We start from the raw sequence: 72,089 nt of genomic DNA, 5'->3' as shown, positions 1-72,089 counted from the left end.
TCAAATGACAACACATGTCTATGGTTAGGAAACATAACCATCTTTGATTAACGAGCTAGTCAAGTAGAGGCATACTAGTGACGTTTAGTTTGTCTATGTATTCACACAAGTATTATGTTTCCGGATAATACAATTCTAGCATGAATAATAAACATTTATCATGATATAAGGAAATAAAATAATAACATTATTATTGCCTCTAGGGCATATTTCCTTCAATAGCCCACTTGCACTAGAGTCAATAATCTAGTATACACAGTAATGATTCTAACACCCATGGAGCTTTGGTGCTGATCATATTTTGCTCGTGGAAGAGGCTTAGTCAACAGATCTGCAACATTCAGATCCGTATGTATCTTGCAAATCTCTATGTCTCCCACCTGGACTAGATCCTGGATGGAATTGAAGCATCTCTTGATGTGCTTGGTTCTCTTGTGAAATCTAGATTCCTTTGCCAAGGCAATTGCACCAGTATTGTCACAAAAGATTTTCATTGGACCCGATGCACTAGGTATGACACCTAGATCGGATATGAACTCCTTCATCCAGACTCCTTCATTTGCTGCTTCCGAAGCAGCTATGTACTCCGCTTCACATGTAGATCCTGCCACAATGCTTTGTTTAGAACTACACCAACTGACAGCTCTACCGTTTAATGTAAACACGTATCCGGTTTGCGATTTAGAATCGTCCGGATCAGTGTCAAAGCTTACATCAACATAACCATTTATGATGAGCTCTTTGTCACCTGCATATATGAGAAACATATCGTTAGTCCTTTTCAGGTATTTTAGGATGTTCTTGACCGCTGTCCAGTGATCCACTCCTGGATTACTTTGGTACCTCCCTGCTAGACTTATAGCAAGACACACATCAGGTCTGGCACACAACATTGCATACATGATAGAGCCTATGGCTGAAGCATAGGGAACATCTTTCATTTTCTATCTATCTTCTGCATTGGTCGGGCATTGAGTCTTACTCAATTTCACACCTTGTCACACAGGCAAGAATCCTTTCTTTGCTTGATCCATTTTGAACTTCTTCAAAACTTTGTCAAGGTATGTGCTTTGTGAAAGTCCAATTAAGCGTCTTGATCTATCTCTATAGATCTTAATGCCCAATATGTAAGCAGCTTTACCGAGGTCTTTCATTGAAAAACTCTTATTCAAGTATCCCTTTATGCTATCCAGAAATTCTATATCATTTCTGATTAGTAATATGTCATCTACATATAATATCAGAAATGCAACAGAGCTCCCACTCACTTTCTTGTAAATAAAGGCTTCTCCAAAAGTCTGTACAAAACCAAATGCTTTGATCACACAATTAAAGCGTTTATTCCAACTCCGAGAGGCTTGCACCAGTCCATAAATGGATCGCTGGAGCTTGCACACTTTGTTAGCTCCCTTTGGATCAACAAACCTTCCAGCTGCATCATATACAACTCTTCTTCCAGAAATCCATTCAGGAATGCAGTTTTGACATCCATCTGCCAAATTTCATAATTATAAAATGCGGCAATTGCTAACATGATTCAGACAGACTTAAGCATCGGTACGGGTGAGAAGGTCTCATCGTAGTCAATCCCTTGAACTTGTCGAAAACCTTTTGCGACAAGTCGAGCTTTGTAGATAGTAACATTACCGTCAACGTCAGTCTTCTTCTTGAAGATCCATTTATTCTCAATTGCTTCCCGATCATTGGGCAAGTCAACCAAAGTCCATACTTTGTTCTCATACATGGATCCCATCTCAGATTTCATGGCTTCAAGCCATTTTTGCGGAATCTGGGCTCACCATTGCTTCTTCATAGTTCGTAGGTTCATCATGATCTAGTAGCATGACTTCCAGAATAGGGTTACCGTACCACTCTGGTGCGGATCTTACTCTGGTTGATCTACGAGGTTCAGTAGTATCTTGTTCTGAAGTTTCATGATCATCATCATTAGCTTCCTCACCAATTGGTGGAGGTGTCACAGAAACTGGTTTCTGTGATGTACTACTTTCCAATAAGGGAGCAGGTACAGTTACCTCATCAAGTTCTACTTTCCTCCCACTCACTTTCGAGAGAAACTCCTTCTCTAGAAAGTTTCCGAATTTAGCAACAAAAGTCTTGCCTTCGGATCTGTGATAGAAGGTGTATCCAATAGTTTCCTTTGGATATCCTATGAAGACACATTTCTCCGATTTGGGTTCGAGCTTATTAGGTTGAAGCTTTTTCACATAAGCATCGCAACCCCAAATTTTCAGAAACGACACCTTTGGTTTCTTGCCAAACCACAGTTCATATGGCGTCGTCTGAACGGATTTTGATGGTGCCTATTTAACGTGAATGCGGCTGTCTCTAGAGCATAACCCCAAAACGATAGCGGTAAATCAGTAAGAGACATCATAGATCGCACCATATCAAGTAAAGTACGATTACGACGTTCGGACACACCATTACGCTGTGGTGTTCCGGGTGGCGTGAGTTGCGAAACTATTCCGCATTGTTTCAAATGTACACCAAACTCGTAACTCAAATATTCTCCTCCATGATCAGATCGTAGGAATTTTATTTTCTTGTTACGATGATTTTCAACTTCACTCTGAAATTCTTTGAACTTTTCAAATGTTTCAGACTTATGTTTCATTAAGTATATATACCCATATCTGCTTAAGTCATCTTTGGAGGTGAGAAAATAACAATATCCGCCACGAGCCTCAACATTCATCGGACCACATACATCTGTATGTATGATTTCCAACCAAATCTGTTGCTCTCTCCATAGTACCGGAGAACGATGTTTTTGTCATCTTACCCATAAGGCACAGTTCGCAAGTACCAAGTGATTCATAATCAAGTGGTTCCAAAAGTCCATCAGTATGGAGTTTCTTCATGCGCTTTATACCGATATGACCTAAACGGCAGTGCCACAAATAAGTTGCACTATCATTATCAACTCTGTATCTTTTGGTTTCAACATTATGAATATGTGTGTCACTACTATCGAGATTTAATAAGAATAGACCATTCTTCATGGGTGCATGACCATAAAAGATTTTACTCATATAAATAGAACAACCATTATTCTCTGATTTAAATGAATAACCGTCTCGCATCAAACAAGATCCAGATATAATGTTCATGCTCAATGCTGGCACCAAATAACAATTATTTAGGTCTAATACTAATCCCGATGGTAGATTGAGGGAGTCCTGGATTAGGGGGTGTTCGGGTAGCCGGACTATACCTTCAGCCGGACTCCTGGACTATGAAGATACAAGATTGAAGACTTCGTCCCATGTCCGGATGGGACTTTCCTTGGCGTGGAAGGCAAGCTTGGCGATGCGGATATTCAAGATCTCCTACCATTGTAACCGACTTTATGTAACCCTAACCCTATCCGGTGTCTATATAAACCGGAGGGTTGTAGTCCGTAGCAACCAACTCCATACACAACAATCATACCATAGGCTAGCTTCTAGGGTTTAGCCTCCTTGATCTCGTGGTAGATCTACTCTTGTACTACCCATATCATCAATATTAATCAAGCAGGAGTAGGGTATTACCTCCGTCGAGAGGGCCCAAACCTGGGTAAAAACATCGTGTCCCTTGTCTCGTGTTACCATCCGGCCTTGACGCACAGTTCGGGACCCCCTACCCGAGATCCGCCGGTTTTGACACCGACATTGGTGCTTTCATTTAGAGTTCCTCTGTGTCGTCGCCTTTAGGCCCGATGGCTCCTTCGATCATCAACAACGATACGGTCCAGGGTGAGAGTTTTCTCCCCAGACAGATCTTCGTCTTCGGCGGCTTCGCTCTGCGGGCCAATTCGCTCGGCCACCTAGAGCAGATCGAAAGCTACGCCCCTGGCCATCAACTCAGGTTTGGAAGCTTAAACTACACGGCTGACATCCGCGGAGACTTGATCTTCGACGGGCTCAAGCCACAGCCAAGTGCGCCGCACTATCTCGAGGGGCATGATCTAGCTCTGCCCCCGGACGGTGTCTTGTAGGCCGCACACGCATCGGTTCCGACCCCTAACTCGGAGCCTATTGCGCCAATTGAGGATGAGCGGTTGGACGTCACCTCGAGGGCTGCGATCCCGAAAGCGATCGAGCCGAACGCTAGCCCCGCACTCTGCACGACCCGTGACTCCGAGGATCCGGAATCCTCCCCGGACTTCGAACCCGTGCCCCCGCCAATCGAATCCGATGGGGCGCCGATAATGAAGTTCACCGTCGCAGACATTTTCAGCACTCGCCTTGTGGCGATATCCTGAACTCTCTCAAGTCTCTCTCCTTATCAGGAGAGCCCTGGACGAACTACGGTCAGCGAGGATGGGATACAGACGATGAAGAAATTCAAAGCCCACCCACCACCCACTTGGTAGCCACTGTCGACAATTTAAACGACGTGCTCAACTTTGACTACGGAGACATCGACAGCATGGATGACGATGCAGGAGATACCGACGAACCAATGCCCATAGGGCATTGGACAGGCACCTCATCTCACGATGTGTACATGGTGGATACCCCTAAAGGAAGCGACAACGAGGAAAAAGGGGATGGGACGGGAGATCGACCCCCCGAAAAGCAATCAAAGCGTCGGCGTAAACGCCGACCCAAGCCCCGCCTCGGCAAAAACCCAGCCATAGAGCAGGACAAGCCGAAAGACGACGAGCAGGCCTTAGAGCAACCGTCCGAACAGGGCAACACGGATAGAGAAACCGAACATCCCTCCCCCGGCGAAAACGGCATTCCGGACGACCTCACGCCGAATAAACCTATGGAGCAGAAGAATCTCCACGAGAGGCTCGTTGCAACTGCACGCAGCCTAAAGAAGCAGAAGCGGAAGCTAAAAACAGCGGAAGACGCACTCCGAATTAGATGGAGCAAAGTAATCAATACCACAGATAAGTACGGCGACAGTCGCCGCACTAAAAGCTATCCGAAAAGAAAGCTACTGCCTGAATTCGACGAAGAGGCCCTAGAGCCCTCGCATTCAAAAAATGAAAAAGCCACATGGTCGGATAGACGACCCCATAAAGCGGCAAGCGGCACCGCACCTAAATCGGCATGCGACCCACTTAAGGATTCGCATCATGGCCTAGTCAGGTCCATTTATGGTCCAAGAAAGCAAGCTCTCATAAGCAACGCTATGAAGCCATCATCAGAATCCGGCATACCCAAATACAGGGGCGCCGCACACCCCCTATGTTTCATCGATGAGGTCCTGGACCATGAATTCCCAGAGGGATTCAAACCCGTAAACATAGAGGCATATGATGGAACAACAGACCCCGGAGTCTGGATCGAGGATTATATCCTCCACATACACATGGCTAGAGGAGATGATCTCCACGCCATAAAATATCTACCCCTTAAGCTTAAAGGGCCAGCCCGGCATTGGCTTAAAAGCCTCCCCGAAAACACAATTGGAAGCTGGGAAGAGCTCGAGGATGCTTTCCGAGCAAACTTTCAAGGGACCTATGTCCGCCCTCCGGATGCAGACGATCTTAGTCACATAACTCAACAACCCGGAGAATCAGCTCGGCAGTTCTGGAATAGATTCCTCACTAAAAAGAATCAGATAGTCGACTGTCCGAACGCCGAAGCCTTAGCAGCTTTCAGGCATAACGTCCGAGACGAATGGCTCGCCAGACACCTCGACCAAGAAAAGCCAAGAACAATGGCCGCACTAACAAGCCTCATGACCCACTTTTGTGCAGGGGAGGACAGCTGGTTGGCAAGGTGCAGCCCCAGCGACCCAAGTACATCCAAAACTAGGGATGGAAATGGAAAACCGCGACGCAACAAGGACCGTCGCTGGACTAAGGACAAAAGTCCAAAGAGCACGGCAGTCAATGCCGGATTCAAAGGCTCACGACAAAAACATGAAAAATCGCCCCCCCCAGGATAACAGGGACGATCCATCCAACCTAAATAAAATCCTGGACAGGATATGTCAGATACACAGTACTCCCGAGAAGCCTGCTAACCATACCCACAGAGACTGTTGGGTTTTCAAACAATCCGGCAGACTAAATGCCGAACACAAGGGGCTCGACACACCAAGCGAAGACGAGGACGAACCCCAAAAGCAGAGCACCAGGAAACAAAAGAGCTTCCTACAAGAAGTAAAAACAGTGAACTTACTTCACATAACAAAACATGTGGCGCCCGTAAAGGTACGCACAACACGGCCCATCCCCAAAGGTTCCCGCCACTGGTTGTCAAAACTAATCATCTTCGATCAGCTGGATTATTCTAGGAATATCAAGAATGTAGGTTGGACTGCCTTGATACTCGATCTAATAATTGGCGGACTCCAGTTTTCAAATGTCCTTATGGACGGCGGCAGTGGACTAAACCTGATATATCAGGATACAATCCAGCACATGGGGATAAACCCAGCAAGAATCCGCCGCAGCAAAACCTCCTTTCAAGGGGTAATACCTAGTCCGGACACCCATTGTATGGGTTTTCTCCGGCTCGAAGTCATATTCGGCTCGGCCGATAACCTCCGCCGCGAAAAGCTGACCTTCCATATCGTCCCGTTCTCAAGTCGCTATCAAGCACTACTAGGACGCGAAGCTTTCGCTCGCTTTAACGCAATACCGCATTATGCATCTCTTACGCTTAAGATGCCCGGTCCACGAGGCATCATCTCTTTGAAGGGGAAGCACTAAAGTGCGCCTCCCCAAGCGGAGGACTGTGCAGCCGCTTTGACAGCCCCACAGCAAAATGGCCGCACCGGCCAGAAAACTTCGAAATAGCTCATTAAAGACCACGAACACGGATAGATGAGTTCGGTGCAAAATCATCATTGATGCAGGCCTAGAAGCCATATACCCCCGCACTAGGGGCTCCACTCATATACAATAAGAGACAATAATATATCTTACTTTATACTTTGTTTATTTTAAACTTTTTTCGGCACGACCCATTTTCAACTCAGTTCCTCTCTTTTACAGATGAACGTCGTGCGGCACCCGTCCAGGATACGGCACAACGGAGACACAGGCGCAGACGTGCAGTAGGGACCCGTCCTAAAGGATTCTTTTTAGATTAAGACCCTGCGTAAACCTTTTTTACTGTCTCTTGTTGCTACACATCCCCTGGTTTTTTCTTTCTGATATAACCAAGGAGGAGGCTGGCGTCTTGGCATGTGGCCACGTCAGAATTTTTGCACGTACCTGGACACTAGGGGCTTTTTTAATAAAGAGTGTCATTTCGCCTGCACTCATAAAAGACTGAACACCTTAGGGAGTGTTCGGCGTCGCGAGTTTTGGCATTATATGCATCAGCTCCGAATCATGTCTTTGGTCAAATGTTGGGTTGCCTGGCTCCTGAGTTCCGCTACCTTACGTTCCGCTCTATCGGCTAAGGTAGCACCAGGAGAACTACTGCGATTGTGCCCCCGGTTAGGCCAAGGCGAGCACCTCAGTAGAGAAAGCCGAAAACTGACTATCATGATGCAGCGTGAGACTGGTCAGCCACTCGATGACCTATCGGAATCTATCGGATTCCTTCGCTTTAACGAAGGGCCGCTTCCCGGTCAGGCACATATGTGCCCCGAATTCGGACGAGCGCAGTTGCCACCAAGGAGCTACCTAAAGAGTCTCATTGTCAAACACCTATGGCTAAGTGAAAGTGTTAAAGCATTATAGTCCGGTTGCCTGGCCCGCTGCGCTATCACCTCCTTTGTAGGACCAAGACGTTGGGTTAAGTGTGAAAATGCGTCTTCTGCAAGCACCCCTGCACTATGTGCGTGGGGGCTGAAGCCAACGACTGCCATCTTTCAGATTCTATATATATATATATATATATATATATATATATATATATATCTTAAAACGGCCGCATAGGATCTTTCAAGCACAAGTATAAAAAAGGCCACTACAGTTTATCAAAATATTACTTTATAATTACATATGCTATCATAACATAGCATCTTTCAAGCACTGCGTCTCTATTATACGAGCACCTTCAAGAACTTCCTGAAAATAGTGCTCGGAGGATACTCAGCTTTTTCTCCGAATCTCGGGACGCAACAATGGTGGTCTCCATCTCTGCCCAGTATGTCTTAACACGGGCAAGAGCCATCCTAGCGCCCTCTATGCATGCTGACCTCTTCATTGCATTTATATGCGGCACCGCGTCAAGGAATTGCTGCACCAAGCTGAAGTAACTCTTCGGCTCCGATCTCCCTGGCCACAGGTGACCCATGACGTACTTCATGGCGAGTCCAGACAACCTATTCAGTTCGGCCCATTGAGCCAAACGATCATCCACTGCCAGTGGACGCTCTGGATTGTGAAACTGCGACTAGAAAAGCTTTTCCACTTCGCGATCTTTTTGATCTCAAAAGTGTTTGGTCGCATCAGCAGCACTCGCTGCCAAATCCAGATAGGTATCCTCCACGCTCCACATCCGGTCCAATGGAGCAAACTTCGGATCACAAAACTTCCTCCGCAGCATAAAGGGCTTTCCAGCCACAATCTGTTCGGCCTGACGTAGCTCCTCCCTTGCAGCTCTCATCGCAGAGCGAGCATCCTTGGCATCGGCAACGGCCTTCTCTAAGTCCGTCTGTCTCGCCCGGTCTTCTTTCTCAAGAAGTTTGCAACGGTCTGCAACGCTCTTTAACTTCTCGGCCATTTCTTCTTTGCTTCGGCAGTGAGCAGCCTATTCGGCTTTCAGCTCTTCAAGGGCCTTTTCGGCAGCCGCATCGCTTTTTTTGGCTTGCTCCTTAGCTCGGGCAAGTTCTGCCCTAAGATTCTCCACGACGGCCGTACCATCTGCGTCAAGCATACACATTGTAAGACACTGACATGAAGCTCCTCTTACATGATGCCGCCCGAAGAATTACATACATTGAGCCTCATCAAGCCGCTTGTTGACAAGCGTGATGTCGGCGTCTGCCACGTCCAGTTGCCGCTTTAGTTCGGCCACATCATCAGTTTGGCTTGATTCCGGACACCTCGCTACCTACATTCAAAGGCGACATCTTAGACCTGGGATTTTGATCCTCTGCGTGCCGTCATTTCTTGACAATGCGCAGAGTCTCAGGGGCTACTATATATACAAGGCGCATCTTACTTATGCGCAACTGACAAAAGTGTACATTATCTAACGTACCTCAAAACCCGTCAGTAAACTTTTGACGGCCTCATGCAATCCGCTTTCTGCGGATGAAATCCTTTCAATCACCGTGCCCATCAATGCACGGTGCTCCTCTGAGATAGAAGCTCGCCCCAGCAGAATCTTCAGCTCCTCCGGCCGAGCACCAGACGGTGCCAGACTTGTCCTATGGCCTCTTTCGAAGGCCAGACGCGGAGAGCCTTGGGAGCTCACTTAGCTATCTTCCGCCCCTGCCGGATTCAGAGAAACCCTCCGCGACGACACCTCAGGGTCGCCCGCCTCGCTAGGCGGTACGGCAGGGGGAGGCGTCCCGCTCTCCATCTTCTCAGGAAGAAGATCCCCTGAAGACGAGCTCTGCTGAGAAGCGCTAAGGTCCGAGCTACAAGGTAAAATTTCGATTAATCTTCTCAGATATAAATCAAGGATTTCTCTCATCCCTCAAAAGGAAAACCTCTCTCTACTTACGGCTTGCTGGAGGGCTGATCCCCTTGAGGGCGTAGTCCGGCCGAGGAACTCCCCGGCGTCGGACCCTCTGACGAGGATTTTCTCCCCCGTTTCGAGGCCATGGTTTCCAGGTCGTTAGAGGCGGCTCTCTTCTTCCCCTTAGGAGAGGAATTGTCGGTTCCTCCCTTCGGGGCAGCCTCCTTCGAGGAGGCCATAGCTTCCTTGTCCTCCCCCTCCAAAGGCATTATCTCTAGCATCCTGACTAGCACGGGATCCGGCCTGGTTTCAGGAAGGGGAGCCGGTCACCTGATCAACTTTTCCTTCGCTATCCACTCCTATTTAAAAGGACGGCTCTTTTAGGGGCAAGTTTATGGCAATTATACGGATAGAAGGTCCGGGCATAGGATTGCTTACTTGAGTATCCGGGCGATTGCAGCTTAGGCCTATGTCTTCGGTTAAATCCAGACACATCTCTTGTGATCCGAAGAACATTCTATACATCTCCGTGGGTGTTGCGCCCATAAAATTCTGGAGAGCTCGCGGTTCCTCCGGATTAAACTCCCACAGGCGAAGGGGGCGACGTTTGCCGGGCAATATTCGGCGAATCAGCATGACCTGCGTCACCTTGACCAAATTGAGGTCTCCTTCCAAGAGATCCTTAATTCGGCCCTGTAACAGGGGCACGTCTTTGGCCAAACCCCAATCTAATCCTTTGTTGACCCATGACGCTAGCCGTGATGGGGGACCCGACCGAAAGGCAGGAGGCGCTGCCCACTTGGCGCTCCTAGGAGCGGTGATATAAAACCATTCTCGTTGCCACAAGCCGAGCTCCTCTTGAAAGGAGCCCTCGGGCCATGGAGCATCAACATTCTTACTTATGACAGCGCCTCCGCACTCTGCGTGCCGTCCCTCGATCATCTTCGGCTCCAATCCAAAAGTCTTGAGCCATAATCCGAAGTGAGGAGTAACACGGAGGAACGCTTCACACACAACGATGAATGAGGAAATGTGGAGGATGGACTCCGGGGCTAAGTCATGAAATTCCAGCCCGTAATAAAACAGCAGCCCCCTCACGAAGGGATCCATCGGGAAGCCTAACCCCCGAAGGAAGTGAGACATGAACACTACGCTCTCACCGGGCTGGGGACTGGGAATAGCCTGCCTTTGAGTAGGCAACCTATGCGGAATTTCGGCGGTCAAGAACTTGGCCTCTCTCAACTTTAGCACGTCCTCCTCCGTGACGGAAGAGGGCATCCATCGGCCTTGAAGGTTGGAACCGGACATTGTCGAAGGTCCAAAGCGCCTGGAATTTGGAGCCTAGTGTGTTGGAACTCGAGGCGACGGGCGAACTCGTTTGAGATTGGAAAAAGGAGTAAGGCCTTGGTCTCTTTATAAGAGGTTGAATACCAGGAGCCCTCCCCGTAACTGTTTGGAACTCGCCTTTAATCGAGAAAACACGCTAACGGGCACGATTGGGTTACCCACGTCAGTATTGATGAGAGTCCCGTAAAAAGGGGGCACACGATCTCTGCTTTGACAAGACGTGCCAAGGAAACCGCCTCGCAAAACATGCTGAGGTGGATTTGTGTTAATATTATTCTCTCTATGGCAATATGTGGAAACTTATTTTGCAGAGCCGGACACTACTATTGGTGTTTACAATCTTCTATGAAGGACTTGGAGGAGGAACCCGCCTTGCAATGCCGAAGACAATTTGCGCGTCGGACTCGTCGTCATTGAAGCCTGGTTCAGGGGTACTGAGGGAGTCCTGGATTAGGGGGTGTTCGGGTAGCCGGACTATACCTTCAGCCAGACTCCTGGACTATGAAGATACAAGATTGAAGACTTCGTCCCGTGTCCGGATGGGACTTTCCTTGGCGTGGAAGGCAATCTTGGCGATGCGGATATTCAAGATCTCCTACCATTGTAACCGACTTTATGTAATCCTAACCCTATCCGGTGTCTATATAAACCGGAGGGTTGTACTCCGTAGGCAACCAACTCCATACACAACAATCATACCATACGCTAGCTTCTAGGGTTTAGCCTCCTTGATCTCGTGGTAGATCTACTCTTGTACTACCCATATCATCAATATTAATCAAGCAGGAGTAGGGTATTACCTCCATCGAGAGGGCCCGAACCTGGGTAAAAACATCGTGTCCCTTGTCTCCTGTTACCATCCGGCCTTGACGCACAGTTCGGGACTCCCTACCCGAGATCCGTCGGTTTTGACACCGACATAGATGTAGAGATAGCGTGCCGACCGCGATCACATCGACTTTGGAACCATTTCCCACGCGCATCGTCACCTCGTCCTTAGCCAATCTTCTCTTAATCTATAGTCCCTGTTTCGAGTTGCAAATGTTAGCAACAGAACCAGTATCAAATCCCCAGGTGCTACTGCGAGCATTAGTAAGGTACACATCAATAACATGTATATTGCATATACCTTTGTTCACCTTGCCATCCTTCTTATCCGCCAAATACTTGGGGCAGTTCTGCTTCCAGTGACCAGTCTGCTTGCAGTAGAAGCACTCAGTTTCAGGCTTAGGTCCAGATTTGGGCTTCTTCACTTGAGCAGCAACTTGCTTGCCGTTCTTCTTGAAGTTCCCCTTCTTCCTTTTGCCCTTTTCTTGAAACTAGTGGTCTTGTCTACCATCAACACTTGATGTTTTTCTTGATTTCTACCTTCGTCGATTTTAGCACCATGAAGAGCTTGGGAATCGTTTCCGTTATCCCTTGCATATTATAGTTCATCACGAAGTTCTACTAACTTGGTGATGGTGACTAGAGAATTCTGTCAATCACTATTTTATCTGGAAGATTAACTCCCATTTGATTCAAGCGATTGTAGTACCCAGACAATCTGAGCACATGCTCACTAGTTGAGCGATTCTCCTCCATCTTTTAGCTATAGAACTTGTTGGAGACTTCATATCTCTCAACTTGGATATTTGCTTGAAATATTAACTTCAACTCCTGGAACATCTCATATGGTCCATGACGTTTCAAAACGTCTTTGAAGTCCCGATTCTAAGCCGTTAAGCATGGTGCACTAAACTATCAAGTAGTCATCATATTGAGCTAGCCAAACGTTTCATAACGTCTGCATCTGCTCCTGCAATAGGTCTGTCACCTGGCGGTACATCAAGGACATAATTCTTCTGTGCAGCAATGAGGATAAACCTCAGATCACGGATCCAATCCGCATCATTGCTACTAACATCTTTCAACACAATTTTCTCTAGGAACATATCAAAATAAACATATGAAAGCAACAACGCGAGCTATTGATTTACAACATAGATATGCTAATACTACCAGGACTAAGTTCATGATAAATTAAAGTTCAATTAATCATATTACTTAAGAACTCCCACTTAGATAGACATCCCTCTAATCCTCTAAGTGATCATGTGATCCAAATCAACTAAACCATGTCCGATCATCACGTGCGATGGAGTAGTTTCAATGGTGAACATCACTATGTTGATCATATCTACTATATGATTCACGCTCTACCTTTCAGTCTCCGTGTTCCGAGGCCATATCTGTATATGCTTGGCTCGTCAAGTATAACTTGAGTATTCCGCGTGTGCAACTGTTTTGCACCCCTTGTATTTGAACGTAGGGCCTATCACACCCGATCATCACGTGGTGTCTCAGCACGAAGAACTTTCGCAATGGTGCATACTCAGGGAGAACACTTCTTGATAATTAGTGAGAGATCATCTTAAAATGCTACCGTCAAACAAAGCAAGAATAAGATGCATAAAAGATAAACATCATATGCAATCAAAATATGTGACATGATATGGCCATCATCATCTTGTGCTTGTGATCTCCATCTTCGAAGCATCGTCATGATCACCATCGTCACCGGCGCGACACCTTGATCACCATCGTAGCATCGTTGTCGTCTCGCCAATCTTATGCTTCCACGACTATCGCTACCGCTTAGTGATAAAGTAAAGCATTACAGCGCAATTGCATTGCATACAATAAAGCGACAACCATATGGCTCCTGCTAGTTGCCTATAACTCGGTTACAAAACATGATCATCTCATACAATAAAATTTAGCATCATGTCTTGACCATATCACATCACAACATGCCCTGCAAAAACAAGTCAGACGTCCTCTACTTTGTTGTTGCAAGTTTTACGTGGCTGCTACGGGCTTCAACAAGAACCAATCTTACCTACGCATCAAAACCACAATGATAGTTTGTCAAGTTGGTGTTGTTTTAACCTTCGCAAGGACCAGGCGTAGCCACACTCGGTTCAACTAAAGTTGGAGAATCTGACACCCGCCAGCCACCTGTGTGCAAAGCACGTCTATAGAACCAGTCTCACGTAAGCGTACGCGTAATGTCGGTCCGGGCCGCTTCATCCAACAATACCGCCGAACCAAAGTATGACATGCTGGTAAGCAGTAGACTTATATCGCCCAGAACTCACTTGTGTTCTACTCGTGCATATAACATCAACACATAAAACCTAGGCTCGGATGCCACTGTTGGGGACGTAGTAATTTCAAAAAATTTCCTATGCACACGCAAGATCATGGTGATGCATAGCAACGAGAGGGGAGAGTGTGATCTACGTACCCTTGTAGACCAACAGCGGAAGCGTTATGAAAACGCGGTTGATGTAGTCGTACGTCTTCACAGTCCGATCGATCAAGCACCGAAACTACGGCACCTCCAAGTTCTAGCACACGTACAGCTCGATGATGATCCCCGGACTCCGATCCAGCAAAGTGTCGGGGAAGAGTTCTGTCAGCACAACGGCGTGGTGACGATCTTGATGTTCAACTGTCACAGGGCTTCGCCTAAGCACCACTACAATATTATCGAGGAGTATGGTGGAAGGGGGCACCGCACACGGCTAAGAAAATGATCACGAGGATCAACTTGTGTGTCTAGGGGTGCCCCCTGCCCCCGTATATAAAGGAGCAAGGGGAGGAGTCCGGCCGGCCCTAGGGCGCGCCAAGGAGGAGGAGTCCTCCTCCTAGTAGGAGTAGGACTCCCCTCTTTCCTACTCCTACTAGGAGGGGGAAAGCAAGGGGGACAGGGAGAAGGAAAGGGGGGCGCCGCCCCCCTCTCCTAGTCCAATTCAGACCAGAGGGGGAGGGGGGGCGCGGCCCACCCTGGCCGCCCCTCTCTCTCTCCACTAGGGCCCATAAGGCCCATTACTTCTCTCGGGTGGTGGGGGTTCCGGTAACCCTCCGGCACTCCGGTTTTCTCCGAAATCGCCCGGAACAGTTCCGGTGTCCGAATATAGCCGTCCAATATATCAATCTTTATGTCTCGACCATTTCCAGACTCCTCGTCATGTCTGTGATCACATCCAGGACTCCGAACTAACTTCGGTACATCAAAACTCATAAACTCATAATATAACTGTCATTGAAACCTTAAGCGTGCGGACCCTACGGGTTTGAGAACAATGTAGACATGACCGAGACACGTCTCTGGTCAATAAACAATAGCGGAATCTGGATGCTCATATTGGCTCCCACATATTCTACGACGATCTTTATCGGTTAGACCGCATAACAACATACGTTGTTTCCTTTGTCATCGATATGTTACTTGCCCGAGATTCGATCGTCGGTATCTCAATACCTAGTTCAATCTCGTTACCGGCAAGTCTCTTTACTCGTTTCGTAATACATCATCTCGTGACTAACTCATTAGTTGCAATGCTTGCAAGGCTTATGTGATGTGCATTACCAAGAGGGCCCAGAGATACCTCTCCGACAATCGAAGTGACAAATCCTAATCTCGAAATACGCCAACCCAACATTTACCTTTGGAGACACGTGTAGAGCTCCTTTATAATCACCCAGTTACGTTGTGATGTTTGGTAGCACACAAAGTGTTCCTCCGGCAAATGGGAGTTGCATAATCTCATAGTCATAGGAACATGTATACGTCATGCAGAAAGCAATAGCAACATACTAAACGATTGGGTGCTAAGCTAATGGAATGGGTCATGTCAATCACATCATTCTCCTAATAATGTGATCCCGTTAATCAAATGACAACACATGTCTATGGTTAGGAAACATAACCATCTTTGATTAACGAGCTAGTCAAGTAGAGGCATACTAGTGACGTTTAGTTTGTCTATGTATTCACACAAGTATTATGTTTCCGGATAATACAATTCTAGCATGAATAATAAACATTTATCATGATATAAGGAAATAAAATAATAACATTATTATTGCCTCTAGGGCATATTTCCTTCAATAGCCCACTTGCACTAGAGTCAATAATCTAGTATACACAGTAATGATTCTAACACCCATGGAGCTTTGGTGCTGATCATGTTTTGCTCGTGGAAGAGGCTTAGTCAACGGATCTGCAACATTCAGATCCGTATGTATCTTGCAAATCTCTATGTCTCCCACCTAGACTAGATCCCGGATGGAATTGAAGCATCTCTTGATGTGCTTGGTTCTCTTGTGAAATCTGGATTCCTTTGCCAAGGCAATTGCACCAGTATTGTCACAAAAGATTTTCATTGGACCCGATGCACTAGGTATGACACCTAGATCAGATATGAACTCCTTCATCCAGACTCCTTCATTTGCTGCTTCCGAAGCAGCTATGTACTCCGCTTCACATGTAGATCCCGCCACAATGCTTTGTTTAGAACTGCACCAACTGACAGCTCCGCCGTTTAATGTAAACACGTATCCGATTTGCGATTTAGAATTGTCCGGATCAGTGTCAAAGCTTGCATCAACATAACCATTTACGATGAGCTCTTTGTCACCTCCATATATGAGAAACATATCCTTAGTCCTTTTCAGGTATTTCAGGATGTTCTTGACCGTTGTCCAGTGATCCACTCCTGGATTACTTTGGTACCTCCCTGCTAGACTTATAGCAAGACACACATCAGGTCTGGTACACAACATTGCATACATGATAGATCCTATGGCTGAAGCATAGGGAACATCTTTCATTTTCTCTCTATCTTCTGCATTGGTCGGGAATTGAGTCTTACTCAATTTCTCACCTTGTAACACAGGCAAGAATCCTTTCTTTGCTTGATCTATTTTGAACTTCTTCAAAACTTTGTCAAGGTATGTGCTTTGTGAAAGTCCAATTAAGCGTCTCGATCTATCTCTATAGATCTTAATGCCCAATATGTAAGCAGCTTCACCGAGGTCTTTCATTGAAAAACTCTTATTCAAGTATCCCTTTATGCTATCCAGAAATTCTATATCATTTCCGATTAGTAATATGTCATCTACATATAATATCAGAAATGCAACAGAGCTCCCACTCACTTTCTTGTAAATAAAGGCTTCTCCAAAAGTCTGTACAAAACCAAATGCTTTCATCACACTATCAAAGCGTTTATTCCAACTCCGAGAGGCTTGCACCAGTCCATAAATGGATCGCTGGAGCTTGCACACTTTGTTAGCTCCTTTGGATCGACAAACCTTCCAGCTGCATCATATACAACTCTTCTTCCAGAAATCCATTCAGGAATGCAGTTTTGACATCCATCTGCCAAATTTCATAATCATAAAATGCGGCAATTGCTAACATGATTCAGACAGACTTAAGCATCGATACGGGTGAGAAGGTCTCATCGTAGTCAATCCCTTGAACTTGTCGAAAACCTTTTGCGACAAGTCGAGCTTTGTAGACAGTAACTTTACCGTCAACGTCAGTCTTCTTCTTGAAGATCCATTTATTCTCAATTGCTTGCCGATCATTGGGCAAGTCAACCAAAGTCCATACTTTGTTCTCATACATGGATCCCATCTCAGATTTCATGGCTTCAAGCCATTTTTGCGGAATCTGGGCTCACCATTGCTTCTTCATAGTTCGTAGGTTCATCATGATCTAGTAGCATGACTTCCAGAACAGGGTTACCGTACCACTCTGGTGTGGATCTTACTCTGTTTGATCTACGAGGTTCAGTAGTATCTTGTTCTGAAGTTTCATGATCATCATCATTAGCTTCCTCACCAATTGGTGGAGGTGTCACAGAAACTGGTTTCTGTGATGTACTACTTTCCAATAAGGGAGCAGGTACAGTTACCTCATCAAGTTCTACTTTCCTCCCACTCACTTCTTTCGATAGAAACTCCTTCTCTACAAAGTTTCCGAATTTAGCAACAAAAGTCTTGCCTTCGGATCTGTGATAGAAGGTGTATCCAATAGTTTCCTTTGGATATCCTATGAAGACACATTTCTCCGATTTGGGTTCGAGCTTATTAGGTTGAAGCTTTTTCACATAAGCATCGCAACCCCAAATTTTCAGAAACGACAACTTTGGTTTCTTGCCAAACCACAGTTCATAAGGCGTGGTCTCAACGGATTTTGATGGTGCCTATTTAACGTGAATGCGGCTGTCTCTAGAGCATAACCCCAAAACGATAGCGGTAAATCAGTAAGAGACATCATAGATCGCACCATATCAAGTAAAGTACGATTACGACGTTCGGACACACCATTACGCTGTGGTGTTCCGGGTCGCGTGAGTTGCGAAACTATTCCGCATTGTTTCAAATGTACACCAAACTCGTAACTCAAATATTCTCCTCCACGATCAGATCATAGGAATTTTATTTTCTTGTTACGATGATTTTCAACTTCACTCTGAAATTCTTTGAACTTTTCAAATGTTTCAGACTTATGTTTCATTAAGTAGATATACCCATATCTTCTTAAGTCATCTGTGAAGGTGAGAAAATAACAATATTCGCCACGAGCCTCAACATTCATCGGACCACATACATCTGTATGTATGATTTCCAACCAAATCTGTTGCTCTCTCCATAGTACCGGAGAACGATGTTTTTGTCATCTTACCCATAAGGCACGGTTCGCAAGTACCAAGTGATTCATAATCAAGTGGTTCCAAAAGTCCATCAGTATGGAGTTTCTTCATGCGCTTTATACCGATATGACCTAAACGGCAGTGCGACAAATAAGTTGCACTATCATTATCAACTCTGTATCTTTTGGTTTCAACATTATGAATATGTGTGTCACTAATATCGAGATTTAATAAGAATAGACCATTCTTCATGGGTGCATGACCATAAAAGATTTTACTCATATAAATAGAACAACCATTATTCTCTGATTTAAATGAATAACCGTCTCGCATCAAACAAGATCCATATACAATGTTCATGCTCAACACTGGCACCAAATAACAATTATTTAGGTCTAATACTAATCCCGAAGGTAGATGTAGAGGTAGCGTGCCGACCGCGATCACATCGACTTTGGAACCATTTCCCACGCGCATCGTCACCTCGTCCTTAGCCAATCTTCGCTTAATCCGTAGTCCCTGTTTCGAGTTGCAAATGTTAGCAACAGAACCAGTATCAAATACCCAGGTGCTACTGCGAGCATTAGTAAGGTACACATCAATAACATGTATATTGCATATACCTTTGTTCACCTTGCCATCCTTCTTATCCGCGAAATACTTGGGGCAGTTCCGCTTCCAGTGACCAGTCTGCTTGCAGTAGAAGCACTCAGTTTCAAGCTTAGGTCCAGATTTGGGCTTCTTCACTTGAGCAACAACTTGCTTGCCGTTCTTCTTGAAAATCCCCATCTTCCTTTTGCCCTTTTCTTGAAACTGGTGGTCTTGTCTACCATCAACAGTTGATGTTTTTCTTGATTTCTACCTTCGTCGATTTTAGCACCATGAAGAGCTTGGGAATCGTTTCCGTTATCCCTTGCATATTATAGTTCATCACGAAGTTCTACTAACTTGGTGATGGTGACTAGAGAATTCTGTCAATCACTATTTTATCTGGAAGATTAACTCCCATTTGATTCAAGCGATTGTAGTACCCAGACAATCTGAGCACATGCTCACTAGTTGAGCGATTCTCCTCCATCTTTTAGCTATAGAACTTGTTGGAGACTTCATATCTCTCAACTTGGGTATTTGCTTCAAATATTAACTTCAACTCCTGGAACATCTCATATGGTCCATGACGTTTCAAAACGTCTTTGAAGTCCCGATTCTAAGCCGTTAAGCATGGTGCACTAAACTATCAAGTAGTCATCATATTGAGCTAGCCAAACGTTTCATAACGTCTGCATCTGCTCCTGCAATAGGTCTGTCACCTGGCGGTGCATCAAGGACATAATTCTTCTATGCAGCAATGAGGATAAACCTCAGATCACGGATCCAATCCGCATCATTGCTACTAACATCTTTCAACACAATTTTCTCTAGGAACATATCAAAATAAACATATGAAAGCAACAACGCGAGCTATTGATTTACAACATAGATATGCTAATACTACCAGGACTAAGTTCATGATAAATTAAAGTTCAATTAATCATATTACTTAAGAACTCCCACTTAGATAGACAACCCTCTAATCCTCTAAGTGATCACGTGATCCAAATCAACTAAACCATGTCCGATCATCACGTGCGATGGAGTAGTTTCAATGGTGAACATCACTATGTTGATCATATCTACTATATGATTCACACTCTACCTTTCAGTCTCCGTGTTCCGAGGCCATATCTGTATATGCTTGGCTCGTCAAGTATAACCTGAGTATTCCGTGTGTGCAACTGTTTTGCACCCATTGCATTTGAACGTAGAGCCTATCACACCCGATCATCACGTGGTGTCTCAGCACGAAGAACTTTCGCAACGGTGCATACTCAGGGAGAACACTTCTTGATAATTAGTGAGAGATCATCTTAAAATGCTACCGTCAAACAAAGCAAAAATAAGATGTATAAAAGATAAACATCATATGCAATCAAAATATGTGACATGATATGGCCATCATCATCTTGTGCTTGTGATCTCCATCTTCAAAGCATCGTCATGATCACCATCGTCACCGGCGCGACACCTTGGTCACCATCGTAGCATCGTTGTCGTCTCGCCAATCTTATGCTTCCACGACTATCGCTACCGCTTAGTGATAAAGTAAAGCATTACAGCGCAATTGCATTGCATACAATAAAGCGACAACCATATGGCTCCTGCCAGTTGCCTATAACTCAGTTACAAAACATGATCATCTCATACAATATAATTTAGCATCATGTCTTGACCATATCACATCACAACATGCCCTAGGCTCGGATGCCACTTGTGTTCTACTCGTGCATATAATATCAACACATAAAACCTAGGCTCGGATGCCACTATTGGGGACGTAGTAATTTCAAAAAATTTCCTACGCACACGCAAGATCATGGTGATGCATAGCAACAAGAGGGGAGAGTGTGATCTACGTACCCTTGTAGACCAACAGCGGAAGCATTATGACAACGCGGTTGATGTAGTCGTACATCTTCACGGTCCGATCGATCAAGCACCGAAACTACGGCACCTCCGAGTTCTAGCACACGTATAGCTCGATGACGATCCCCGGACTCCGATCCAGCAAAGTGTCGGGGAAGAGTTCCGTCAGCACAACGGCGTGGTGACGATCTTGATGTTCAACTGTCGCAGGGCTTCGCCTAAGCACCACTACAATATTATCGAGGAGTATGGTGGAAGGGGGCACCGCACACGGCTAAGAAAATGATCACGAGGATCAACTTGTGTGTCTAGGGGTGCCCCCTGCCCCCGTATATAAAGGAGCAAGGGGAGGAGGCCGACCGTCCCTAGGGCGCGCCAAGGAGGAGGAATCCTCCTCCTAGTAGGAGTAGGACTCCCCTCTTTCCTACTCCTACTAGGAGGGGGAAAGGAAGGGGGACAGGGAGAAGGAAAGGGGGGCGCCGCCCCCCTCTCCGAGTCCAATTCGGACCAGAGGGGGAGGGGGCGCGCGACCCACCCTGGCCGCCCCTCTCTCTCTCTCCACTAGGGCCCATAAGGCCCATTACTTCTCCCGTGGGGGTTCCGGTAACCCTCCGGCACTCCGGTTTTCTCCGAAATCACCCGGACAACTTCTGGTGTCCGAATATAGCCGTCCAATATATCAATCTTTATGTCTCAACCATTTCGAGACTCCTCATCATGTCCGTGATCACATCTAGGACTCCGAACTAACTTCGGTACATCAAAACTCATAAACTCATAATATAACTATCATCGAAACCTTAAGCGTGCGGACCCTACGGGTTCGAGAACAATGTAGACATGACCGAGACACGTCTCCAGTCAATAACCAATAGCGGAACCTGGATGCTCATATTGGCTCCCACATATTTTACGAAGATCTTTATCGGTCAGACCGCATAACAACATACGTTGTTCCCTTTGTCATCGGTATGTTACTTGCCCGAGATTCGATCGTCGGTATCTCAATACCTAGCTCAATCTCGTTACCGGCAAGTCTCTTTACTCGTTTCGTAATACATCATCTCGCGACTAACTCATTAGTTGCAATGCTTGCAAGGCTTATGTGATGTGCATTACCAAGAGGGCCCAGAGATACCTCTCCGACAATCGGAGTGACAAATCCTAATCTCGAAATACGCCAACCCAACATTTACCTTTGGAGACACCTGTAGAGCTCCTTTATAATCACCCAGTTACATTGTGACGTTTGGTAGCACACAAAGTGTTCCTCCGGCAAACGGGAGTTGCATAATCTCATAGTCATAGGAACATGTATAAGTCATGAAGAAAGCAATAGCAACATACTAAATGATCTGGTGCTAAGCTAATGGAATGAGTCATGTCAATCACATCATTCTCCTAATAATGTGATCCCATTAATCAAATGACAACACATGTCTATGGTTAGGAAACATAACCATCTTTGATTAACGAGCTAGTCAAGTAGAGGCATACTAGTGACGTTTAGTTTGTCTATGTATTCACACAAGTATTATGTTTCCGGATAATACAATTCTAGCATGAATAATAAACATTTATCATGATATAAGGAAATAAAATAATAACATTATTATTGCCTCTAGGGCATATTTCCTTCAATAGCCCCTGGTACTTCCGCGCTTATCTGAATACGGTGCACGTACATACATGATCGAGAAACCGGTCCTTCGTTAATGCGGGGGAATCTCGACGATTCCGCTGAGTCCTCGAGTGGTTGACCAGTCTCGCGCTTTATCATGACAGTCAGTTTTCGGCTTTCTCTATTGAGGTGCTCATCTAGATGAACCAGGGCACAATCGCAGTAGTTCTCCCGGTGCCGCCTTAGCCGATAGAGCGGAATGTAAGGTAGCAAAACACGGGGGTCGGGCAAACCCAACTATTGACCAAAGACATGATTCGGAGCTAATGCATATAAGGCCAAACTCGCGACGCCGAACACTCCCTAAGGTATTCAGTCTTTATAACGTATACTGGGCTGAGTAACGCCCTTTATAATAAGCCCTGAATTTCCAGGTACATGCATTAGTCTGACGTGACGAAATGCCAATAACGCTAGCATCCCTCTTGGTTATGTTGAGTATCCAGAGGGTGTAAAGCAACAAGAGACAGTAAAAAAGGTTTACACAGGGTCTTAATCTAAAAAGAAACCTTTGAACGGGGCCGTGCTGCATGTCTGCGTCTGTGCCTCCGTTGTGCCGTATCTTGGAAGGGTGTAGCATGATGATCATCTGTAAGAGAGAGAAGCCCAGGTGAAGGTTTTCGTGCAAAAATTTGGTTATTCTTAGTAAACCATTAAAATTCAATCTAAATAAGGTCAAGCTGAACTGTAGTCCTTTTTTCATGCGGGAAGCCCCTAGCACCACCTATGGGGGTATATCCATCGATCCAGTCTTAGGTTTATCTGAGCTGTTACAGCTAGTGGTGCGCCGGACTCGTCTAGCCGTGTCCGCGGTCTTAACGATTGATCATTTATTCTGGTTGAAGAGGTTGTTCAGTGTTCGACTGCTAAAGCCGCCACACATTCTTTCGCACGTAAGGAACGCTCTGTGTTTCCGTTAACTATGATGATGCCACGTGGACCGGGCATCTTAAGCTTAAGATAAGCGTAATGCAGTATTGCACTAAAACGAGCAAAGGCCGTTCTTCCGAGTAGTGCTTGATAGCCGCTTCGGAATGGAGCGATGTCGAAGGTTAACTTTTCACTTTGGAAGTTGTCAGGAGAACTGAATACAACCTCTAGTACTAGAGAGCCCATGCAGCGGGCCTCTGGGCCTGGTATTACTCCTTTAAAGGTAGTATTGCTTTGGCTAATTCTTGTCAGGTCTATCCCCATTTTGCGGATTGTGTCCTAATATATTAGATTAAGACTACTGCCGCCGTCCATAAGGACTCGGGTGAGATGGTATCCGTCAATTATTGGGTCTAGTACCAAGGCAGCCGATCCTCCATGCCAGATACTAGTCGGGTAATCCCCGCGATCAAAAGTGATCGGGCAGGCTGACCAAGGGTAGAACTTGGGGGTAGAGGGCTCCACGGCGCATACGTCTCGGAGGGTGCGTTTGCTCCTCCTCTTTGTTACGTGAATCATCTTCACTGTTTTGACCTCTGGTGGGAATTTTTTTCTGTCCCCAGTGTTCGGCTGGTGTCGGTGTCAAAACCGGCGGATCTCGGGTAGGGGGCCCCGAACTGTGCGTCTAAGGCGGATGGTAGTAGGAGGCAGGGGACACGATGTTTTACCCAGGTTTGGGCCCTCTTGATGGAGGTAAAACCCTACGTCCTTCTTGATTATTCTTGATAATATGAGTAGTACAAGAGTTGATCTACCACGAGATCGGAGAGGCTAAACCCTAGAAGCTAGCCTATGGTATGATTGTATGTTGTCCTACGGACTAAAACCCTCCGGTTTATATAGACACCGAAAGGGGCTAGGGTTACACAAGGTCGGTTACAAAGGAGGAGATATACATATCCGTATTGCCTAGCTTGCCTTCCACGCCAAGTAGAGTCCCATCCGAACACGGGACGAAGTCTTCAATCTTGTATCTTCATAGTCCAACAGTCCAGCCAAAGGATATAGTCTGGCTGTCCGGAGACCCCCTAATCTAGGACTCCCTCAGTAGCCCCTGAACCAAGCTTCAATGACGATGAGTCCGGCGCGCAGTGTTGTCTTCGACATTGCAAGGCGGGTTCCTCCTCCGAATACACCACGGAAGAATTTGAATACAAGGATAGTGTCCTACCCTGCAAAATAAGTTCCACATACCACCGTAGAGAGAATAATATTTCCACAAATCCAATCTGCTGACACGTTTTGGCAGCATGACATCGTGCCATGGCCCGGTAATTATTCGAACCGTTTTTCCTTAACCAGCCCCGCACATAACGCGAGGCGGTTTCTTGACACGTCTTGTTAAAGCAGAGATCGTGTTCCCCTTATTACGGGATTCTCATTAATACGGATGTGGGTAACCCAACTATGCCTAGGACTCCTAGATTTTGGGCAAGTCCCAAACGGCCACGAGGAGGACGCTTGATATTCACCCTCTTTATAATGGGACAAGGCTTTTACTTCTTCCTTCCCGTGCTTAATCGAATCCTTCCCCCGCCTCGAGTTCTAACACCCAAAGCCCAGGTCAGGTGCTTCATACCTTCAATCATGTCCGGATCCAGCCTTCAAGGCCAGTGGATGCCTTCCTCCGTCACGGAGGAGGATATCAGGAAGTTGAGGGAGGCCAGATACCTGACCGCCGAAATTTTGCATAGGCTGCCCGCCCGAGGGCAGGTCATCCCTACTCCCAAACCCAACGAGAGCGTTGTGTTCATCTCCCACTTCCTCCGAGGACCAGGCCTCATTCTGGATCCCTTTGTCAGGGGTCTTATGTTCTATTACGGGCTGGATTTTAACGACCTAGCCCCGGATTCCCTCCTTCACATCTTGTCATTTATTGTCGTTTGTGAGGCCTTCCTCCGATTTACCCCTCACTTCGGCCTGTGGCTCAAGACCTTTGACGTGAAGCTAAAGATGGTCAAGGGGCAGTACGCATCGTGCGGAGGTGCTCCAATAAGCAAAATTGCTGGCGCTCCATGGCCAAAGGGCTCCTTTCCAGAGGTGTCCGAATTGTGGCAACGGGAGTGGTTTTACGTCACAGCTCCCTGAAGTGCCAAGTGGGTAGCTGCCCCCACCTTCCGCTCGGGCCCTCCACCACAACTGATGTCATGGATCAGCAGGGGGCTGAGCTGGGGCCCAGCCAAGGACGTGCCCATACTGCAGAGCCGCATCCGAGATCTCTTCAAGGGAGATTTCAGTCTGGTTATGGTAATGCAAGTCATGCTGGTTCGTCGAGTCCAGCCTTGCAAACGCCGGCCCCTCCTCATGTGGGAATTCAACCCGGAAGGGCCGCGCACTATTCAGAATTTCCTCGGCTTGACGCACGAGGAGATGTACAAATCGTTCTTCGGACCCCAAATAGAGTGTCCGGACACTACCGAGGATGTGGGCCTAAGAAGCAACCGCACCGTGGCCCAAGTAAGTAATCCCATGGACGAACACACTATCCTTTTCTTTATCATGACATCATTCTGAAGAATCGCTCTTTGACCAGGACTAGATAACAAGGGCGAAGATGATCCGGTGTTCGGTCCCCCTTCCTGAAGGCTTGGACAATCCGGTGTTGGAAAAGATGCTCGAGCCAGCACCTTGCCTGGTGCCCTCAAAGGAAGATGAAGGGGGGAATAAAGAGGGCGAAAGCAGGCCTCCACCGCTACCTATTCCAACCAAGGGAATGAGAGTGAGGGAGGACAACCCAGGGGAAGAATCTGACATTCTCTCGCCTCGGGGAAGGAAGAGGACTACCTCTGAGGATCCAGAAACCAAGGTTTCCAAACGGGAGAAGAAATCTCCACCGGAGGGTCCTGCCTCGGAGGGTGCTCTTGCTGCACAATGTACGTGTGGGGATCAGCCCTCTAACGAGCTGTAAGTATTCAAAAGTACTTAATAGTGAAGATATCCTACCTTACTTCTGAGGAAAATAACCGAAGCATTTATCTTGCAGTTAGGATCTTCGCCCTTCTCAGCAGAGCTCGTCTTCGGGGGATCTTCTTCCAGAGATGATGGAGAGCGAAACGCCTCCCCCGGACTCCCCAGCTCAAGAAGCGGGCGACCTTGAAGTGTCGTCGCGGAGGGTCTCTCCGGATCCGGTGAGGCCAGAAGACAATCCTATGGCCAGCCGAAGTCCCCATTATCCGGCTCTTGAAGAGAGCAACCGAAAGAGTCCGGCACCATCTGGTATGCGGTCGGACGTACTGAGGGATCTGCTAGAGCGAGCGACTATCTCAGAAGAGCACCGTACGTTGATGGGTACGTTGATTGAAAGGATTTCGTCCGCCGAAAGCGGGTTGCATGAAGCCTTTATGAGTGTACTGACGGGTTTTGAGGTACGTGAAATGATGTACATTTTTGACAGTACCGCACATTTTAAGGTGTGCCCTATGTAGATAGTAGCCCCTAAGACTTTGGTTGTCGTCGAGAACGGCGTCAAATAGAGGATCATAGTCCGAGGTAATGACCAGACCGCCTTTACGTGCAGGTGGTTGAAGCTCCGGTAGCTAGCTGGACTGATGGGTTTGCCGGACTAAAGCGGCAACTTGATGCGGCAGATGCCGACATTGTGCTTGTCAACAAGCGGCTTGACGAGGCACAGGGTGAGTGATTTTTCTGGTGATCATCACATAATAAGAGCAGCATGATGCCAGCATCTTTAATATGTTGTGACTGCAGATGGAGCTGCCATCGTGGAGGCCCTTCAGGCGGAGCTTGCCCGAGCCAAGGAGCAAGCAAGGAGTAGTAATGCGGCCGCTTTAAAGGTGGCCGAAGAGTTAAGAGCCGAAAAGGCCGCACATTGCAAGAGTAAAGAGAAAATGACCAAGATGGCTGTAAAGTTAAAAGACACTGCCGACCGTTGCCAGCTTCTTGAAGAAGAAAACCGGGCGAAGGCGATGGACCTGGAAAAGACCACGATGGCGACCAAAGACACCCGCTCTGCGATGAGAGCGAAGAAGGAGGAGCTGCGTCAAGCCAGAGATATCGCGGCTGGGAAACCCTTCATGCTGTGGAGGAAGTTTGGAGATCCTCAGTATGCCCCTCTGGACCGGCTGTGGAGTTCGGCGGATGCATATCTGGACTTGGCGGCGAGTGCTGTCAATGCGGCCGAATACTTCCGAGATCAAACAGATCGTGAAGTGGACAAGCTATTCTGGTCACGATTTAATGTTCCAGAGCGTCCGCTCCCATTGACTGATCAGCTTGCCGAATGGGCCGAGCTGAATAGATTGTGCAGACTCGCCATGAGGTCTGTTGTGGATCATCTGCGGCTGGAAAGGCCAAAGCCGAACAACTATTTTAGTTTGGTGCATCAGTTCCTTGGTGCGGTGCCGCGCATTAATGCGATGAAGAGGTCAGCGTTCATAGAAGGCTCGCGGATGGCCCTTGCCCGTGTCAAAACATACTGGGCGGAGATGGATGCCACCACTGTCGCGGCGCAGGGTTCGGCCATAGGCCGAGTGGCCGCCGAGCACTATTTTGAAGAATATTATGTTTGAATGACATGTATTCCCATTGCAAAAACAATGTTTTATTAAGTTTATCATGGCTGTATTTATACTTTTGCCCGAAAGTATTGTGATGCCTCCTGTGCGGCCGTTTATGTATATGTGTATATAACCTGAAAGATTGCAGTCGTCGGCTTCAGCCCCCACGCATATAATGCGGGGGTGTTCGCAAAAGACGCATGTTCACACTTGATCCAACGTCTTGGTCCATTAAGGAGGTGATAGCGCAGCGAACTAGGCAACCGGACTATAAGGCTTTAACACTTTCACTTAGCCAGAGGAGTTTGACAGTGGGGCTACTATATAGCCCCTGGTGGCTCCGTACTCATCCAAATTCGGGGTGCATACATGCTTGGCCGGGAAACGACCCTTCGTTAAGGCGGAGGAATCCCGAAGATTCTGGTAGGTCATCGAGTGGTTGACCAGTCTCACGCTATATCATGACAATCAATTTTCGGCTTTCTCTACTGAGGTGCTCGTCCGGATGAACCAGGGCACAATCGCAGTAGTTCTCCTGGTGCCATCTTAGCCGATAGAGCGGAACGTAAGGCAGCAAAACACAGGAGCCGGGCAAACCCAACATTTGACCAAAGACATGATTCGGAGCTGATGCATATAAGGCCAAACTCGCGACGCCGAACACTCCCTAAGGTATTCGGTCTTTATGGTGTAAACCAGGCCTAAACAGTGCCCTTTGTAATAAGCCCCTGGTGTCCAGGTACGTGCAATATTCTGACGTGGCCACATGCCAATACGTCAGCATCCTTCTCCATTGTACTGAGAATCCGGGGATGTGTATCAACAGAGACAGTAAAAAAGGTTTACACAGGGTCTTAATCTAAAAAGAATCCTTGGAACGGGTCCCTGCTGCATGTCTGCGCCTGTGTCTCCGTTGTGCCGTATCCTGGACGGGTGTAGCACGATGGTCATCTGTAAAAGATAGGAACTTAGTTGAAAAGTTTGTCGTGCAAAAAGGTAGGTTGTACTAAAGAAAATATGTACAGTTCAAGATGAGTAAAGTTGAGCCTAATTGCCCCTTGTTTACGCGCGTTCAGCCCCTTGTATTGTAATAGGGGTATAGCCATCAAACCTGTATCGATTACATATAACTGCACCGGACTCATCTAACTGCGTTCGTGGTCTTAACGACCTGTTGGATGCTTCAGTTGCTGAGGCCGTTTAGCGTGCGGCTGCCAAGGCAGCCACACGGTCTTCCACGCACAAGGAGTGCTCAATATTTCCATTTATCGTAATGATGCCGCGTGGACCAAGCATCTTAAGCATAAGAGAAGCGTAATGCGGTATTGCGTTAAACCAAGCGAAAGCTTCGCGTCCAAGTAGATCTTGATAACCACTTTGGAACGGAGCGATGTGGAAGGTTAACTTTTCGCTGTGGAAGTTATCGGGAAAGCCGAATATAACCTCTAGTGGCAGGGAGCCCGTGCAATGGGCTTTTGGGCCTGGCATTACTCCTTTAAAGGTAGTATTGCTGTGGCTAATTTTTGCTGGGTCTATCCCCATGTTGCGTACTGTGTCCTGATATATTAGGTTTAAGCTGCTGCCGCCGTCCATCAGAACTCGTGTGAAGTGGTATCCGTCAATTATTGGGTCTAGTACCAAGGCAGCCCATCCTGCATGCCAAACACTTACTGAGTAATCCCGATGGTCAAAAGTGATCGGCTGGGACGACCAGTGGCAGAATTCCGCGGTGATAGGCCCTGGGGCATGTGTCTCTGGGAGTGCCGCTTTGTTTCTCCCCTTTATTACGTGTAACATGTTGACTGTTTTGACTTCTGGTGGGAATTTCTTCTGTTCCCCAGTGCTTTGCTTGCGAGGCTCGTCCTCGTCTTCGCTTGGTGTATCCTGCCCCTTATGTTCGGCGTTGAGCTTGCCGGACTACTTGAAGACCCAACATTCTCTATGGGTATGATTTGCAGGTTTGTCTGGGGTACTATGGATCTGACATATTTGGTCCAGAATCTTGTTTAGACTGGACAGTTTGTCTCTGTTGCCTTTGGAGGGCGGCTCTTGCTGACCTGGCCGGGAGCTTCTGAATCCGGCGTTTACCACCGTGTTGTTCGGGTTGTCTTCTTTATTCCGGCGCTTGTTTTTGCTACGTCGTGATTTCCCGTTTCCGTCCCTGACTTCGGATGTACTTCGGTCGCTGGTGCTGCATCAGGCTAACCAGCTGTCCTCGCCCGCACAAAAGCGGGTCGTGAGGCTTGTTAATGCTGCCATTGTTCTCGACTTTTCTTGGCCAAGGTTTCTGGCGAGCCATTCGTCTCGAACGCTGTGCTTGAAAGCTACTAATGCTTCGGCGTCCGGACAGTCTACTATTTGGTTCTTCTTGGTGAGGAACCTGTTCCAAAGCTTTCGGGATGACTCTCCGGGCTGTTGAGTTATATGACTTAAATCGTCTGCATCCGGTGGTCGAACATAGGTCCCTTGAAATTTTGCCCGAAAGGCGTCTTCAAGCTCTTCCCAGCTTCCAATGGAGTTTTCGGGGAGGCTTTTAAGCCAGTGCCAACCTGGCCCTTTGAGCTTGAGGGGTAAGTACTTGATGGCGTGGAGATCGTCTCCTTGAGCCATGTGGATATGAAGGATATAGTCCTCAATCCAAACCCCAGGGTCTGTTGTTCCATCGTACGCCTCTATGTTTACGGGTTTGAATCCCTCTGGAAATTCATGGTCCATCACCTCATCGGTGAAACATAGGGGGTGTGTGGCACCCCTGTATTTGGGTGTACCGTGGTGTTCGGATGTTTGTTGTGTTGTATTGCATACTGGAGCGCGCTTGCGTGGCCCGTATATGGATCTGGTTGCGCCGTCCTTTTGATGTGAGCCCTCGCGTGGATCGCGTACTGGCTTATGTGCGGCGTCGTTTGCCACTCTGTATTGGCCATGAGGTCGTCTAGCCGACCGGATGGCCGTTTTGTTTTCGAATTGCGGGCGATCTAAGGCCTCCTCATCGAATTAGGGTAGCAACTTTCGCTTTGGGTAGCTCTTGGTGTGGCGATTACCGCCGTACTTCGCTGCAGTGTTGAGTACTTTACTCCATTTGATTCTGAGTGTGTCTTGTGCAGCTCTGAGCCTTTGCTTCTGCTTTTTCAGACTCCTTGTCGTGGCAACAAGCCTTTGATGGGCATTCTGTTGCTCCAGGCGCCTGTCTGGTGTGATGTCGTCCGGACTGTTATCTTCGACGGAGTTGGGTTGTTCGGTTTGATTCTCTGTGTTGCACTGGTCGGGCGATGGTTCACCCTGCTCTATCGCTGGGTCTATATGACTGTTGTTTCTGCCGAGGCGGGATTTGGAGCGGCTCTTACGCCGCCGCTTTGACTGCTTCTCGAGGGAACAACCCTTCATTGCGTCCTTCCATTCCCCGTCGTCGTTTTCTTTGGGTGTGTCCACCATGAATACATCATATGATGAAGTGGGCGTCCAGTTCCCTGTGGGCAGTGGTTTCTGTTCGTCTCCAGCATCATCATCCATACCGTCGATGTCTTCAGAGTCGAGGTCGAGCATGTCGGTCAAATATTCGACAGTGGCTACTAAGTGGGTGGTGGGTGGGCAACGAATTTCTTCGTCATCCACACCCCAATCCTGCCGGACATAGTTCAGCTAGGACTCTCCTGTCAAGGAGAGTGACCTTAGTGAGTTCAGTATGTCGCCGAAGGGCGAGTGCTGAAAGATATCCGCGGAGGTAAACTCCATGATCGACGCCCAGTCGGATTCGATAGGCACGGGCGCAGGCGGTTTGGAGTCCGTGGACAAGGAAGGATCCGGCAGTGTGGCATCACGGCTCTCATGAAGGGTAAGGTCGATATTCGGCTCGATTGCCACTGATGGTGCAGCCTCCGTGGCGGGGTCTATCCACCCGTCCGTGGATGGCGCAACTGGTTCCGAATTGAGGGTCGGAGCGGTTGCCGACGCAATCTCCTGGACACTGTCCGATGGCAGAGCTAAATCATGCTCATCATGGCCGTGTGGCGCACTAGGCACGGGCTCGAATCCGTCGAAGATCAAGTCTCCGCGGATATCGACCGTGTAGTTTAAGCTTCCAAACTTGACCTGATGGCCAGGGGCGTAACTCTCGATCTGCTCCAGATGGCCAAGCGAGTTGGCCCGTAGTGCAAAGCCGTCGAATACAAAGATCTGTCCGAGGAGAAAAGTCTCACCCTGGACTGCATCGCCATCGATGATCGAAGGAGCCATCAAGCCTAATGGCGACGACACAGAGGAACTCTCAATGAAAGCACCAATGTCGGTGTCAAAACCGGCGGATCTCGGGTAGGGGGTCCCAAACTGTGCATCTAAGGCGGATGGTAACAGGAGGCAGGGGACACGATGTTTTACCCAGGTTCGGGCCCTCTTGATGGAGGTAAAACCCTACGACCTCCTTGATTATTCTGGATAATATGAGTAGTACAAGAGTTGATCTACCACGAGATCGGAGAGGCTAAACCCTAGAAGCTAGCCTATGGTATGATTGTATGTTGTCCTACGGACTAAAACCCTCCGGTTTATATAGACACCGGAAGGGGCTAGGGTTACACAAGGTCGGTTACAAAGGAGGAGATATACATATCCGTATTGCCTAGCTTGCCTTCCATGCCAAGTAGAGTCCCATCCGGACACGGGACGAAGTCTTCAATCTTGTATCTTCATAGTCCAACAGTCCGTCCAAAGGATATAGTCCGGCTGTCCGAAGACCCCCTAATGCAGGACTCCCTCAGCTGGCAAGGCTCATCCTCAAGTTCGCTTGGTGTCTCCCTCCCCTTGTGTTCGGCGTTTAGCTTGCCGGCCTGCTTGAAGACCCAGCATTCTCTATGGGTGTGATTTGCGGGTTTGTCGGAGGTGCCATGAATCTAACATAGTCTGTATAGAATCTTGTTTAGGCTGGATGGTCCATCTCTGCTGCCTTTAAATGGCTTTTCCGTTGACCGGGTCGAGAGCTCCTGAATCTGGCGTTTACCGCCGTGTTGTTTGGGCTGTCTTCATTGTTTCGACGCTTGCTTTTATTGCGTCGTGGTTTTCCATTGCCATCCCTGACTTCGGATGTGCCTGGGTCGCTGGTGCCGCCACGGGCTAGCCAACTATCTTCGCCCATGTAAAAGCGGGTCATAAGGCTTGTTAGGGCTGCCATTGTCCTCGGTTTTTCTTGGCCGAGGTGTTTGGCGAGCCATTCATCCCAGACACTATGTTTGAAAGCCGCTAAGGCTTCGGCATCCGAGCAGTCGACAATTTGATTCTTCTTAGTGAGGAATCTGTTCCAAAGCTTTCGGGCTGACTCTCCGGGCTGTTGAATTATATGACTTAAATTGTCTGCATCCGGAGGTCGGACATAGGTCCCTTGAAAATTAGCCCTAAAAGGATCTTCAAGGTCTTCCCAACTTCCAATTGAGTTTTCAGGGAGGCCCTTCAGCTAGTTCCGAGCTGGTCCTTTCAACTTGAGGCGCAAGTATTTGACGGCATGGAGATCATCTCCGCGAGCCATGTGGATATGAAGGATAAAGTCCTCAATCCAGACCCCAGGGTATGTCGTTCTGTCGTATGCCTCTATGTTCACGGGTTTGAATCCTTCTGGAAATTCGTGATCCAGAACCTCATCGGTGAAGCATACGGGGTGCACGGCACCCCTGTATTTGGATGTGTCATGGCATTCTGATGGTTGGAGTGTTTGGTTTTGATTCTGTGCCAGAGCGTGCTTCCTAGATTCGTAGATGGACCCGGTCATACCGGCATTTTGGTGCAAGTCCTCATGTAAATCGTGTGTTGACTTATGTGCGACATCGTTAGCCGCCCTATCGCGGCCACGAGGGTGGTTGATCCGGCTGATTGGCCATTTTATTTTTCGGCTATATAGGCTCTAAAGCCTCGTCATCGATTTCGGGCAGCAGCTTGCGCTTTGGATAGCTCTTTGTGTGGCGGCTGCCACCGTACTTTTCTTCAGTGTCGAGCACTTTGTTCCATCTACTGTTGAGTGTGTTTTGCACGGCCTTAAGCCTTTGCTTCTGCTTCTTCAGACTCCTTGCGGTGGCAATAAGCCTTCTGTGGAGGTCCTCTTGCTCCAAGTGCCTTTCTAGGATGATGTGTCAATCGTCGTCTGGATTGTTCTCCTCTCCGGAGATAGGTTGATGAGCTTTACCCTCGGTGTTGCCGTGATGGGACAGCGACACCGTACTATGTTCGCCGTCTGCTGGTTCATCCTGCTTTGTCGCTGGGTCCATGTGGTCGTCGTTTGCTTTGGAGTCGACCGGGGTATTATTCTTTCTTGCGCTGTTATCGCTGTTTTTGCCGAGGCGGGATTTGGAGCGGCGCCTACGTCGTCGCTTTGGTTGCTTCTCGAGGGGATTATCCTTCGCTGCATCCTTCCGTTCCTCGTCATTGTTTTCTTTGGGTGTATCCACCATGTATATATCGTGTGATGAAGTGGCTGTCCAGCGCCCTATGGGCGGTGGTTCCTGTTCCTCTCCTACATCATCGTCTATACCATTGATGCCTTTGGAGCCGAAATCAACCATGTCAGTTAAGTTGTCGATAGTGGCTATTAAGTGGGTGGTGGGTGGGGAACGGATTTCTTCGTTGTCCACTTCCCACTCAAGCCGGACATAGTTCGGCCAAGGGCCTTCCGACAAGGAGAGAGACATTAAAGAATTTAGCACATCGCCCAAGGGCGAGTGCTGAAAGATATCCGCGGAGGAAAACTCCATGATCGGCGCCCAATCAGATTCGATAGGCACGGACATAGGCGGTTCGGAGCCCGTGGCCGGGGACGAATCCAAGGATCCGGCAACACAGGTCTCGTATGAGGTGAAGTCAGTATTTGGCTCTATCACCGCTGAGTGTGCGGCTTCCGTGGCGGGGTCCATCCACCCATCCTCGGACGGCGCGATCTGCTCCGGATCAAGGGTCGGAGTTGCCACAGGTGTGATCTCCCGAACACTGTCCGGCGGCAGAGCTAGGTCATGCTCGTCGTGGCTGTGTGGCGCACCTGACATTGGCTCGAATCCGTCGAAGCTCAAGTATCCGCGGACGTCGGAAGTATAGTTTAAGTTTCCAAACCTGACTTGATGGCCAGGGGCGTAGCTCTCGATGCGCTCCAGATGGCCAAGCGAGTTGGCCCGCAGTGCGAAGCCACCGAATACGAAGATCTGTTCGGGGAGAAAAACCTCACCCTGGATTGCATCGTTGCCCATGATCGAAGGATCCATGAAGCCTTATAGTGACGACACAGTGGAACTCTCAATGAAAGCACCAATGTCGGTGTCAAAACCGGCGGATCTCGGGTAGGGGGTCCCGAACTGTGCGTCTAAGGCGGATGGTAACAGGAGGCGGGGGACACAATGTTTACCCAGGTTCGGGCCCTCTTGATGGAGGTAATACCCTACTTCCTACTTGATTGATCTTGATGATATGAGTATTACAAGAGTTGATCTACCACAAGATCGTAGAGGCTAAACCCTAGAAGCTAGCCTATGATTATGATTGTTGTTGTCCTACGGACTAAACCCTCCGGTTTATATAGACACCGGAGGGGGCTAGGGTTACACAGAGTCGGTTACAAGGGAGGAGATCTACATATTAGAATTGCCAAGCTTGCCTTCCACGCAAAGTAGTGTCCCACCCGGACACGGGATGAAGTCTTCAATCTTGTATCTTCATAGTCCAACAGTCCGGCCAAAGTATATAGTCCGGCTATCCGAGGAACCCTTAATCCAGGACTCCCTCAACGTGTCTCCCATTACATAATTGAAGGGGGTTTTCTCAGGATTATCAAAGTGGTACATAATATTTTTCACATAACCAGCATCGAGGGTTTTAGGAGGTTCCCCATCTCCATGAGTAGCAGGTACACCTATTTTTTTTTATATTTCGTGTTCCATATCCATAACTAAAGATAGAGAACAACTTAGAACAGCAGTTAAAAATTACTTAGTGATAAAGCAAACAAGCACACACGAGAATATTCACCCCACGCTATAACTCCCCGGCAACGGCACCAGAAAAAGGTCTTGATAACCGACAAGTATAGGGGATCAATTGTAGCCTCTTTCGATAAGTAAGAGTGTCGAACCCAACGAGGAGCTAAAGGTAGAAAAAATATTCCCTCAAGTTCTATCGACCACCAATACAACTCTATGCACGCTTAACGTTCACTTTATCTAGAACAAGTATGAAACTAGAAGTACTTTGTAGGTGTTTTTGGATAGGTTTGCAAGAATATAAAGTGCACGTAAATAAAAAGTAGGGGCTGTTTAGGTAAAGAATCAATAAAGTTAGTATAGCGAGTGTGGAAAAGTGGTGGTAGGAGTTGCAAAATTGTCCGTAAGCAATTGACTACTTTACTAGGCCGATAGCAAGTTTTATGTGGGAGATGCCACTGCTAGCATGTCATCCCTGACTTGGAATTCTATGCACTTATGATTGGAACTATTAGCAAGCATCCGCAACTACTAATGTTCATTAAGGTAAAACCCAACCATAGCATTAAGATATATTGGTCCCCCTTCAATCCCGTATGCATCAATTTCTATGCTAGGTTGAAGCTTCTGTCACTCTTGCCCTCCAATGCATAGTCCTATCAACATACAACTAACCCTATGGTGTGATCCACGCGCGCGCTCATATGATGGGCACCAAAGGACAGCAACATAACCACAAGCAAATTAAATCAATCATAGTAATTCACCAATCACCGATAGGACAACGAAAATCTACCCAGACATCATACGATGGCAACACATCATTGGATAATAATACGAAGCATAAAGCACCATGTTCAAGTAGAGGGTACAGCGGGTTGCGGAAGAGTGGACCACTGTAGATAGAGGGGGGAAGGTGATGGATATGTTGGTGAAGATGGCTGAGGTGTTGGTGTAGATTGCGGTGAGGATGATGGCCCCCGGCGGCGTTCCGGCACAACCAGAAGCGAGGGGAAGAGAGCCCCCCTTCTTCTTCTTCCTTGACCTCCTCCCTAGATGGGAGAAGGGTTTCCCCTCTGTTCCTTGGTCTCCATGGCATGGGAGGGGCGAGAGCCCCTCCGAGATTGGATATGTCTCTCTGTCTCTCTCTGTTTCTGCATTCTAGGATTCTGCCCTTTCACCATTTCTTATATATCCGGAGATCTGTAACTCCGATTGGATTGCAACCTTCGCCCAGATTTTCTCCGAAAATTAGCTTTCATGCGGCCAAAGAAGAGCAGCAACCGCCTTAGGGGGGGGCACGAGGGTCAGGGGCGCGCCCAGGGGGGCAGGCACACCCCGCTCCCTCGTGGCCCCCTCGGGCATCGTCTCGCATTGATTCTTCTTCCCATATTTCACAAATATTCCAAAAATATTCTCTGTCCATTTTTATCCCATTTGGACTCCGTTTGATATGGATTTTCTGTGAAACAAAAAACATGCAACAAACAGGAACTGTCACTGGGCACTTGATCCATATGTTAGTCCCAAAAATAGTATAAAAATTTGCCAAAAGTATATGAAAGTTGTAGAATATTGGCATGGAACAATCAAAAATTATAGATACGATGGAGACATATCAGTGGACCCACCCGGTGGTCCCCCGGACACCTTTCGGTGGTCCTGGTACAATACCGATAACCCCTGAAACCTTCCAGCGACTGAAACTAGACTTCCCATATATAAATCTTCACCTCCACACCATTCCGGAACTCCTCGTGATGTCCGGGATCTCATCCGGGACTCCGAACAACTATCGGTAACCACATACAATTCCCATTACAACTCTAGCGTCACCGAACCTTAAGTGTGTAGACCCTACAGGTTCGGGAACCATGCAGACATGACCGAGACATCTCTCTGGCTAATAACCAATAGCGGGATCTGGATACCCATATTGGCTCCCACATGTTCCATGATGATCTCATCGGATGAACCACGATGTCGGGGATTCAATCAATCACATATACAATTACCTTTGTCTATCGGTATGTTACTTGCCTGAGATTCGATTGTCGGTATCCCCATACCTCGTTCAATCTCATTACCGGCAAGTCTCTTTACTCGTTCTGTAATGCACGATCCCATGGCCAACTCCTTAGTCACATTGAGCTCATTATGATGATGCATTACCGAGTGGGCCCAGAGACACCTCTCCGTCATACGGAGTGACAAATCTCAGTCTCGGTTCGTGCCAAACCAACAGACACTTTCAGAGATACCTGTAGTGCACCTTTATAGTCACCCAGTTACATCGTGACGTTTGATACACCCAAAGCACTCCTACGGTATCTGGGAGTTACACAATCTCATGGTTTAAAGAAATGATACTTGACATTAGAAAAGCTCTAGGAAATGAACTACACGATATTGTGCTATGCTTAGGATTGGGTCTTGTCCATCACATCATTCTCCTAATGATGTGATCCCGTTATCAACGACATCCAATGTCCATGGTTAGGAAACCATAACCATCTATTGATCAACGAGCTAGTCAACTAGAGGCGTACTAGGGACATGTTCTGGTCTATGTATTACGGTTTCCGGTTAATACAATTATAGCATGAACAATAGACAATTATCATGAATAAGGAAATATAATGATAACTGTCGGTGTCAAAACCGGCGGATCTCGGGTAGGGGGTCCTGAACTGTGCGTCTAGGCCGGATGGTAACAGGAGGCAGGGAACACTTTGTTTTACCCAGGTTCGGGCCCTCTCGATGGAGGTAATACCCTACTCCTGCTTGATTAATATTGATGATATGGGTAGTACAAGAGTAGATCTACCACGAGATCAAGGAGGCTAAACCCTAGAAGCTAGCCTATGGTATGCTTGTTGTGTATGGAGTTGATTGCCTACGGACTACAACCCTCCGGTTTATATAGATACCAGATATGGTTAGGGTTACATAAAGTCGGTTACAATGGTAGGAGATCTTGAATATCGCATCGCCAAGCTTGTCTTCCACGCCAAGGAAAGTCCCATTCGGACACGGGACGAGGTCTTCAATCTTGTATCTTCATAGTCCAGGAGTTCGGCTGAAGGTATAGTCCGGCTACCCGAACACCCCCTAATCCAGGACTCCCTCAGTAGCCCCCGAACCAAGCTTCAATGACGACGAGTCCGGCGCGCAAATTGTCTTCAGCATTGCAAGGCGGGTTCCTCCTCCAAGTCCTTCGTAGAAGATTGTAAACACCAAGAGTAGTGTCCGGCTCTGCAAAATAAGTTTCCACATATTGCCATAGAGAGAATAATATTGACACAAATCAAATCTGCCGACGTATTCGACAGTGTGTCATCACACTACAGCCAAGTCCTTTACTCGAATCGTTTTTACTTTTCCACCTCAGCATGTTTTGCGAGGCGGTTTCCTTGGCACGTCTTTGTCAAAGCAGAGATCGTGTACCCCCTTTACAGGATTCTCATCAATACGGACGTGGGTAACCCTAACCGCACCATTTATCACGGCGCTTGGGAGGCAAGCGAGTTTTACTAGGCTGGCGGGGATGCACAACTGCATCCGCCCATATAAGGGGATGAGGATCCACCCTTTTACCTATGCCTTCTTCCTCTTTTGCCTATCCATCTCCTGCGCACTCGTGCTCCAGCGCCCAAGCCCGCACTTCCTACCTCAACCTTCCCAGCAATGTCCGGAGCGGGAGGCAAGTGGATGGTCTCCTCCGTCACGGAGGGCCATGTCAAAAGGCTAAGGAAGGCCGGATACTTGTCCGAAGACATCGCGCACCGGCTTCCCGAGGAGGGGCAGCTTCTCCCCACCCGAAGGCCCCATGAGAGGGTAGTATTCCTTCCCCACTTTCTCCACGAACTAGGTTTTCCACTCCACCCATTTGTCCGGGGGCTCATGTTTTACTATGGCCTGGATTTCCACGATCTGGCCCCGAACTTCGTCCTCAACATCTCGGCGTTTATCGTCGTGTGCGAGGCTTTCCTCCGCATCCACCCCCATTTCGGCCTCTGGCTCAAGACCTTCAACGTCAAGCCCAAGGTGGTGCGCGACAGCCAGGCGGAGTGCGAAGGCGCCATGGCGGGCAAGATGGCCAATGTCCTATGGCTCGAGGGCTCCTTCGTGGAGACCCTGAAGGGGTGGCAATCGTGGTGGTTTTACATCACCGAGCCGTGCGATCCGAACTGGATCACAGCCCCCGAGTTCCGATCCGGACCCCCCACGCGGCTTATGTCCTGGAAAGAGACGGGCCTGTCGTGGGGCGACAAAAAAGAGCTGACCGGACTGCAGACATGCATCCAATCCCTGGTGAGCAAGCCGATCAAGCTTGTCGATGTAGTCTAGGTTATGCTCGTCCGCCGGATCCTCCCGTGTCAACAACGGGATTTTAATCTGTGGGAGTTCGACCCGGCGCAGCACCGAACCCTTAACAGGCTCTTCGACACGACGTATGAAGACGTCTGGAGGGTGCTAACCAAAGGCACCGAGGCTCCCACATCCGCTTCCGAGGACCGCGGATACAGCTCGCAGCGTCACGCTAGCGAGGTAAGCCATTTTCACCTTTTACAGGATGTTAAGTTTTTTTCATAGTTTGACTCTATGCGGGATCTAAGCTCCCTTACCTTTGACAGGCTTGGCGGGCGAAGTCCGGATCGATTAACTGTCCGGCTCCCTTGCCCGAAGACCCAGCCCCCGCTCTACTAGCGAAGCTGCTGGTTCCGGCACCTTATGTGGTGCCGGAGAAGAAGGCCAAGAAGAAGAAGGCCACGGGGACTCGAAAGAGTTCCCAGCATATGGTGGTGTCAGACTCGTCGTCCGACAAGTCCGAGACGCACTCCTCCCGTAGAGACGAGGAGGAGGAAGAAGAAACCTCTCCCCCTCCAGCGGGGGGAGGAAAGAAGAGGAAGGCTGCCCCAGTAGGGGGGCCGAAGGGTCCAAGAAGAGGAAAACCCCTCCGCCGGACTACGCCCCCGACGCCAACGAGGACAAAGAGGAGTGGCCGGATAGGACCAGGCGTCCGGCGAAATCGTAAGTGTTCGAATACCAGAGTAACTCATGATATTCCTTTTGTTCCACAGCTTTCCCTAATGTCGAATATAATCAAGCAGCCCGCCCCGGGCCGAACTCAACGAGTCGTCGAGCAGCTCCCTCGATTCATCGGACGTGAACTCAGTTCCGCCCGCTGTCTCCCCCCGCACTGCGGATGACGCCGAAGTGGCGTCGCAACGAGCTCTGGGACAGGAGGAGGTGGTCCTGGAGGAGCCGTGAGGCGACCTCCCGGACTCCAAGAGTAAAGGGGACAAGACCCCCCAGGGCTCCAAGTCCGGCTTTGTGCCGGACACCACGCCGGAATCTTCAGTTCCGGATCGCGGTAGGCGAACTCCTTCCAAGAGGAGCAAGCCTTCTGAGCCGGCGACCTCCATCCAACCGGAGGTGCCGGACAATCTGCTCGAGGTGCTTGACGGCGCCTCCATCGACGAGGAGCACCGTACTATTATGAGTACGGTGATCCGGAAGGTTCAGTCCGCCAAGAGCGAACTGAGTGAAGCTTGCGCTAGCCTCCTAACAGGCTTCGAGGTAAGTAAAATATATGTAAAAATATTACCACATAGATAGTAGCCCCTGATGCTCTGTTTGGCGTTCGGAAAGAAAAGCCGAATAGAGGATCTAGTAAATTTCGCAGGAGTCTAACAAAAAGAGTCAATATGCGTATGCAGGCTTCGCTGCTAGCCACCGCCGCACTGACTGCGGAGGTGGGTGCCCTGAAACAGGGACTCGAGCGGACCGAGCAAGAGCTCGGCCTTGCCAAGCGGCAGCTCGAGGAAAAAGAAGGTAGGAAATACCTTACAGAAAAAGTGCCTATAGAGAGGCGTGATTGCAAAAAATAACAGGATTGCACTGCTTATTATAGGGGCCATGACTGAGGTGGCGACCCTCAAGCAGGCGCTATCCAAGGCCGAAAAGAAAACGGCCGCGGAGCGCACCGAGCGAGAGAAACTTGGGGCTCAGGTCAGCGAGGTGCAGCAAGAGCTTCAGGCTCTCATGAAAAAACATGAGAGTTTGGAGCTTGAGTCAAAGACCCAAGCGTCCGAGCTCGCGGCGGCCCTTGAGACTGCCAAGTCTGCCAAGGCCGAAGCCCAAAAGGCCCTCCAAGAGTTGGAGGAGATGAAGAAGATAGCAGCGGGTAAGGCATTCTTTATGCAAAGCGGAAATATAAAAGTAAACTACTTGTTACTTACCCGAATCCGGAGCTCTCCAGGGGCGTTCGCAGATCTTCCCCGCAGCGTATCCGCCGCCACCGCATTCTACCGAGCTGAAGAGGGCAGCTCGACAGAGAAGGTGTTCTGGTCTCAGTATGCTGAGGCCGGACACCTTGTGCCCTTGAGCGACCAGCTGAAACAGCTGGTCGAGCTCCACAAGGCGGCCGAACAGGCCATGAAGGGCTTCATAGTTCGGCTGTGGCCCGGAGAGGCCCTGCCTGGGAGCTACTTCGGGCTGGTGCGACGGCTGGTGGAGGCCTGTCCAAGGCTCGAGGTCATCAAGCGCTCCGTCTGCATCGAAGGTGCCCGTAGGGGCCTTGCCCGTGCAAAGGTGCATTGGGGTAAGCTAGATGGTGAAAAGCTTGTGAGGGACGGGCCGCCGCCGGGGAAGGAGCATCGCAAGGCCGAGAACTATTACAAGGATGTTCTTGCAGGTGCCCGCCTTGTGGCGGATGAATGTACCAAGGATGTAATTTTTGAATAAACTCGCTCATTTTTATCCTGTGCGCTGAAAACTTGTTCATAAGCGCTTTAAGCAATGCTTGTTGAATTTAAAATATTATTTTCTATGCGGCCGTTTATCAAAAAATTGAGAGATGGCCAGTCGTCGGCTTCTGCCCCCATGCCACTAGTGCTGGGGTGTTCGGGATAAACCTGAGCGCTCTTTTTCCCATAGTTGGGTCCTTCGAGGGAGGCGCTCAGCACAACGAACCAGGCAATCGGACTATAATGCTTGAACACTCTCACTTAGCCATAGAACTTTATAATTTTAAATTTTGGCGAAGCCCCTAGTTCAGAAGACCGAGTTCGGGGCGCTATCCACGCCTTGGCCGGACAAAATCCAGCTCCTCACTCGAAGCGGCATAAGTCTTTAGGGACTCGAAAAACCTCTCAAACAGCGACCGGTCTCTCGCCTCATCATGACAGTCAGTTTTAGCTTTCTCCACTGAGGTGCTTAACCCAGCTCAACCGGGGCACAATCGCAGTGGTTCTCCTAGTGCTACCTTAGCCGATATAGAGGAACGTAAGGCACCAAAACATAGGAGCCGGGCAAACCCAACTATTGACCCAAATCATGATTCGGAGCCGATGCATATGGTGCTATAAGTTCGGGGTGCCGCACTTGTGAAAGTGTACGGGCTTCTCACACCATATTAAAGGGTACTGAAGCCCCTGGCGTACTTGCCGTACCACAGTGTACGGGCGCAACATGTCATTAATGAACATATATAAAAGAGAGTAATGCAGAAAATAGACAAAAGCTATGCATTGTTTATAGAGAGGCTATTTATCAAAGCCGAACGATACAAGGAGTGCGATAAGCAAAAAGATATTTGGACTATTCAGTATGTCCTGACCAGGGGCAGGCCGCGGAATTGTATTTAAAACAGGTATACCGCTCGTAACAGAGACCACCTGGGAGTACCATAATGCGGCATGGCTTGTCTGCCTCCCTGGATCTTGCATCGTTTGTGCGGCAGTCGAATTGCCGAACAGGTCGTCCGAAGTATGGAGTCCTGAAAGTAAGAAAAAATGAAAAAAAGAATCCAGCAGCCCCTAGTACGTTTTAAGCCGTATTTTAGGCGTGCCGTTATTGTGCCCCTTCCCCTGTGCCCATGGTATTTTAAGGGCGTAGTTATGTACACGAGGTACTGGTTTCGCTATGTCGCGAAAGCTGGGGTTGGGGCCGCATTGCTACGCTTGCTATGGGTGTGCCAGGCTGTTCTGCTGTGGGTTACTCCGGGCGCGCTTGGCAGTGTCTGACTTTTTAATGTCCGGACTGGAGAATTGCCTGAGAAAGCTACTATGTACCTCCGCTGCGAGAGCCGTCGTATGCTCCTCCGTACGGAGGGAGCGTTCAGTGTTTCCGTTGACCGTAATTACTCCTCGAGGGCCTGGCATCTTGAGCTTGAGATATGCGTAGTCCGGCACCGCATTAAACTTTGCGAATGCGGTTCGTCCGAGCAGGGCGTGATAGCCACTGCGAAATGGGACTATATCAAAGATTAACTCCTCGCTTTGAAAATTGTCCGGGGATCCGAAGACCATGTCAAGTGTTACTGAGCCTGTACAGTTGGCTTCTACACCTGGTATAATGCCTTTAAAGGTCGTTCTTGTGGGCTTAATCCTTGAGGGATCTATGCCCATTTTCCGCACTGTATCCTGATAAAGCAGGTTCAGGCTACTGCCGCCGTCCATGAGGACTCTTGTGAGATGAAATCCGTCGTTGATTGGGTCGAGAACCAATGCGGCGAAGCCGCCATGACGGATGCTAGTGGGATGGTCCCTTCGATCAAAAGTGATTGGGCAGGAGGACCATGGGTTGAACTTTGGGGCGACTGGCTCTATCGCGTATACGTCCCGTAGCGCACGCTTCCGCTCCCGCTTGGGAATGTGGGTTGCGTATATCATGTTCATCGTCCGCACTTGTGGGGGAAAGCCCTTCTATCCATTGTTGTTCAGTGGCTTGGGCTCCTCGTCGTCGCCGTGCAGCCCCTTGTCTCTGTTTTTGTCCCTTAACTTGCCTGCCTGCTTGAACACCCAACAATCCCTGTTAGTGTGATTGGCTGGCCTTTCGGGGGTGCCATGTATCTGGCACAAGCGATCGAGTATTCGGTCCAAACTGGATGGGCCCTGAGTATTCTTTTTGAATGGCTTTTTCCGCTGACCGGATTTATAGCCTTTGAATCCGGCATTGACTGCTGTGTCTTCATTGTTGTCGCTGTTAACGCGGCGTTTTTGCTTATTCCGACGTGTCCTGCCACTTTTGTCCTTGGTATCCGAATTACTAGGGTTCTTTGATAAGTTGTTACTGCAAGCTAGCCAGCTGTCTTCTCCCGCGCAAAAGCGGGTCGTGAGTGTCGTGAGGGCTGCCATGGATTTCGGCTTTTCCTGTCCCAGGTGCCGGGCAAGCTACTCGTCGCGGATGTTATGCTTGAAGGCTGCTAGGGCCTCTGCGTGCGGACAGTCGACTATCTGGTTTTTCTTTGTTAGGAACCATGTCCAGAATTGTCTGGCCGATTCTTCTGGCTGCTGAATTATGTGGCTTAAGTCGTCGGCATCCGGCGGTCGCACGTAAGTGCCCTGGAAGTTGTCAAGGAATGCGGCTTCCAGGTCCTCCCAAGAACCGATCGAGTCTGCTGGCAAGCTATTAAGCCAATGCCGGGCCGGTCCTTTAAGTTTGAGCGGGAGGTATTTGATGGCGTGTAGATCATCGCCGCGTGCCATGTGGATGTGAAGGAGATAATCCTCAATCCATACCACCGGGTCTGTTGTGCCATCGTATGATTCGATGTTTATGGGTTTGAAACCCTCTAGGATTTTATGATCCATTACTTCATTCATGAAGCATAGCGGGTGTGCGGCGCCTCTATACTGGGCTATATCACGACGCAGCTCGGAAGAGCTATGTCTATTGTGTTCGGCCCGGCCGGATTTGTTGTATCCGGCGTGAAGATCATTATCACATGTTGTAGGGCACCTGCGTGATCCGTAGATCGATCTTGTTTGTCTTGCCTTATCCTCCAGTATGTCTTGCAGGTCGGGCGCATTTTACCGTGCCTTAGTTGAGCGGCATCGGGGCATGGCTTGGGTGGAGGGCTGAGAGGCCTCTCTATCGCGGCCGCGAGGTGGCCGGTCTGCCATGTCATGCGTTGGTGATGTAGGTGCTTCCTCCTCTGATTGGGGTAGCGGCCTGCGCTTCGGGTAACTCTTGGAGGGGCGTTCGAGTTCATACTCGTCGGCCGCAAGGACTTCAGTCCATCTGTCAGCTAGCAAATCTTGGGCAGCTTTAAGCTGTTGCTGCTTTTTCTTGAGGCTGCTTGCCGTGGCAAAAACCTGCGTTTAAAACGCTCTTGTTCGGCGGGGTCTGATGGTATGACGAATTCGTCGTCATCGAGGCTTGCCTCGTCTTCGGAGGGAGGCGTATAGTTATCATCCTCGACCTCTCGGTTTGCCGCTCTCTCATGAGGGCTGGCTTCTCCATCTTCCTGCGCCGAATCTTGCCGAGGTGGGTGTTCTTCGGCGCTATCCGGGGTAGTATTGTCTCCCGTGCCGGAATCACCGTTTTTACTTTGGCGGGATTTAGAGCGGCGCCGCTGACGCCGGCGCTTTGGCTGTTTCTTGGGGGCGTTATCCCCCACTGTTCCATCGCCATCTCCATCTTTTGGAGTATCCACCATATATATGTCATAGGACGAGGTGGCCTTCCAGCGCCCTACAGGTGCTGGTTCTTGTCCGTCTCCTACATCGTCGTCCATGCCATCGATGTCTTCGGAGCTGAAGTCAAGCATGCCGATTAGATCGTTGACAGTGGCTACAAAGTGGGTGGTGGGTGGGCTTTGAATTTACTCATCGTCCGTATTCCACCCTCGCTGACCGAAGTCCGGCCAGGGCTCTCCTGACAAAGAGAGAGACTTGAGAGAATTTAGGATGTCACCAAAAGGCGAATGCTGAAAGATGTCTGCGGCGGTGAACTCCATTATCGGTGCCCAATCGGATTCGATTGGCAGGGGCGCGGGGGGTTTGGAGTCCGGAGAGGAGTCCGGATCCTCGGAGTCACGGGTCGTGCAGAGCGCGGGGCTAGCGTTCGGCTCGATCACTTTTGGGATCGCAGCCCCCGAGGTGGTGTCGAACCGCTCATCACCGATTGGCGCAACAGGCTCCGAGTTAGGGGTCGGAACCGATGCGTATGCGGCCTTCCAGGAGCTGTTCGGCGATAGAGCTATATCATGCCGATCGAGACAGTGCGGCGCGCTTGGCTGTGGCTCAAATCCGTCGAAGATCAAGTCCTCGTGGATGTCAGCCGTGTAGTTTAGGCTTCCAAACCTGTCTTGATGGCCATGGGTGTAGCTTTCGATCTGCTCCAGGTGGCCGAGTGAATTGGCCCGCGGAGCGAAGCCGTCGAAGACGAAGATCTGTCCGGGGAAAAAAGTTTCACCCTGGACGGTATCGTTGTTGATGATCAAAGGAGCCATCGGGCCTAAAGGCGACGACACAGAGGAACTCTCAATGAAAGCACCAATGTCGGTGTCAAAACCGGCGGATCTCGGGTAGGGGGTCCCGAACTGTGCGTCTAGGCCGGATGGTAACAGGAGGCCGGGAACACTTTGTTTTACCCAGGTTCGGGCCCTCTCGATGGAGGTAATACCCTACTCCTGCTTGATTAATATTGATGATATGGGTAGTACATGAGTAGATCTACCATGAGATCAAGGAGGCTAAACCCTAGAAGCTAGCCTATGGTATGATTGTTGTGTATGGAGTTGATTGCCTATGGACTACAACCCTCCGGTTTATATAGATACCAGATGGGGTTAGGGTTACATAAAGTCGGTTACAATGGTAGGAGATCTTGAATATCACATCGCCAAGCTTGCCTTCCACGCCAAGGAAAGTCCCATCCGGACACGGGACGAGGTCTTCAATCTTGTATCTTCATAGTCCAGGAGTCCGGCTGAAGGTATAGTCCGGCTACCCGAACACCCCCTAATCCAGGACTCCCTCAATAACCATTTTATTATTCCCTATAGGGCATATTTCCAACAAGGGGGCCCACCAGGTGGGCACAACCCACTTGGGCACGCGAGCGAGCCCAGGCGCACCCTGGTGGGTTGTGCTCACCCAGGCCCACCTCCGATGCCCATCTTCTGGTTTATCAGTCATTTTGACCTAGAAAAAAAATAAGGGGAGTACTTTCGGGATGGAGCACCGCCGTCTCGAGGCGGAACTTGGGCAGGAGCACTTTTGCCCTCCGGCGGAGCGATTTCGCCGGGAGAACTTCCCTCCGGGAGGGGAAATCATCGTCCTCATCATCACCAACAACTCTCCCATGTTAGGGAGGGAAATCTCCATTAACATCTTCAACAACACCATCTCATCTCAAACCCTAGTTCATCTCTTGTGTCCAATCTTGTTATCGGAACTACATATTGGTGCTTGTGGTTGACTAGTAGTGTTGATTACATTTTGTAGTTGATTACTATATGGTTTATTTGGTGGAAGATTATATGTTCAGATCCAATATGCTATTTAATACCCCTATGATCATGAGCATGTTTATCATTTTTGAGTAGTTAATTTGTTCTTGAGGTCACAGGAGAAATCATGTTGCAAGTAATCATGTGAACTTGATATATGTTCGATATTTTGATAGTATGTATATTGTGATTGAAAGTGCGTTAAGTCGACTAGAGGGGGCTGAATAGGCGATTTTTATGAATTCTTCACTAAGGAATTTTAGGGTGAGGAAATTCCAAAGCGAAGAACTACTTGCAGCGGAATAAGTACTCAGATGCAGACATAACATAACGTAAGCACAATCATCATGATGAAATTAAGAACTAGTACAGAGTACAGAAAGCGTAAACACGGGATAAGCAGGCTGAAGACAAACTGACTGAAGAAATTGAACTGAGGAAATTGAGAAAGTCTTCAGTCAAAGTCTTCAAATAGTAACGATCAAGTGCACAACACGGTAATGGGGAAATGAAAGGGTTGAGGAAATAGAACCAGTTAGCTCGGTGAAGACAATGATTTGGTAGACCAGTTTCAACTATTGTAAGAGTCGTACGTCTGGTTGGAGCGGCTAGGTATTTAAACCTGAGGACACACAGTCCTCACCGTATTCTCCTTGAGCTAAGGTCACACAGACCTCGCCCAACCACTCGTGGTAAGTCTTCAGGTGACCTCCAAACCTTCACAAACATGGTCACCCGGTGATCCACATTTTCCTCTTGGATGCTCTAGACCCTGACGCCTAACCGTCTGGAGGATGCATAGTCCTCAAAGGTAACAAGCGTTGGTTCCACATAGGAACAATCTCTTCAGTGATGCTCAATCACTTTGGGTTTGTAGGTGTTTGGTTTGGGGTTTTGGGTTTTTCCTCACTTGATGATTTTTGCTCAAATTCCTTGGAGGATGGGATGCTCTCAATGACAAGTGTTAGTTTCTCGCGGAGCAGCCAACCAGCTAGTGGTTGTAGGGCCCAGCTATTTATAGCCTAGGGAGCATCCCGACATGATAAGACATAAATTCCCTTCAATGATATGACCGTTAGGTGGATAAGATATTTTGGGACAGCTGGCGCATAGCACAACAACGGTCGGAAATTTGAGGTTCAAATTCCTCAGGGCTATCATGTTCCTCACTTGTAGGCAATCCGCACTAGTGAATTCCTAACTCCTCAATCAGAACAAATTCCTCAGAGAACAGAAGATCTTCGTCTCTGTCACTAAAGAAATTGACTGAACTGTATGAGATTTCCAATGGCTTCACTCGAAAGGATTGGTAGGTGTAGGATTTTGAGAGGAGCATCACTTGGAAACTTTTCCTTAGTTTTACCTTGACCCCCTTTAACAGTATGGTGTTACCTATGACTCAAGAAAGAGAAAATGAAACTACAAAAACAAAAGTCTTCACGCTTCATGTTCCTCGCATGAATATCAAGTCTTCATGGTCACACCGATTTCTTCACTTTCAAAGTCTTCAGAAAGCCAAAGTCTTCAGTTGAAGACATTCATTTTTAGGTGTCGACTTTCTCTATAAATATCAAACTCCTCATAGAATTATAGACATGTGTACACTCACAAACACATTAGTCCCTTAACCTATAAGTCTTCAGTACACCAAAATCACTAAGGGGCACTAGATGCACTTACAATCTCCCCCTTTTTAGTGATTGATGACAATATAGGTTAAGTTTTCAACGGGGATAAACATATGAAGTGTAAATAGTGATATTGAGGAATTTGATTGCAAGATATACAGGAACTCCCCCTGAAGATGTGCATATGTGATGAACTTGCGTTTGAAGCATTGCACATTGAAGAGTAGAATCATGGAGATCTCCCCCTATATCTTGTAATTCATACATGCATTTAACATATGATATGAAGAATTTGAAATGCATGATGAAATATGGTGACTGATGTAATTCAGCATGTGTGCATTAGCATATATGAGGAAATAGCATGTAGAAGAACATAGCAAAAGTATCAGACCACCATCGGGTTTAAGTTTACAACTTGGTCCAACAAAGTCTTCAGAAGAATGAGAGTTGTAACTTAGCAAGAAAAACACCTGAAAATAGAGACCCGCTTGAAGACTAACTCAATTTTCTCCCCCTTTGTCATTGAATGGCCAAAAGCGACAAGAAGTGAGAAATGCCCCTGAAGAATATCACGATGTCGATGGAGGAGCGCCAGCGTTGTTGGAGTTGGTTGTTGAAGTAGGGCCTACCGCAATGTCGTCCAAATCTTGATTTTCATCAGTCTCACGTGATGAAGAATAAGAGCTAGCCACCAAGTGAGGAACTTTGACCTTCTTGAATTTCTTCGAAGGTGGCTGAGACCAGTCAAAGTCCTGCTTGAAGTCCATCTTGTTGAGGTCATCTTCACCGTAGAGATGTGATAGAACAGCCTAGGTGCGATCAAATACTTCATGCAGATAGTAATGGTTCTTCTTCACTGAATTCTGAGTGATGGTCATGTTCTGAAGAATTGAACCAAACTGTCTTTTTACCCACTTATGGTTGTGATCGACCTTCTGGTGAAGACTGAGGAGAAGTTCACGATCAGTCATCACCCTTGGAGCTATGGCTTGAGGATTTTGCTTTGAAGCATTGGCGGCAGAGTCATGAGTGGCAGAGTCATCATTGGTGGAGTAAGATGCAGCTTTGCGGAATTGACCATCCAATGGACGAATGCCTTCATCGATCGTAGCAAACTTGCCCTTCTCATCAAATAAGGAAATATGTCGTTTGAAGACTTCAATGGGCGGCAAGTAGCTGAGACGATTCTGAAAGTCAGCCATGTAATTGATTGAAGATCTTGATCTGAGAAATCTCATAATCCAAGGAGCGTAAGGCTTCAACTCAAAAGGTGAAAGTGCAACATTGGCTAGAGTCCTCATGAAGAAATCATGGTAGTTGATTGGAACGCCATAAATGATGTTGAATAGAAAATTCTTCATGATGCCAACGACTGCTTCTTCATTAGAATCATGGCCTTTGATAGGACTCAGGGTCTTGGTCAGAATTATGTAGATGGTTCTTGGCACATAGAGTAATTCCTTGACGAGGAATTTGGTTCTAGGGGCTTGACCAGGCTTCAACGGCTTCATCAACACTTGCATATAGTGATCCAATAGCTCAGGTTCATGGTAGATGAGCCATGCACCTTCAAGGGGAGGACTGACAGGCAGGGCATGAAGCAATTCGGAGGCTGGTGCTTTGTAGTGCGTGTTCTCTGTCATCCAATCCAGTACCCATGAATTCACATCTTCAGCATTGCCGGTGATGTGCAGTGTGGCTTAGAGCCGAATAATTAATTCTTCATTCCAGTCTACGATGTCGGTGCAGAAGTTTAGCAGCCCAGCGTCATGAAGAACACTGAGGACTGGGGTGAAGCAAGGCAGCGATTCCATCTCCACATGAGGAATATGCTCATGGTCGAAGATCTTGTCTTTGTCAAAAAGAAGAGAGGAATAGAAATTCATCTGACTTTCTGTCCAGAAACACTTCCTTCGAAGACGAGCAGAGTCATATGGAGTGTAATCAGTGAAGAACACATGCTCGTGAAAGAAGTCATCTGCTTTGAATTTCTGCTTTTTGGAGAAGGGATTTTTCGGCTTGGGCTGAGGAGTATCAGTCAATGCCTTCACAATTTTAGGAATCACAATCTCAGGAACCACATGTTGAGTAATTTCATTGCCAACATCTTCAATGGTAGCCTGGGTCCTCATCTGTTCAGCAACATCAGCATCAACACTAGTGGCCGGAATTTATTCATGAATGGAAGGTGTGGCTTGAGGTTCGTCAGAGCCCATTTGAATTTCTTCAGTCTGGATAGGGGACTGAGGAATCTGTTGCAGTGGGGTGAACATTGGTGAGTTGGGGTGCTGACTGTCCCAATAGTCATTGTTCAGAACCAGAGTGGAGCACCCAATATCCACGTCTTCTTCTTCATCATTAATTTCTTCAATGCCGACCTCTTTAGCAGTGAACTGAGGCATGGGTGAGGATACTTGTGGAGTTGAAGGGATGTTATCCACTTCAATTTCTTCATCCAACTGCTCTGTCGAAGCAGTAGAAGGATCTTCTTCATCTGATTCATTTGGTATTTCATAATCTTCACCAAAAGGCATGAGCTCCTTTGATGGCATGCTGGAAACAGGAATAGCATCAATTGGATTCTCAAAAGAACTTGTCAGAGTCTTTGTCTTCTTTGGCGCTAAAGACTCTAAGGTGGCAGATGCGTTCCTTTTCTTCACAGTTGCTCTCTCCGCAGCTTTGGTTTTCTTCACTTCTGATGCAGAAGGAAGAGTGGGACTTGGCGTTGGTGTAGGAGGAGCAGAGGAAATTGGTTCATTTTCATCAGGCACAACTGATGCAGTTGCCCTGATTGGTTCAGTTTCTTCAGGCACAGTGTTTGATGCTTCAGCTGGCCTGGCTTGTTCTTCAAGCGCAACACTAGTGGTTTCCCTAGCAATTTCATTAGTGGCTGGAATAATTTCATCAGCCCTGGTGAGGGAGTACTAGACTAAGGGGTCATTGGGCGTCCGTCCTGTTATCCATGGGCCGTACTGATGGGCTGTGAAGGCCGAAGAATGCACCGTGTCCGGATTGGACTCTACTTGGCGTGGAAGGCATGCTTGGTGACCGGAGATCCCTTCTTATGTAACCGACTCCATGTAAACCCTAGATCCCCTCGATGTCTATATAAACCGAAGGGGATAGTCCAAAAAGGACACCATATATACTCATTACCATACCCACATAGGCTATACTTCTAGGGTTTAGCCATTACGATCTCGTGGTAGATCCACTCTTGAACACTCATATTCATCAATATCAATCAAGCAGGATGTAGGGTTTTACCTCCATAGAGAGGGCCCGAACCTGGGTAAACATCGTGTCCCCCATCTCCTGTTACCATCGATCCTAGATGCACAGTTCATGACCCCCTACCCGAGACCCGCCGGTTTTGACACCAACATTGGTGCTTTCATTGAGAGTTCCACTGTGCCGTCAGCAAAGGGCTCGATGGCCCCTTCGAGCATCAGTAATGACGTTGTCCAGGGAGAAACCTTCCTCCCCAGACAGATCTTCGTATTTGGCAGCTTTCTACTGCGGGTCAACCCGCTTGGCCATCTGGAGCAGATCGATAGCTACGCCCCTGTCCATCATGTTAGATTCGGGAGCTTGAATTACGTTGCGGATATCTGTGGAGACTTGATCTTCGACGGATTTGAGACCGCAGCAACCGCTCCCCGTCGCCCCGATGAACATGGCTTAAACCTGTCATCAGGCCGCATCCAGGAGATAGCTCCCGTAGCAGCTCCGGCCTCAAATCTGGAGCAGTTCAAGTCGTCCAAAGATGGGAAGCTCAACCCCATCACGAGGACCACCGATTCTGCGGCGTTAGAGCCACATGCAGATTCCACTTCGTACGGTATATGCATCAACGGAACCCCAGACTCGCCTCCGATGTCGAGCTCCGAACCCTGCGAGCCTGCGTACGCCGAACTCGGTTGGTTATCAATCTTTAAGTTTAGAGCCACAGATGTCTTCCAACACTCGCCCATGGGGGACATACTAGACTCTCTAAAAAATCTATCCCTGGCGGGCGACCCGTCCCTGAACTATGTTCGGTTCGAACTTATGGTGGACAACGGAGAATTTTGCTTCCCACCCGCCACCCACTTCATAGCCACTGTTAAAAATGTAACCAACACACTCGATCCCCGCACTGAAGACATCGACGGTATGGACGGCGATGAGGGGCAAGGCCAGAGGTTACTACCCGCTAGACACGGGACAAGCACTTCCTGGTATGACGTGTGTATGATAGACACACCTTATGGCGCTCTCGATGATGAGAAGGAGAATCCGGTCGAGGATAAACCGCCTGGTACACAGCCCGGACACCGGCGCTCTGGGCCTCATCGCCCAAGAGTAGACACCACCAGCACCAGAGAAGACGATACTCCGGACAACGAAGACCCTGCTGAGGTAGAATCCGAGTAGGAGGAACAAGAAGACGGGCAAGACAGCTCTGACGAACAGGCCACATCTGGGGACTCGGAGGACAACAACTATCTCCCCCTCTCCGAGGAGGAGGAGGAGATCCTCGGAAACGAGGATTTTACCGCGACAAAGGAACCTGTCAAGCAGGAGCGCTTTAAACGCCGGCTTATAGCCACTACAAGGAGCTTAAGAAAGAAGCAGCTGCAGCTTCAAGCAAGCCAAGACTTGCTCAATGACAGATGGACCGAGGTCTTGGCCGCCGAAGAATATAGCCTTAGCAGCCCAGACAAAAGCCACCCCAAGAGTAGGTGGCTCCCTCAACACGATGGTAGGGCGATGGAGCCCATACCACCATCGAATAATGCGGCGGCCGATCACAGTTCGGTCCAGACAAAACAGCAACCCAAGCAGAGCACCATACCAACCCATCCGGCACGGAGGGTAGAGCAAGACGCTGCTACCTCTTGAGCACTTGCGTTGGTTTTCCCTTGAAGAGGAAAGGGTGATGCAGCAGAGTAGCATAAGTATTTCCCTCAGTTTTTGAGCACCAAGGTATCAATCCAGTAGGAGGCCACGCACGAGTCCCTCGTACCTACACAAACAAATAAATCCTCGCAACCAACGCGATAAGGGGTTGTCAATCCCTACATGGTCACTTACGAGAGTGAGATATGATAGATATGATAGGATAATATTTTTGGTATTTTTATGATAAAGATGCAAAGTAAAATGAAAGTTAATAAAATCACTAAGTATTGGAAGATGAATATGATGGAAGATAGACCCGAGGGCCATAGGTTTCACTAGTGGCTTCTCTCGAGAGCATAAGTATTCACGGCGGGTAAACAAATTAGTGTTGAGCAATTGACAGAATTGAGCATAGTTATGAGAATATCTAGGTATGATCGTGTATATAGGCATCACGCCCGAGACAAGTAGACCGACTCCTGCCTGCATGTACTACTATTACTCCACACATCGACTGCTATCCAGCATGCATCTAGATTATTAAGTTCAAGAGAACAAAGTAACGCTTTAAGCAAGATGACATGATGTAGAGGGATAAACTCATGCAATATGAAATAAACCCCATCTTGTTATCCTCGATGGCAACAATACAATACGTGCCTTGCTGCCCCTACTGTCACTGGGAAAGGACACCGCAAGATTGAACCCAAAGCTAAGCGCTTCTCGTCTTCTCCCATTGCAAGAAAGATCAATCTAGTAGGCCAAACCAAACTGATAATTCGAAGAGACTTGCAAAGATAACCAATCATACATAAAAGAATTCAGAGAAGATTCAAATATTGTTCATAGATAAACTTGATCATAAAGCCACAATTCATTGGTCTCAACAAACACACCGCAAAAGAAGGTTACATCGAATAGATCTCCACAAGAGAGGGGGAGAACTTTGTATTGAGATCCAAAAGAGAGAAGAAGCCATCTAGCTAATAACTATGGACCCGTAGGTCTTACGTAAACTACTCACACTTCATCGAAAGGGCTATGGTGTTGATGTAGAAGCCCTCCGTGATCGATGCCCCTCCCGGTGGAGCTCAGGAACAGGCACCAAGATGGGATCTCGTGGATACAGAAAGTTACGGCGGTGGAATTAGGGTTTTGGCTCTGTATCTGGTAGTTTGGGGGTACATAGGTATATATAGGAGGAAGGAGTACGTCGGTGGAGCAATAGGGGGCCCACAAGGGTGGAGGGCGCGCCCAGGGGGGTAGGCACGCCCCCTACCTCGTGGCCTCCTGGTTGATGTCTTGACGTAGGGTCCAAGTCCTCTGGATCATGTTCGTTCCGGAACTCACGTTCCCGAAGGTTTCATTCCGTTTGGACTTCGTTTGATATTCTTTTTCTGCGAAACCCTAAAATAGGCAAAAAACAACAATTCTGGGCTGGGCCTCCGATTAATAGGTTAGTCCCAAAAATAATATAAAAGTGTATAATAAAGCCCAATAATGTCCAAAACAGAATATAATATAGCATGGAACAATAAAAAATTATAGATACGTTGGAGACGTATCAAGCATCCCCAAGCTTAATTCGTGCTCGTCCTCGAGTAGGTAATTGATAAAAACAGAATTTTTGATGTGGAATGCTACTTGGCATAATTACAATGTAATTCTCTTAATTGTGGTACGAATATTCAGATCCGAAAGATTCAAGACAAAAGTTTAATATTGACATAGAAATAATAATACTTCAAGCATACTAACTAAGCAATTATGTCTCTTCAAAATAACATGGCCAAAGAAAGTTATCCCTACAAAATCATATAGTCTGGCTATGCTCCATCTTCACCACACAAAGCATTCAAATCATGCACAACCCCGATAACAAGCCAAGCAATTGTTTCATACTTTTAATGTTCTCAAACTTTTTCAATCTTCACACAATACATGAGCGTGAGCCATGGACATAGCACTATAGGTGGACTAGAATGGTGGTTGTGGAGAAGAGAAAACGGGAGAAGATAGTCTCACATCAACTAGGCGTACCAATGGGCTATGGAGATGCCCATCAATAGATATCAATGTGAGTGAGTAGGGATTGCCATGCGACGGATGCACTAGAGCTATAAATATATGAAAGCTCAAAAAAGAAACTAATTGGGTGTGCATCCAACTTGCTTGCTCATGAAGACCTAGGGCATTTTGAGGAAGCCCATCGTTGGAATATACAAGCCAAGTTATATAATGGAAAATTCCCACTAGTATATGAAAGTGATAACATAGCTGACTCTCTATTATGAAGATCATGGTGCTACTTTGAAGCACAAGTGTGGAAAAAAGGATATTAGTATTGCCCCTTTTTATTTATTTATTTCCTTTTTTGAGCCTTCTTTTTTTGGCCTTTCTCTTTTTTTTGGGAGAATACTCTATGAATGATGATCATCACACTTCTATTTATTTACAACTCAATAATTACAACTCGATACTAGAACAAAGTATGACTCTATATGAATGCCTCCGGCGGTGCACCGGGATAGCAATGATGCATGAGTGACTTATATGAAAGAATTATGATCGGTGGCTTTGCCACAACTAAAATGTCAACTACATGATCAGGCAAAGCAATATGACAATGATGGAGCATGTCATGATAAACAGAACGGTGGAAAGTTGCATGGCAATATATCTCGGAATGGCTATGGAAATGCCATGATAGGTAGGTATAGTGGCTGTTTTGAGGAAGGTATATGGTGGGTGTATGATACCGGCGAAAGGTGCGCGGTATTAGAGAGGCTAGCAATGGTGGAAGGGTGAGAGTGCGTATAATCCATGGACTCAACATTAGTCATAAACAACTCACATAATTATTGCAAAAATCTATTAGTTATTGAAGCAAAGTACTACGTGCATGCTCCTAGGGGGATAGATTGGTAGTAAAAGACCATCGCTCGTCCCCGACCGCCACTCATAAGGAGGACAATCAATAAATACATCATGCTCCGACTTCTTAACATAACAGTTCTCCATACGTGCATGCTACGGGAATCACAAACTTCAACACAAGCATTTCTCAAATTCACAATTACTCAACTAGCACGACTCTAATATCACCATCTCCATATCTCAAAACAATTATCAAGTTTCAAACTTCTCATAGTATTCAACACACTCATAAGAATTTTTTTATTTATTTAATCTTGAATGCCTCAAATAATTAAAGAAAATTGCCATTCTGTTTTGTACGACTCTCAAAATAATCTAAGTGAGGTATGAGAGAACAATGGTTTCTATAAAACAAATTCACCGACATGCTCTAAAAGATATAAGTGAAGCACTAGAGCAAAAACTATATAACTCAAAAGATATAAGTGAAGCACATAGAGTATTCTAATAATTTCCGAATCATGTGTGTCTCTCTAAAGGTGTGTGCAGCAAGGATGATTGTGTAAAACTAACAAATAAATACTCAAATAATACAAGACCCTCCAAGCAAAACACATATCATGTGGTAAATAAAAATATAGCTCCAAGTAAAGTTACCGATAGAAGTAGACGAAAGAGGGGATGCCTTCCGGGGCATCCCCAAGCTTTGACTTTTAGGTGTCCTTATATTATCTTGGGGGTGCCATGGGCATCCCCAAGCTTAGGCTCTTACCACTCCTTGTTCCATAATCCATCAAATCTTTACCCAAAACTTGAAAACTTCACAACACAAAACTTAAAGTAGAAAATCTCATGAGCTCCGTTAGCGAAAGAAAACAAAACACCACTTCAAGGTACTGTAATGAACTCATTCTTTATTTATATTGGTGTTAAACCTACTGTATTCCAACTTCTCTATGGTTTATAAACTATTTTAATAGCCATAGATTCATCAAAATAAGCAAACAACACACGAAAAACAGAATCTGTCAAAAACAGAACAGTCTGTAGTAATCTGTAGCTAACGCAAAATCTGGAACCCCAAAAATTCTAAAATAAATTTCTGGACGTGAGGAATTTATCTATTAATCACCTGCAAAAATAATTAACCAAAAAGAACTTTCCAAATAAAAATGGCAAAGTTCTCGTGAGCGCTAAAGTTTCTGTTTTTTTACAGCAAGATTAACAAGACTTTCCCCAAGTCTTCCCAGTGGTTCTACTTGGCACACACACTAATTAAACACAAAATACACAACCAAAACAGAGTCTAGATAAATTATTTATTACTAAGCATGTGCAAAAATCAAGGAATAAAAAGAAAATTGGGTTGCCTCCCAACAAGCGCTATCGTTTAATGCCCCTAGCTAGGCATAAAAAGCAAGGATAGCTCTAGGTATTGCCACCTTTGGTTTTAGGGAAGAAAAGAGCAATATTGCTATCTATGGAATTAATCTTTCTATTTTGATAAATCACATGGTTATAAATGGTAGAATAAAGATTAAGTACGTTACGAAAATTTGTATCTAAGCTAGCCTTCATCTCTTTGATAGATTCGTTTTGGTAAGAGAGCAAAAGAGATGTAGATTCAACTTTCTCATTCATGGGGTGCCCAAATATGGTTTTCATCTTCTCATAAGTGTCTACGGCATCCCCTTCAAGAAAGCCTTCTTCAAATATAGAATCTAAGACATGCTTAAAAGAAGACGGAAGGGCAATATAAAAGCTTTTTAAGTAAATTTACATTTGGTATTGAGGCACATAGCTAGCCCTGATCCTTAATAGTCTATACCAAGTGTCGGTGTCAAAACCGGCAGATCTCAGGTAGGGGGTCCCGAACTGTGGATCTAGGATCGATGGTAACAGGAGGCAGGGGACACGATGTTTACCCAGGTTTGGGCCCTCTTGATGGAGGTAATACCCTATGTCATGCTTGATTGATATTGATGATATGAGTATTACAAGAGTTGATCTACCACGAGATCGAAGAGGATAAACCCTAGAAGCTAGCCTATGGTATGATTGTTGTATATGATCTATCGACTAGCCTGGCCTCTGTTTATAGAATGCACCAGAGGCGTAGGATAACAAGAGTCCTAGCCGAATACGCCGGTGGGGAGGAGTCCTTGTCTTGATCACCAAGTCTTGTGGAATCTTCCATGTATGCGGCAGTTGTCCGAACTGGCCCATGAGTATACGGCCATGGGGGTCCTCGGCCCAATCTAACAAATCGGGAGACGACGTGGTGAGTACCCCCTAGTCCAGGACACCATCAGTAGCCCCCTGAACCGGTCTTCAAGTTAGGGACGCTCCTCGATTCTTCCGAACTGTTCTTCATCTTCGGTTCTCGGTCTTGAAAACTTGTTCAACAAATCTTCTCATCTTCGATCTTGAGGATCGCCGAAATGCATTCGACGAGTTTACACGTCAGGTATTCGAGGAGCCCCTTTAAGTTTACGGCCTTTATCAATGCCTTGTTATTTTTATGCCACACCTCGGGTTTGAAGTTGTTCCCGGGAGGCAGTGTGCTCTTGCGTTTGAGCTCTAACGCCGGACTGCATTCGAGGTATCTTTTGCAGCCGAGCACCAATGCTAGACTGCTTCTGAGCTCCAACGCCGAAATGTATCTGAGCACCAACGCCGGACTGTGTCCAAGCTCCAATGCTAGACTATATCCAAGATGTCATAGATCATCTTGGTCCAAAAAAGTTAAAGGAGTTTAGCCGAGCTTAATGCTAGAAATGCCCTCTATGGAGCCAGCCACTAGCGCCTGAGCTTTACGCCAGACTGCTTCCGAGGTGGGGCACCACCCCAACTATGGGCCAATTTTTTGTCAATATTTTTGATTGGTGCAATTTATTCTCTGCCGAGATATATAGCCAGTAACCCTCAACGTGTGTATCGGTTTAAAACCCGAGATGCACATGAAGGATGATGTAAGACCACTGATCCTAGTAGCCGTTGATACTCAGGTTGATTTGCAAAATTGGCCTGAGGATCAAGTCCTAGCTTGGCAGAATACTTCGGGATACAAAAAGCAGCGTGCTCAGTCCTCAAGACTTAGGTTGGGTGCGGCCGACCAACCTGAGGACCATAATCTCCTCGGAAACTGTATTGCACTTTAAATTTTCTGCATTGGATAGGCAATGCAGTAGCCCCCGAGACACTTGTCGGGTGGAAACACCAGATCAGGGGATCGATGTGCCCCTTTAATATTTGTAAATAATAAGCCCGAAGCCCGGTAGCCCCCGAGCCTTAATGCGGGCATGGGTGGCCGAATTAAGGATCGATATCCATAGTAAAATCATAAATTATGTGTAATGACTCTATCTATCCAAGTACTTTACATCCTTAGTGCTCGGATCCACATTGTACAAACTTTGTTGACCGACCATCGGCTTCCACCTCCCCGGCTAGTAGCCGAGGAGTGTTTGTCCTACTTTAGGCAATCTGGCCATATAGTTTCATAAACAAAGGTACGCAGAGAGATATGTTATATTACTGTTTAACATAAGAAATGTCTTCCAAAGAAAATAGTCCCGCTATCAGTTCCTTTCTTTGGGTTGTCATGCTAAGCATGATCATGAAACCTCAGCTCTAATGTAAGAGAAAAATATCAAGGATTTAGTTTGGGAGGCCAGTTAATAGCCCCCGGTAGTGTTCGGCGACAGTCGAGGTCAAGCCGTAAACACTTCAGCCATTGTTATGAATGGCCCGTCATTTAACACCGTCATCGGATCACTGACCATTTTATGCTTATTGTGACAGTCAGTTTTCGGCTTTCTCCACTTAGGTGCTTAACCATGTGAGCTGGAAGCACAATCGCAGTGGTTCTCCCTTTGCACACCTAGCCAAACAAAGTGGAACGTAGGAGGCAAGCACAAGAGCGGGCAACCCAACTATTGACCGAAGACACAATTCGAAACCAATGCATATATAGTGAGATCCGAGAATGTTTTTGCCGAATCTATAAAGGTGTCCGGCATTGCACTATGAGACTTGTGCTGGAAACACACAAATAGTTTAAAAGTGTCAAAAAGCTTGGAAAACCGAAAAACGTCAGTAAAAACATGATGTCCGAACAAGATCAAGTGTTCGGTGCCAATCCGAAAATTGGAAGAGAAAGAAAAAATTGTGCTTCAGTCGTGTTTTGACAACGACCAAGAAGAAAACACATTTACAACTCATATATAAATTTTAAGAGCCCCCAAGTGACTTGGGTAAGAATTTTATGTATAATGATTGTATGTACCGAAGTACTTATATCATATTTGTGTTCACCCGAACTTTAAACGCGTCTTAACCGACCATTGGCTTATCCCTCTTCGGCCAAGGGCCGAAAAGTGTCATGTACTTCGCTTGTCGAGAGTATCGACGGTGTTTCTGATGACCAGGCAATCAGGCCATAAGCCTGTAACAGACAAAGTGCGCTCAGGGAACTTATGCTATATTACTAACGAAGTGTAAGAAGCATCTTCGAAGAAAATAGTACCCCCACCGATACCTTTCTTTGGTGCTCATTATTACTATGAGACTTGTGCAATAGATTTTTTGTACTCATGAGTTCCGTTGTGTGCCGACCATGATTGAAAACAATAAGAGCGCTATCTTTCGGCTTCACCCAATCTGAGGTCAGAGCTCGGATGACCCGGTCGTGACAATCACAGAGGTGCTCCCTTTACTCCCTAGCCGAACAATCAGGAACATAAGGGTAAGCACAGGAGCCAGGCAACCCAGCTTGCAAATCGCTTAGGTCAATATGGTGCATATTGTGGCGTAATACACGAATAAGGAACGAAGTCATACAAGTATAATCATATGCAAGAGGAAAAGCTCCATCAAGGGAGCCCCCAAGTAAATTGGGTATTTGAATTTGTGTGTCACAAACAAAGATTTGACAAGGAGATTCTCTACAAGCAACTTTTTTTTCGAAAAGGTATAATGCTTGGTCGAACCGAACACAAGTTAAAAATTTAAAACTTTGAGCATGAAGGCAACTTAGCTGGTTAATGTGTTCGGTATTGATGACGCGGCCCGAGCTTGATGCGGGACAAGGTTCCATCCCCCAAGCTGGTCCCAAGGTGGCGGAGCAAAGAGCTCGGCACTCCGAAGTGGTGACATAGCATGGTCAATGCGGGCCGGCAGAGTGATGCCGAAGTCCCTGGCATGGGGTAATGAAGTGTTGACGAAGCCCCCCGTCTAGCCAAGGTGACGTGGTATGTCAGTACGCCGAGTTGACGATACTGCCCAACCCGGATCATTTTCCTGTGCACAAAAAATAGTGCAAATCAGAGATAATAGTAATAATAATAATTGAAAAAAATCGTTGCATAATAAATAATTTATGCAAAGTGAGTAATAAAAAGAAATATGGCCTGGCGCCGAAGTCAATGTCGATGCAGGGCGTCAGCGTGATGCGGTAAAGGCGTGGCAAAGCCTGAATTCACAGGTTGGTCCGAGTTCCGGATGCGGCGTTCGCCGGACCATGTATGGAAACTGACCGAACCATCATGCAACCATTGTTAATGCGGTCATCATTTGATAGACCTGTGTACATATGATGAACAAACCAGAGTAATAATTCCTTGGGAAAAATGAACCCGAACAAGCAAAAAATACTAGGATTAATAGCACCTGGTTTATTTGTTGTAGCAATCCGAAGAAAGGTGATTCCGAAAATTGAGACTCGATCCGCACACCCATTGCCTAATGGGCGATAAAGCGACGGTATGGCGATGTTGGCAAAGGTTGGCTCGCCGAGGCAAAGACCTCGGTCCAGCTAACGTGACGAGCTGGTCGGCTAGTGACGCCGAAATCTCTGGAGTAGGTTGATGAAGAGATGGCGAAGCCCCCGGTCCAGCCGAGATGTCGAAGCCTCGATGCCAGCCGATGAGTCGAAGTAGGTCGGCGTGATGGACACCAGCTTGAAGAAGCAATAGTGCGGCCCTGCCGATGCAGGTCGTGACGTGGTCGATGCCAGCTTGATGAAGTGACAGTGCGGCGATGCCGGTATGCCCGCTCCGTGTAATCCGTGGGGCGGTGATGTTGATGATGATTTATCCTTCGTGATGCCGGACTCTTGTTCGGCTTGCCGAGATGACGATCCGAAGAAGTTGAGCTCGGCTCAACAAAGTGACGATGTGTCTAGCGCAGGTCGGCAGCCTTGGACCAATATTGCCGGACTGGTTTGACACCAGCATGATGATGAAGATGACCTCAGGGGAGGCTTAAAAATTTACGGACATGTGTTTAAAAACAACGCACAATACCCTAGAAGAGAATTCCTCCAAAAAGGCTGTCCAATATCACATTCATAAAGAAACATGAATTCGGGTCGGATCCGTATTCGCGCAGAAAACGGATTCGAAAATTGGTCCACTCATCGGAAGGTTCCCGGAGTTTGAACCGTCGGATCGAGCTGAAATTTGGAGGGGTGGTAGATATGGGAATTACGTAGTAGATGAACGGTTGGATCTTCCAAAGGACCTCCAAGCTGGGCTCTAGAGACCACGCCCTAAACTCGTCCATATTCCCGTCCAGATTTGACAGGGCTCCGGTATATCGTAAATTGTCGGAGATTCCTCCATCGGAACTTGACGAAATTTTGCATGGCTGTTGTAGATGTAATTCTGCACTATTCCACTGTAGCAATCATCAAACCGACGCTCGAGGAAGTGGTGATGGCGAATACAAGTTCGTTGTCCATAAAAACAGCACGGCCGCCCGAGGGCAATGTTGACGTTGAGCCCTCGAGCTCCATGGGTGACTCCTCTATGATCATGATAGAGATCGGAGTTGATGTTGAAGAAGGCCCCCGTCCGACCATGATGATCAAAGATGGAGCATGGTCCTCGGTCGAGCCAAGGTGACCAGTCGAGCCGGCGACGAAGATGTCGGCGTCGCAGTTGTCCTGCGGGCGAGCCATTGATCCTTTTGCCGATCACACAACAGAACTCTCGATGAAAGCACCAATGTCGGTGTCAAAACCGGCGGATCTCGGGTTGGGGGTACCGAACTGTGCGTCTAGGATCGATGGTAATAGGAGGCAGGGGACACGATGTTTACCCAGGTTCGGGCCCTCTTGATGGAGGTAATACCCTACGTCCTGCTTGATTGATATTGATGATATGAGTATTACAAGAGTTGATCTACCACGAGATCGAAGAGACTAAACCCTAGAAGCTAGCCTATGGTATGATTGTTGTATATGATCTATCGACTAGTCTGGCCTCGGTTTATATAATGCACCAGAGGCCTAGGATAACAAGAGTCCTAGCCGAATATCCCGGTGGGGAGGAGTCCTTGTCTTGATCACCAAGTCTTGTGGAATCCTCCATGTATGCGGCAGTTTTCCGAATTGGCTCATGAGTATACGGCCATGGGGGTCCTCGTCCCAATCTAACAAATCGGGAGACGACGTGGTGAGTACCCCCTAGTCCAGGACACCGTCGCCAAGCATCTTTCAAAGATTCATCAAGTAAATAACGAAAAATTCCGGAATCATCTTCATCAAAATTATTAAGATTCTCATTGACAACTCCGGTAGGTTTTTCCATAGTATCCTTATTTATGAGCTTAGCGAGAATAGAAGAGTTGTCCAAAGTACTAAAACTCGGGAGAGAACCCCCAACCCTTTTTGATTCAGACATGGCAGAAGAAAGGCGAGCGAGAAAAAGAGAGGGCAAATAAAATGGCAAGGGTGAAGTGCGGGAGAGGAAAACAAGAGGTAAATGACAATTAATGTAATGCGGGAGATAAGGGTTGTGATGGGTACTTGGTATGTTGACTTTTGCGTAGACCTCCCCCACAATGGCGCCAGAAATCCTTCTTGCTACCTCTTGAGCACTTGCTTTGGTTTTCCCTTGAAGAGGAAAGGGTGATGCAGCAGAGTAGCGTAAGTATTTCCCTCAGTTTTTGAGAACCAAGGTATCAAATTCAGTAGGAGGCCATGCACGAGTCCCTCATACCTACACAAACAAATAAATCCTCGCAACTAACACGATAAGGGGTTGTCTATCCCTACATGGTCACTTACGAGAGTGAGATCTGATAGATATGATAGGATAATATTTTTGGTATTTTTATGATAAAGATGCAAAGCAAAATGAAAGGCAATAAAATAACTAAGTATTGGAAGATGAATAAGATGGAAGATAGACCCGGGGGCCATAGGTTTCACTAGTGGCTTCTCTCGAGAGCATAAGTATTCACGGCGGGTAAACAAATTACTATTGAGCAATTGACAGAATTGAGCATAGTTATGAGAATATCTAGGTATGATCATGTATATAGGCATCACGTCCGAGACAAGTAGACCGACTCCTGCCTACATGTACTACTATTACTCCACACATCGACCGCTATCCAGCACGCATCTAGAGTATTAAGTTCAAGAGAACAGAGTAACGCTTTAAGCAAGATGATATGATGTAGAGGGATAAACTCATGCAATATGAAATAAACCCCATCTTGTTATCCTCGATGGCAACAATACAATACGTGCCTTGCTGCCCCTACTGTCACTGGGAAAGGACACCGCAAGATTGAACCCAGAGCTAAGCACTTCTCCCATTGCAAGAAAGATCAATCTAGTAGGCCAAACCAAACTGATAATTCTAAGAGACTTGCAAAGATAACCAATCATACATAAAAGAATTCAGAGAAGATTCAAATATTGTTCATAGATAAACTTGATCATAAACCCACAATTCATCGATCTCAACAAACACACCGCAAAAGAAGGTCACATCGAATAGATCTCCACAAGAGAGGGGGAGAACTTTGTATTGAGATCCAAAAAGAGAGAAAAATCCATCTAGCTAATAACTATGCACCCATATGTCTGGGGCAAACTACTCACACTTCATCGGAAGGGCTATGGTGTTGATGTAGAAGCCCTCCGTGATCGATGCCCCTTCCGGCGGAGCTCCGGAACAGGTCCCAAGATGGGATCTCGTGGATACAGAAAGTTATGGCGGTGGAATTAGGGTTTTGGCTCCGTATCTGGTAGTTTGGGGGCACGTAGGTATATATAGGAGGAAGGAGTACGTCGGTGGAGCAACAGGCGGCCTACAAGGGTGGAGGGCGCGCCTAGGGGGGGGGGGGGTAGGCACGCCCCCTACCTCGTGGCCTCCTGGTTGATATCTTGACATAGGGTCCAAGTCCTCTGGATCATGTTCGTTCCGAAAATCACGTTCCCGAAGGTTTCATTCCGTTTGGACTCCGTTTGATATTCTTTTTCTGCGAAACCCTAAAATAGGCAAAAAAACATCAATTCTGGGCTGGGCCTCCGGTTAATAGGTTAGTCCCAAAAATAATATATAAGTGTATAATAAAGCCCAATAATGTCCAAAACAGAATATAATATAGTATGGAACAATAAAAAATTATAGATACGTTGGAAACGTATCAAACACAGAAGATCGATGTGCAGATCACGAAGATATACCCCGACCGACGATGATGGTCGCCTAGCTGGACAATACAGAGCTGACCACGCTTAGTCCGAGCATCGTAAATGGAGCCCGCCGGAGTTACTTCATAGTGTGGCCCAACATAGAGGAGTCGCACACCCCCTCTGCTTCACAGATGAAGTAATGAAACACGAATTTCCAGATGGGTTCAAAACCATTAACATCGAATCATACGATGGGACAACAAACCCCGCAGTATGGATCGAGGATTACCTCCTCCATATTGACATGGCCGCGGAGACGACCTCCAGGCCATTAAATACCTACCTCTCAAGCTTAAAGGACCAGCTCGGTACTGGCTAAACAGTTTGCCAGAAAATTCTATTGGCAACTAGGAAGATTTGGAAGACGCCTTTCGAGACAACTTCCAGGGAATATATCTCCGGCCATTATGCGTCGATGACTTAAGTCACATTGTCCAGGAGCCCGGCGAGTCAGTTAGGGAGCTTTGGACCAGGTTCTTAGTCCAAAAGGACCAAATTGTCGATTGTCCGGACGCAGAAGCCCTCACGGCCTTCAAACATAGCGTTCGGGATGAATGGCTCATGCGTCACCTCGGCCAGGAAGGACCCAAATCCATGACATCCCTCACCGCTCTAATGAACCACTTCTGCGTGGGAGAAGACAACTGGCTTGCTCGTAAAAGCAACAACGCCAGCGGCCCGTACACTTCCGAAATCCGAGATGGCAACGGCAAGCCACGACAAACCGAACATAACAACATACGCGACATGTCGGTGGGAACGACACCTATGGGATCACAAGAATCCCTACCATGGTTAATGGGGCGCGGGGTCGTGAGAAGTGCAGATCAAACAGATAGCACACGGTTCGTTTATCCAGGTTCGGGCCGCGAGGATGCGTAAAACCCTACTCCTGCTTTGGTGGATTGTATATCTGTGTTCTTGAGCTAGCTATGGGGCGTGAGGAGCTCCAAAAAGCCGAATCCTTCCTTTGGTCGCCTCGGGCCTCCTTTTATAGAAAAAGGGGTTGCCACAGTGGCACACAGGAGGTGGAAAGGGTACAGTGATGCAAGGTTATCCCTCGCATTAATGACAAGGCGCATTTAATGTGTCTTGCTTAGGTGTCCTTGCTTTATCGGGGACGGGGGAGAGATCTATCTCGTCTGTCGCCGCTCCTTCTTGTGTCGACACGCGCCCTGGCCAGCGATGCCTGAGATGCCATGTAGGTAGGCAGGTAGCTGAGGTGGCGCAATGGTGGGTCTTCACGACGATCTGCATGCCGCCACGCAGGTGCCTGCCCAACTGGTTGGGTCGGCAGCTGCATGCATGCGGTGGTGGAGGTTTAGTCGGCGTGGGCCTGATGGTGGCCCTGCGGGTGTCCTTGGCAAGGGCCTTGCCGGGGCCCTGGCAAGGGTCTTGTCGAGGCGCCTGCTGTCATCCCCGGCAAGGCGCTTGCCAGGGGCCTTGTGGTCTTCCTCGGCTGGGATCCCACCAAGGGTTGTCGTCTCCTTAGTGCGTATCTGATCTTGAATGTCTTCACAAAGATCTGCATGCCACCACGGGGATGTCTCCTGAATCCTTGCCCTTTGGGGGCAGTGGACTCAAGGGTGATTTGCTCCGTAGGCGCGGTACGAGTCACCACGGCAAGGGTCTTGCCGGGGCTGCTAAAACTGTCTCCCGGCAAGGATCTTGCCGGGGGAGTCCGCTTCGTCCCCTTTGCTCTTCGTGGTCTTGGCCTTGGCGTCGTTCTAGTTCTCTTGAGCTTCGGTCTTACCCTGGCTCACCTCCCTTGCCTTGCTTGGTGTGGTGGTATCCGCGGCTCAGACTGCCTGTGCATAGTTATAGGTGTACAAAAAGTGTACCCCTCTTTTTGTACACCGACAGGAGCCCCCGGACCTGGGCCACACATAAGCGCAACGCGTTGTTGGGCTAGGCCCAAAAACGGTGCGCGGGCAGGCGGGGCGGTTTTTACCGCGGTAAGATTCTTCGCGCGCTGCGCTTCCCACGATTACCGCGCATGGCGCGGCGTGGGGAGGCGCGTGTGACGTTGGCGGCATGCGTGGGGTTGGTTCCCGCAGGCATGCGTCACATCGTAGTAAAGGGGTGGTTCGCGCTTTCCCCATAAACGGAGGGAGGCATGGAGGCGCGGCCCATTTACTGAATGGGGCTGAGGCGCGGTCTTCAAGGCGTCCACTCCCCACGATCACGGGGTGGGGAGTGGTCGTCTCATCTATCCCCTCGGTTCTGCACGTCCGCCACGTGTCTCCCATGCGCCTGGGGTGGCAAACGGTGGAGGCGGGAAACCGGGCCGTCGCTGGTTGGGGCAGCGGGTCGGTCCTGGCTCCCTGCGCCTTCTGTATCTTGATTGGCCGAGCGGGGCGGCCGAGCCCCAACCCCGATCCTTTATAAAGTGCGGGAGGGGGGGATGGCGTCCCGCATTCTTTCATCTTATTCTTCCTTTAGCTTCTGCTCCTCCCTTCCATCTGTCATGGAGAGAGGGAATCCCGGTCCTTCAACAGTGGTGGCGAGGGTCGCCGCTCGACAACGCATCCCTCCTTCTCCTGCGCCTGCGGTGGCAGAGCCAGCCTCGAGGGGAAGGGGGAGGGGGTGAGGCCGTGGGCGAGGCCGGGGCGCTCGGGGAAGGGGAGGATGGGGCGGCATGCCGGCCTCGCATCCGCCAGCAGCTTCTCCTCCAATGGAGGGCCATGTTGGGGATGACCCTTGTGAGTTCTTCGTCAGGCTACGCCGGCCGCCGCGCCGCCGCCTTAGTCTCCCGACTCCATTTGCGTGGGAGATGGAGCTGGATCTGCCGGAGTCGTTGCGGCTGCACATGAGGGGCTGCGGGATCAGTGGCACGTGGGTCCGCGTCGACTTCCCCGCCCCTCACGTGATGTATCTTCGTCGGGGATGGAAGACATTTGCTCATATCCACCACTTGACGGAGGGGCTCACTCTCCATTTTAAGCTGATGGAGGGTGGCCTTCTCTCCGTCAAGGTCTTCGGGCTCTTTGGGACCCGTGCAAGGTGCTATGTGGAGAGCTCTTCTGATAGTGAAGACTCCTCCTCGGGCGGGAGTGATGAGGAGGACAGCGGCAGCGACGACGAGGGTAGTAGGCGGCAGGATGACGGGTCCGACTAGGTGTTGGGTGCCGCTCCGTGCGGCACCGGAGACCCCATCATCCGTGTCGCCGGCTCCCTGAACTTCTCGGGGTCGTCTCCTTGGGCGGCTGGCGTTGGGAGGCTGTGGAAGAGAAAGAGGGCGGGCGGCAAGGCCGTCGAGTCGGAGTACGCGGGCACCGATGCCTTCGACGCATGCTGACGTCCTGCCGCCTCGTCTTCGAGCTCTACTTCCGGCGCCGCCATCACCATCCAGCCTTTGGACGGCCACCAAGATGTTCTCTTGGTGTCTTCTGCCACCCGTAGCTCGCCTAGGCGCTCCTTTTGTCCTTTTCGCCTCCTTGACCTGCCTCCTGAGGAGAGGGACAAGAAAGGGATTACGGGCACCTTATCTCTTTTTAGTTTGTAAGCTTTCGGGCCTTTGTTGAATTTAAAACTTGTAATCCCATCATTCATGTTTTTCATTCCCTATGGACTGTACCTGAGTGGAATGTTTTTTTAATGAAAAAGGGATGCTTGATGGGTCATTTGTTTGCGGGTGGAACCCACGACAAGGAGTAAATCCTTGATATCTTCAAGATAAACATTTCCTTGCCCGGCAACAGGCCTTGCTATCTCCCCACTTCGCTCGACCTTCCTCACGCCTTTGGTGGAGGCAGGGATGAGGAGGGTTCAGGCTCCTTGTTTTATCCTTTCGCTGCCGTGACTACGACCAAACTTGGCCCCAGGAACGAGCCCTAGGTCCTAGAGTTAGGGGAGCACGGTAGCTTAGGGGAAAACGAGGTTTCACATACCTCAGTCCATAATGGAATGCATGATAAGGGATGAAGAACTTATCTAAAGCTGCAGTCCCCGGCAACCCTGGTTCGCCGTGGGTGAATCTTTGCTCTTGCAGCCCCCGGCAATACTGGCTTGCCGGGGGCTAGATGCTGGTCTGTTCCTCTTTTTTTCTCCCCAAGTGGTTTGGCACGGATATCTGTGTGTCCTGTGAACCAAAGAAGACAAAGGAAAGACAAAGAGACGCACACTCGACCTCTAAGCTAGGGGTTAGTCGCCACTAAGCACTATCAACCCTAACCAAGGACGAGACTCGACCTAGCATGCATGCTATAACTTAGGGCGCCAGTGCTTCATTTATTTATCCTTAGGGTCTGCGCCTGGCTTTGTACAAAGGGTTACAAGCGTCATCGGCAAGGCTCGTACAAAAGGTGGCTTTCCGAGGGGCCCGGCAAGCCGCGCCTCACGGGTAAAACTTGCAAAGATGCTCAATGTTCCAGGAGTTACTCACTGGAACGGCATCTTCGGTCTCCACGCGGACTGCGCCGGGCCTGGTGACTCGTATTACCCGATGAGGGCCTTCCCACTTTAGCGTCAACTTGTTGGAATTCTTGGCCGATTGAACGCGCCGAAGAACAAGGTCGCCTTCCTCAAAGCTTCAGGCATGAACCTTGCGGCTATGGTAGCGGCGCAAGGCTTGCTGGTAGCACGCTGCTCTCACAGCCGCCCGAAGACGATCTTCCTCAAGGAGTATTGCATCATCTTGCCGCAATTGCTCTTGCTCAAGCTCGTCATAAGCGAGTACTCAAGGCGACCCGTATATGAGTTCCATGGGGAGAACTGCTTCTGCCCCGTATACCAGGGCAGAGGGTGTCTGGCCGATGGATCGATTTGGTGTCGTTCTGATTGACCAAAGAACCGCCGGCAATTCATCAATCCAGCGCCTTCCACTCTTGTGCAGTCTGTCAAAGGTCTTTGTCCTCAGGCCTCGCAGTACTTCAGCATTTGCCCTCTCAGCTTGACCATTGCTTCGTGGGTGAGCAACGGAAGCGAAATAGACCTTGCTGCCGAGGTCTTGAATATATTGCATGAAGGTGTGGCTTGTGAACTGCGTGCCGTTGTCGGTGATAACCCTATTGGGTACACCAAAATAGCACACCAG

Source organism: Triticum aestivum, chromosome 1A (assembly GCF_018294505.1).
Source record: "Triticum aestivum cultivar Chinese Spring chromosome 1A, IWGSC CS RefSeq v2.1, whole genome shotgun sequence".
Lineage (NCBI taxonomy): Eukaryota > Viridiplantae > Streptophyta > Magnoliopsida > Poales > Poaceae > Triticum > Triticum aestivum.
Note: the sequence above shows the minus strand (reverse complement) of the source record.